Below are 60,948 nucleotides of genomic sequence, written 5' to 3'. Positions count from 1 at the left end.
TTGGCCGTCTCACGTTTCACAACAAAGGAACAAGAGTTTCACAAGCGCCGGCCCTTGTGCTATTAAATAACAAATTCAAGATTGAAGTGCAAGCAACTCAGCAAATTGTTGTGGAGCAACAAAAAACGTCTAGCTTTGTTGTGCTAACGATAACAACATGGTCACACGTGTTAATAATGTAAAGGTATTCAAACTTACTCTTTTTTTTATAGTGTAGCTACGGTTTCTTTCATTGTGACTGAAACCACATACCGCTGGTGTCGGGTGCAACCCTCGTACCTCTAAAATAATCACTTTTAAGGAGACCCCCAAAATGGCATGTTTGTCCAACACATAAACATTGCATCGTCAACACAACAGGTCATTTTCAATTCTTTAAATTGGTCAATAATTTGCAAAAAATAACAACCACTGGTTTGTGAAAAAAATATGGAATTTGCAAAATTGTGACATCAGATTTTGGTCCAAACCAGCAATATGCAGTACATGACAGATTGCTGGATTACTACTTTTGAAAACGACATTTTGGAGCTTCAAATCTGGGCTGCGGCATCCAACCCGACATCTTCAGGTACTCTGTCTTTAATAAAGACTCTTAATTGCCCCCCCCCCCCCCAAAAAAAAACACACACACACACACAATCCCTGATATATTTTGAATTTGAGTGCGAGTGTTTTGTCCTTCTGTATGTGGCCTGCAGTGTAAAAGTTTCCCTTCCTCTTGCCCAAAATCAGATGGGATAGATTTCAGGTGAGCCAGCTCACCTGGCTGGCACCCGAAAGAGGAGTCGTGGTATTAAAACAAAATAATAATAATAATTAAAAAAACAAGGATGAATGCTGTTTTTTTTTTCTTTATTAGCTAAATTGTTTAATTAGAGGAAACAATATTAGAAAGAGCTATCAATATTATTGAAAGTATTGTATTGTAGCTTATATGTGAAGCCATGCAGAGCTCATTATCGATATTGTGTGTGTCTCTGCGCTCCAAATTCCAAATGATGCTTCAAAAAGTTGCACGCGCACCTTTAATGCGCCAGCCAAGTAACAAAACACAAACTTATTGAAACTTACCTCAATGAACAATAGTGATTGGAATTGACCACGTGACCACGTTTCTTATTTCCTTAGGTGCTCTTGGTCCGGGTGGGAAATTCCACTTTGCTTTTAAACGATAGATCATAAGTTGCAATTTTGTAGCAGCAAGATACGAGAATCACATCATCATTAGCCGTGAAAACCACATAGCAGCTTTCCAATAATACGTGTGAGGAGTCACGCACGTGTCGACTGGAGATGTGAAAGATCACTAACTAGCTTCCTGGTTGCCTTGGCAACGGCCAAACCGTGTCGATATCTTTTGTGGGGATCATCAGGCGGTTATTGAACCCCTCGAATTGACTGCAAAGCTGCTTGAAAAAAGCAAACATTTACATAGGAAAGAAATGAAACCAAGATTTTTTTTAATGTATTATTATTTTTTTTTACACAAAAGCTCATCGAAGAGCGTGCAACATATCTTGTAATAAAATACTGGGAGCTGAAAAAAACCCCTCGTCATCTAATGTATTTAAAGTTATACTGTACGTGAATATGCTTTTCAAGTTCAAGAGTCGGTCAAGTGGCCACTGGGCGGCGCTGCAGGGTCAAATATTTCATGTGCTACGGTTTCTTCCTCATTAAATCGTTTTCTGTATGGATTATCTTTATTGACATACAGTATATTAATTGCACTGGTGAATGATATTTATATTATTGTTTTAATTCATTAAATATATGACATATTAAATATTACATTGAGACAAAGCCTAAACTATAAAAAATAAATAGCATCACGCGCCACAACTGCACCAAATAAATTAAATACGATAATTGGAGTTTCACTAAGGGCTCAAATAAATGTCCATTATTTAAAATTTCCATTTAAATCCAATCCTCCAAAAGCATTTGCTGTTCGGTGAATTATTTTACTGCGACAAGTTTTATATTTGCAAAAAAACGGCAGATCAGACTTTTTGTTTCCTTGGTCAATAACATTAAGGCGCATAGTGGAAAGATAGATAGATAGATAGATAGATAGATAGATAGATAGAGAGATAGATAACGATGATATGAATGATGTATTGTAATTAACGCGGTATATTTATTTATTTATTTATTTATTGTATTTAAAAAATAATAATTGCCAGGTAATCAGGTAGGCCAAGCGCGTTTTGCAAAAGGGTCAATGAAAGCGAGGCAAACGAGATGAAGTGTTTGCCTGCGCCTCAGCAGTCACGCTCACTGCCTGCTCGCAATTTATGGAGACGAACCCCCGAGAATCGCGTCGTCATTTCGGCAACATCCTGAAATTCCGCCTGAGAAGATGCTCGTTTGTCCTTCTGTTTGGATGCAGGCCTAAACTTAAATAAGCGCAACGTTCATGCGTCGACAATAATAATTGTTTCGTGTGTTCATTTTTTTTTGTGGCAATTAAGTCTCTGATGTCATTTAACGAAGACCAATATTTTATGGTAAATTAAGTTTTAATCGGTTAACAATTCAAACATCGCAGGCAACATTACCGGCCATTTAAATGAGTCGTTAATGTTGGAATAATGTGAAACAATTTGGCAAGAGGTGAGTGTTTATGCATCTGCGTGCAATGATGCTGATAAATAAACTACAAGGCACAGTCAAATAAATACGAACAGTCTTCATTATTTGTTCCTTTGTTTCAGAAAACTTGGAATACAAAAACTAGCCTATAATCATTCTGCAACGCGTGGATTAAATACAGATGTAAAATGTCCCCAAAAAGAAGCCGAAAAGAAGTGCTGACGTCGCGTTAACTCATTTGAATGCATTTAATAACAGGGCGGCGAAATCAAGCTTATCAGACAGGACCTAATCATTAATTAGCCCCACAAATTCACGTCATGTCGGGTAACATCCTCTTTATTGGATGTGTTTGCTTAAGAGCATAGATAAAATATTAATCGGGGTCATTATTTCCTATGACAAGCGCAGCAGCGGCTTCCTGTCGCAGCCTGATTGAAATGAGCGACAAATTAAGTGTTTCAAAGTTTGCTTTTGTGCGAGAAATCCCGCCAGATCTTGGACCAAGTGCTTTTAGGAGCACAGAGGTGCAATGGACTTGCACGAGCCGCTTCGATTCTTTAGTTTTGGGCTCCCCCACGCACGCACGCACGCACGCACGCACGCAGGGCCTCACGATCGAGCACGCACGGCTGCCAACATATCGGCTTGCTTGAGGAGTCATGAAAAAAAAAAGCCAAAGCTGTTGCAGAATAGGCGGATCAAAACCCATTATGAGATTTGAAGCTTCTTTTGTGCATCGGACCCGCTTGAATCTCTCAGCAGATTGGGCACAAGCAAGGCGTGCTTGTGCGTGGAGGAGAATGATCACGTGTCAGCGAGTTGGCTAACTTTGTTCAAGCAGAGACAAAAAAGCGCCAGCAACAATTATTTGGATTTTCACTTGAAATGAAACAACTCGTTGAAAATAAATGATCACAATGGTTAGTGGTTAGAAGGCGGTTGGTGGAAAATAAAGTTGGGAATGACTTTTCGGCTTGCAGTGCCATCTCCAGTAACGGAGACAAAGAAGTGCTGCTATGTGATCATTGAATTCGGTTGCTAAGCAACTAGTGCGGGAATCCATCCGCGAAATTCAAAACGTACACGTCGCAAGGACACGTCCTGTGAGTTCTGGTGAGTGGCGGGAAAGAAAAGTTGAATAACAAAATAGAATAGCCACCAAGACACATGACTCACGCGCACGAATATGTTTCGCAATCGGAATTTTGCCGACAGCTCTTGAAGTGATCGATGACCACAAATATAAACTGATCACATCTCCACACTAATGCCAGTGAGGCAAAGCAGCCAAAAATAATTACATCAAATAACGAATACGTTTTAAATTTATGAACAACTAAAAATAATAATTACAAATTGAAAACAAAAATACGGCGGTTAAGCAAGTCCAACACGTCCACGCACGTTCTATTATTTCATCCAAGTGAATTCTGCCTGCACTTTCCTCTGCATGATGCACATATCACGTGGAAACACCAAATGGGCCACATGAACAATTAGGTTAGGATGTTCTTGCTGGGGCCTGACAATACACATGTAAACAAACGACTGCTTTCCACGCTGCATAAACGCCGACATTCGTGAAATGGTTCGACTGTTTTTAAATCGACCATTTTAGACTCCAAAATGTTCAACATTGCATTCGACGTGTGTGCATTAAAAAAGACCACCGCCTTAATATAATAATAATAATAATAATAATAATAATAATAATAATAATAATAATAATAATAATAATAATAGCAATAATAATAATAATCATGTAAATTTAACACACAAGATATCTGCTTTTCATTCTAACAAATTTATTGTGTCTCAATCAGCTCATACGAAACCACTACTGAAATTAAATTACAATCAAATGATCACATCAAAATATACCAACAACGGCAGCTTGTGATGATTTGCGCTCCTTCGGAATAAAAAAAAAAAGAAGGAAAAAAGAAGAAGAAATAGAAGGAGAAAATATAACAAGAAAACGTCTCACACAAGTCCATGGGGGGTGGGGGGGGGGGGGGAAATAAATTACCGTTTGGAATAAATCATAGGTATTCCCAATAAAATATTAAAACTAAAATATAAAGTCAATAATTGCGATCAGCATCTGATCTAGTGATCTCTATTGCCGGCTTTACAGAGTTGTTTATTCAAACCTACCAAAGAATACTGCTTAGAAAGGGCAGCATTAATAATAATATGTCCACAGCACCCACTCAGTCACACTTGGCAAAACATTTGGAGATTATTTTCCCCCTTCGACAAATAAGTGCAGCTGAAGTCTTTGTCAAATGTCTCAATTTGTTGAAATATAAACGGGGAGAAGAAGAATCCGCACCACGTCAGCGTCCATTAAATAAGAAAATAAATGCCACGTGAAAGCAAAAATGATCTTTGAGATCTTGGCGGGTTTTGGGGAGCAGTCCACTTCCGGTCTTTTTTTTTTTTTGTCGTGGAAAAAAAATCCCTGATCCCTTCGAATGTGGGTGAGAAATAGAAGAAGAAAGCTTGGTGGATGTCGTTCTACTCGCGGGGACAGGACAGTCCTGCGTCTAAACGTGTACAAAAAGCTTGGCCCTTTGTCTCCATCACACAGGACAGTGGTCGTTGTTTTGGAGGGTGGGCAGGGGGGCACGGCGGGAGGGGGGGGGCATCAAAACAACACTTGGTGATGGAGGGATGAGATGTGGGGTGGGGGGGGGGGGTCTCGGTGTGGTCTCAATGCGCCAAAATTACCTGGTGGAATGAACTTGTGGTTGTCACCCTCTGGTCGCTCGCCTCACTCGCATCTTTTAAGTAATCTACTAAAAAATGCCCCTGAAAGAAACAAGCAGAAGGAACCTTTTAGGTTAAGACATTTCAGGGCCCTGAAGAAGACGCGTTTGTTCCGAAGGGGGTTGGGAGGGAAAGCGGTTCAAGGTTCTCTTTGTTTTGTCTCTCTCTCTCTCTCTCTTTCTCTCTCTCTCTCTCTCGCTCGCTCTCTTTCTGTGTGTGCTAAAAAATAGATTAGACATTTTTTTTGTTTTTTTCTTTTGCAGTCATTCACTTTCCCTGACAATCACAGTATGAAAATGCTGCTATCCTGCGCGGCCATCGTCTGTGCGTGTGCGTTTGCCGTTTAGTCTAACGGAATATGACATATTGCGCTCTATGTTTCACTGAACATTCGCTTGCAGTCCATGGAGGGGGGCGGCGTTTGTGCACTCACATTGCCGACCTGAGAGTACACATCCTCCGGCGTCTGCGCCACTCCCGGCGGCGTCATCCGCTTTTCCTTCTGTCTCCGATTGCAAAACCACACTCGGACCACCTCCTTCTCCAGCTGCAGGTTGTCCGCCAGGCTGCTGATTTCCTGGGCCGAGGGCTTGGGGCACTTGAGGAAGTGGCTCTCCAGGGCCCCCTTGACGCTCACCTCGATGGACGTGCGCTTCTTCCGCTTCCTCCCCTGCGCGGCGATCTTGTCGATGCTGGTGGGGCTGCCGGTGGTCGAGTCGGCCTCCTCCAGCCACTTGTTCAGCAGCGGCTTCAGCTTGCACATGTTCTTGAAGCTGAGCTGCAGAGCCTCGAACCTGCAGATGGTGGTCTGCGAGAAGACGTTGCCGTAGAGCGTGCCCAGCGCCAGGCCCACGTCCGCCTGCGTGAAGCCCAGTTTGATCCTCCGCTGCTTGAACTGCTTGGCGAACTGCTCCAGGTCGTCCGAGGTCGGCGTGTCGTCGTCCGAGTGCGGGTCGTGGCTGTTGACGCCGCCGTGGTGCTGGTGGTGCGGATGATGCTGGTGGTGGTGGTGGTGGTGGCTGCCGTGGTCCAAATCCGGGGTGTCGCCCCTCACCAGGGCCGGGTGCACCAGGCTCTGGCTGCCGGGGCTCAGCATGCCGTTGACGGTGAAGCCCCCCGGCTGCGAGTAGATGAGCGACTGCTGCTGCTGCTGCTGCTGTTGCTGCTGCTGTTGCTGCTGCTGCTGCTGCTGCTGCTGCTGCTGCCCTGCCGAGATGGAGTTGATGTGCGCCGCCGCGCTGCTGCCCCAAGCCCCCGCGTGAGTCTGGTGGGCCGCTAAGTGAGGCGGCACCGGCGGCCGGTGGTGCAGCGCGGTGCCCGTGTGCAGGTCGTCCCTGGCCGAGCTTTTCACATCTTGCTGCTGCGGACTGGCGCTCATGCCGACCGGGCTCGACGACCAGGGCGAGCCGGCTTCGGCCGCGGCCAGCGCGGCGGCCGCTGCGGCGGCGGCGGCGGCGTGCGGCAGCGAGGTCACCCACTGGTGGGCATGGCTCAGCATGTGCCCCCCGTTGCTGGCTGCCATTGCGCCTTGCATAAAGTCACTTTGCACCATCTTAATGGAGGGGTCCCCCCTGTAGCCCCCGGAGCCCGCGGTAACAGCCGCGCTGCCCGGCTGCATGCCGCCGCCTCCAGAGTCCGCGTGCACGATGGAGCCGGACGACAGGATGCTATTGCTGCCCAGATAAGGATTGGAAGCCGCGGTGGCCATTCCGTCAAGCCTTATGAATATGTTTGGTGGATAGCCCCCTCCCTTTTTACAGTCACTTGGTTGGTGTGGGCAAATTAAAGCTCATGAATTATTCAAACTTCAAAAAGTATGGCTTGCCGCGCACCATACGCGCGTGCATGCGTGAAAAAACACAAGAACAAAAACAGAAAAAAAACGCCAAAAAGATGGATCGGAGACTGAATAAAATCCGCATGCATTTACAGCATTCGGGCAGATGGACCGATGCAAACTCCTGCTTGTCAAAAGTCCTTGTGCAGTCCGTAAACAAAGTTTGGCGGCTGGGAATTCGCACATTAAAAATCAATTATGAATGGAAAAAGCGTCGTCCCAAACAAACTTTTGGTGGTCAGGAAAAAGTCAAGAAAAAAGCTTGCACAAATTGTCCACAGAGTCCCAGTTTGTGTTCCCTTTGGATGTGAAAAAAAACATGAGCGCAGTCCTTTTGTAATTCAGTCCGATTTCTCCTTCGCTTTATTCTTCTTTTATAGCAGCGAGGAGTCTTTGTCTTTGTTCCGTTTTGATATATTTAAAGGTGGCAAAGCGCAAACTCCAGTTGAAGTAGAATCCGTCGGAACAGTGGAAGGCGCTGCTCACCACGCAGCCTCCTCTCTCATTCGCTTGTTCTCCCTCTCCTCCTCTCTCTCCCTGACGGGCCGTCAAGTCCCGCCTCCCCCCCCCGCGCCCCCTCCCGAGCCCCCCCTCGAGCACGAGGACTCGCGGATGTTTACCCCGTTCCTCTCCGCCGATTGGCTGCCCGGGGAATGATTGGCAGGCACGAGGAGCTTCGCTGCGGGCGGGCGCGCGCGCGCGCGCACGAAAACTCCTTCCGGCGGTTCCGATTGGCTTATTCTTAATTGCAGCCCAAACAAAACCAGAGTAGTAAATAAAGTGGAAGCTCATCAAGTGTGACCTCTTCTTGTGTTTGTCCAAAAATACCATTTGCGACCAATCTGCTTGGGACCTGTTTGGAAGCATCATCAAAACATTAGTTCGGTCGTGCGGCACCAATGCAAGAACATTCATTTCAAAGACATTTTGCAAAGATAATGCTCAATTTTGAAAACAATCATTTAGCAATATGCTTATACATTTGTGTAAGTGACATTAAGATTTTCGAACTTATGTCATCTGTTGACATATAAAACAAAATGTGCACGTAAAAAAATATGTCATATAACTAACGCCGCCCATGATTGGTCAATGAAACAGATTTTAATCCATCAATGTTTGGAAAAAGGAATCAACATGGGCTTTAATTCTCTAGGCAAGGCATAATCAAGACATTTTTCATGGCTTAATCCAAACAGCAGCTTTTTCATGATTTTGTGGAGAAAACTGTTTAAATGTGCAACAAACGATTACATTTGTTCCTTTTAGCATATATAGAAATAATAATCCAATGGCTTCACTTCGGCGAAACCTTTAACGAGGCTGCAGGGTTAAACAATCATATTTAAAAAACACAAAGCCAAAAGTGGTCTTTAAAGCGGGGGTGTTTGAACGTTTTCTTTCAATGCAGATTCATCGAAGGATGCAAGGGCAGTTTTGATATTCTTATACCTTCAATTTAATAAACATGCACAAAAAACACATTTTTTTTCTCCTTATGTATTTTAAAAACTGCTCAGTCAAAGCTTTCTTCAAGGTGATAAAGCAAATAGTTAAATTCCCTATAGAATAAATCCGCCTCTGCACTGAGCAGATCTCCACTTTCAGGATCAAAGCACCAGCAAATGTGTCCATTTTTTTTTAAAACCGAACCTTGAAACAGAGCACAAATTCAAAGTTGCCATTTTTGCTTGTGAAATGGAATTATGATGACAAAGTTGTTATTATTTTAGTTTTAAACAGCGTTGTTCCCTTTTTCATTTGTGCAAAAGCACGTACACGTTAAATAACCTATTTATTATGGGAAGCCCCCCAATTAATATATATATATATATATATATATATATATATATATATATATATATATATATATATATATATATATATATATATATATATATATATATATATATATATATATATATATATATATATATATATATATATATATATATATGTATAAAGAGAGAGAGAGAGAGATACGGAGGGCCGCTAAAAATGGCCAACGGACCGAAAATGTCCCCCAGGCCTTAGTTTGTGCACCCCTTCTTTAACGGCTCCAATTCAGCCACGCACTCCTCGTCAAGGCAACCGAATGACAGCCCTGATTCGCTCAAATAACACCATCCTCGGGATGGGTGTCTGCATCCCACTGTGCCCATTTTGCCCACCTGCCAGGTGAAAGTCCAGCACCCCGCCCGCCCGGATTTGCGGAACATGTCACGCATTAACCCCGAACATTGTCTCCAAAGCTCCCCGAATCAAAGATGACGCAACGAGGGACGCTGAAGGGATTTACGGGGCAAATGTAAGACTGCAAGGGCCTGTGTACTCCATGCCAGTGACCCCCCCCCCCCCCCCCACTCTCATCCCAGTAGATTTCATTTGGACCGGGCTCAAAAACCAAGGGCGCCTCGTGCATTTGTTTATATTGAATAGGCTGGCTCGGGGGCAGAGCCATGGGGCCCGCGCTAATTATTAATATACAGTGAGGATTTGTGATGTGCAAAATGACTGATGTTTTGTCCACACGGCGCCTTTAAAGTGCGTCGAGGGCAGCCCAGCGTGCACCGGCGGGCCCCCACATGCCCCCACCATGCACTGGCGGGCCCCCACATGCAAAGCACGACTAAAAACACAGCAGTCAGAGGGCCACAGTCTGATGCTATGATGCATGTTTATGTATTTGTTTAGAATAAAAGCCCCCCCCCCCCCCCACACACACACACAAGCTCCCTGCTGGGGGACTCGATTTTATTATGCATAAAAAAAGAAAGGCAGGGGAGTGGGGGGAAAAAAATCATCCCCAAGTATAACAAGAGACGAACAGTTAGTGCTGATTTTCATTTGCATAAATTTTCATATATTTTAGCGAAAATAATAGCGGGAGCAGAGGAGAGCTGCTGCTCAGTTGAGGCAGAGGAAAGAAAATCTTCGGGAGCGACGTGCACTCGCAGGAGGAAGGAGAAAGGAGGAAGGAGGAAGGAGAAAGGAGATAAGCATTTGCACAAGTCCGCAACCTTCCCTGGACACCAGGTAAGCACAGCTCGCTGCATGTGGCTTTTTTTTTTGCGCGCCGGGAACATTGAGAGCTCCTTCTTTCCTCCATTTGCTGCTTGAAAGCAGATTTGAGCCGATTCGGCAACAACCCGAACCCGAAGCACTCGTTTTGCTCGCGTGTTTCCAAAAGAGGAGCTTCTTCCTTCCGAGTGCGTCCCAGTCAATATCAAGCTTTCCTGCTTTTATACAACGAGCAGGCAGATGGATAAGCGGCGCAGTTTTGTGTCGAACCCGGAGCGGAGGAAGGGGGCCATCAATCACATTTTAAGCATGGAGGGGGGAGGGGGGGGCACATCCTCGGACGCGGGAGGAAGCTTCCGCACAGGCAGGCAAGTGCAGCGTTTCTGTTTCACACTCACGGATGAAGTTTTTGTTGACATATTGTCTTCTTTTTTTATGGGATGACTTTTGTTCTTAATGCTGCTCACGCGATGTGCAAAAGGGAGCCAAAGATGTTCGATGCCCGCGTGGACACTTCGAGCCCGATTGCGAGCACAAGTCTTGGCTCTTCTTTCTCACGGGTTAACGAACTCCTCTTCCTCCCGCTCCATTGATGCAGGCGCGCATTTCTGAGCCCCGCGCTCGGTCGTCATGGTGAGCCCAATAAAAAGGGGGAACAGTGGTCGCATTAAGCTGTATGTTTGTGCACTGGAGTCGAGAAGAAAAATGTGTCGGTGTCCTGACGCGTCTTGAACTGGGCAGTGGCGGCGCGTCTCAGAAAGGCGGAGGTGAAGGTTGAGAAGAGGTCAAAAGAAATGCCAAATAAAATGCATTATTATGCCGTTAACCGTTGAAGGACTTTTTTTGAAAATAGGCCGCACAACCTAGAAAACCGTGCTTGCTGTTTGAACTTATTCAGTCAGACGATGAAAAGAATTCTCACTTTAGGACCGCTATTTTGTAATTGTTGAAGGCAAAGTACAGTTTCAAAGTGTCATTATTTACACAGGCAATGTTCCGACAATGAGCTGCACCACGCCGGGGGTCGTTTATTTGCGGATACAAAAAAAATGTAGGCCCCATCGGCTATGGAAAATAGAAAGATTTCAAAAATAAATAATTAATATTTGCCGCCAGGTGTCGCGCTGACTCGTGCTACGTCACCGTGCAAACGCTATCAATGATTTAACATCAGCCTATAGCCTTTCTTGTTGACTTTAACAATTTAGACGGCCAAGGGAATATAGTGACAGCCTCTCTTAGTCATTTGCTTGCGAGTTTTAAACGTATTTGAATAACATTATTTTTGTGACTGAAACATACAAATCGTGACGTTGAATTCTTCTGCTTCACGATTGGTGCTGAATAAAAAAGAAAGAAAGAAAGAAAGAAAAAGGTCGTGCGCTCGAATACATTTTGTAGCGCAAAAAGTTCAGTGAGAGGTGACATGATTTTCTATGTCTGACATCGCCCCACGTGACGCGTGTGCGTGCGCGCGCGCATGTGTACGTTGGCCTGCATAAAGCGAAATGACAGTTGAAATGCAAATGTTCAGCAATGGAGATCCTGGCAGGCCTCTGCAGCCAACAGCTCTTTTGTACAAGCATGTGTAAGCGTTGACTTTGAGAATGAGTGGCAAGCGCGACCCGGGCAGGACTAAATGAATCATCCCGGAAATGAGGGCCTTGCAATTTGCCTGCACGCACCAGCGGCTACTTTGCAGGCTTTTGCAGCACTTCGGCCTTTGCAACCATGCAGCCAAGTCCTCCTGTAAACACTTTATTATTATTATTATTATTTTTATTATTTTTAAATTGATTAACTAGCGCACGAGGTTCCAGCCTGCAGGGAGGAGGACACGCGGAGCGACATTTCAGAGCAATTTCGATTCCACGAATCGTATTGAAATATAAAGCATAGTTGAAGACGTAAAAAAACATCAACGGGCAAAACTCAATTTAGTCACAATATGAAACTGCTCTGCTCGCCTTGCATAAAACGTCTCCTTGTTGTCATTTTTGCCATTCGTGTGCGATAGAGAGATTTATTCCCACCTCAAAAGGTGAGCAAACGCATCCCCTGCACCCAATATTCAGATTGAATGGATGCAATTCCGCTATTTTAATTATGGCCCACTTAAGTTGCCTATGGGCTGCATAATTTATTTTCACCCCCCCCCCCTTCCCCCGGTCTAATGTGGAACGACATACACTGAGTGTGTCTCACGTCAGGCCAAACGTTGATTTAGAGCTGAATTCAACTTGGAGCACTTAAACCATAATATGGCCACTATACCGTTAATTAAATGGCCTAAGCACAAAATCAGAGCAAGCGTTTAACATGTCTTCAGTTTCAGACACCAATTTTGATTTCCCTCCTTCGAGCTCAACCGTTATTGATATTCTATTAATAAACGCAAGGAAAGAGTGCAACGCACGCCTCGCATTCCATCACGGCTGCTGCTTGTTAGTGATAGGCTGACATGTTTATTATGTCAGTTATTTATTTAAAAGATGACGTCAATATCCATGTGATCATTTGGCCCCAACAGTTGCAGCGGCGTCGTTATCATTAGGAATTAAAAATAGCCGATATCATATAAAAATTGTGACCTTTAATTGTGAGGACAGTCAAATTAATTCAAATCGTTTAAGGGGCTTAACTTGAGGCACACACACACGCGCGCGCGCGCACACACGCACACACACAGGAGAGCGATGGGCAATGATAAGAAAAGCTTTCGTGTAAGTTTAGGATGGTAGGTTGGTGTGACTGAGAACTGCCCCCCCCCCCCCCCACACACTCATACGAGACAATTTATAGCTGTGAATGCAAATCAGCGCAAATGGACACAATGTTGATTTTTTTTTTTATTCATTTGACTTGTCTTACACATGCTAATCAAGAATGATATTTGCTTATCAAGCAACATATTTAATAAAGTCACCCCACAGGAAATGCATACTGCTTGTTTGTGTCAATACGCTTGGCGATAGTGGCAGCTTTTTTGTTTTTGTTTGTTAAACAGCGCCTGCAGTCCCCCGAGGATGTCGTCCGACCGTTTGTGGCGCCTCCCCGAGCAGGATTACATTAATCAAAGTATTTATTTCCCTTGGGGAGCCAAGCGTAAATCACTCCAAATCCCAGTAAAATTGGATAACAGAGGAGTTTGCACCCAGGCTCAACCTCTCACACACTTTGTTGTTGTTGGTGTTTTTTTTTGTGCGCGCTCATTTCACCAACTTAATGGATCGAGTTCTATCTAACTTGGTGTAGCTTGTGTGCAAGCAGAAAGGATCCCCGATAGACGTGTTGAGGCCCGAGAGAAGACAAACAACATAATTGGATGGAAGCGGGAGCTCAGATGGAGAAAAAAAACAACAACAGCAACACTAACGCAATAGAAATGAGTGCGGATGTGGAGACGTACGAATAAGTTGTTGTCTGCGACTGCCGGCCTGCCTGGGTCACAAGACCCCCCCCCCCCCCCCCCACAAAACAGCAAAATATACCAAGCGATAAAACCTAGCATAAAACTGCTACAGTACATCTATTGTTTAGTCAGTAATTACTTGCGCCGTTTGGTCAACAACACTAAATACACCTGGAAGCGTTTACAGGCAAGCTTTTACATCTCAGTAAATAATCATAAATTCAATATGCCGCCCATTTCCGTAAAGGAAATGCAAACGTAGCAACATGTCCGTCATTTTTCCTTTTGTGTTGTTGGTATCCGCGATGGGAGCGAATCTGTCTCGTTCAACCCACTTTTAAATATTGCGCCGGCTTGCTAGCTTACTCACTGCTGCTAGCGCTTAGCGATCCCCGCGCGCGCATTTGCGAGCAAGGTGCCGAACCGCGATGCGTTGATGCGTTTTGGGCCGGCCGGAATGTTTGCAAGGCTCGCTCCGATGATCGACGGCACGCGAGCTTGTGTGGTCGCGTTGGCGCTGCCGAGCGGAGCCTTGATTCATGCTAGCATTATGCACGCCGGCCGCTTACGGCGCGTCTCGCACGCCGGGCGCAGTCGGGCCCATTTGCCGGCAAACGGCTTTCCATACATCTTCTGCTCGATGACTGCGAGTGGAACCCGGGGCCGCGTGCCGGTGTTTGCAGCCTGCCTGTTCACGGAGCGCGAGATTGAAAGGAGAGGTGGCGGAAGACGCACGTTTGACTTAAGTTGAATGTACTTGATACTTGTGGGGGGGGAAATGACTTACCTTTTGTTTTCATTCCTAAAAGACGGTGAGGGTTAAAAGAAAAGAAAGAAAAAATAGGACACTGAAATAAGAGCAGACATAATATAGGCTTACCTGTTTTGACAACTTTGCAAAAAAAACCTCTTCTTGTTTCTTCAACTCAAGTGCTCGCTTAATTGTGTCGGCTGCACTTTGATACTATTTTATATTTATAATATTTGTGAATGCCAAAAGCGGATGCTTTTCAGAGACGGGCACAAGAGAGAACGTTTGCTTCTGTTGCTCACTTTCCTGCTGCGCCGATTCTTTCCACCAGGCTGTAGACAACGCCGACGTTTCAGTCAAACAAGATGTCCGCTCTCTATTTACGTGGTTCGCGCTTTGTGTTGTCATCCATGGACGTTGGAAAAAGAGCAAACCAAGGAGTGAAAAGTAAAGAAAAAAGTATAAACGTGTCAGAAAAATATGGACTCAAATAAAGTTCCAAGACAAATGGAACAAAGAAGCACTTGTTGGTTGTGAGGCGCCAACATTGACTTTTTACAAAGCGGCTTTCCTGAGTTTGCTTTCTACGAAGATTGATTTCATGATGATTTCATTTTTGTAAATGATCAAATTGTGCTAAACTCATTTGTGGCGACTTGCAGCGGCACACGGACGAAGCTCAAGATTTGCTGTGTGTCAAGATGAAGGTGCAAATCCAGGATTTGGCGCTTGCTGACTTGGCGACACGTCGGTACGTTTACTTCCGAGCTCCATTGGTTCCATGGCCGGGGCTGGACTGGACATCTGGCGTACAGGGCGGATGCCCAGCGGGCCGGTGTCCTTTGGGGCTGATGTGGTGCTATATGAGTTTTATTTGACTCCATTTGACCCGGAGAGACCGGCCCACAATTTAGAAGGAGCAGCCCATTCAATCCATTTACAATATAGAGATCAAAGTGAACCAATAAACATCCGTGGTCGAGCCGAGTCAAAATGCCAAGGCCGATTATTTGTGCCAGTCCAGTCCTGTCCATGGCCAAGCTTCTAACTTGATATTGTAATGTCGTATATCAAATCAATAACCAGATTGCAATGAATGAACATTCCATTCATCCATAGCAGAAAAGCCAATTTTTTGTTACGTTTAAACAAAACAAAACGTGGTCATAACATATAAAAACACAATAAAGCATAGTAAAAGAGAACGTTATGAAAAGACTGTATATTGTGACAAACAATAACTTTGTGACTAAGCCCAAACCCAAACGATGCCGTCGTAAGATGATTTGGCCACAGAAGGGAAGTGTGCTTTACTGCGTACCATTTCAGGTTGTCGTGAATTTCGAAAACAAAGTTTGCTGAATCAGGAAAGTAAGACTTCCTTTACATTCGACATCACCAGCTGTTCCCCAATCTGCAGCCTTCGCCATCTTCCGCCCAATATGGCCTCCTTATCTTATTTCCATCGTGCCGTTTTTACGTTTCACAACGACAGTACATATCGTCGGTTTCCCAATCATTTCTATAGGGTGGGGAAAATGTGGGACCTTCAGATTTGACGGCCAAATACATCTCATGAATAACTTGTGTAGCCACAAAGTGTCATGACAAAAGGCTAACGTTGGTTATGCAAATGTTCCAGAAAATTCCTGGCAAATTTCCATTGGAAGCCGACGGAAGATGGGGAACTTTGAATGATTTAAACTTTTGGTCGTATTTAAGTTCCTGCTCGAGGCCAATAGCCGATCTTCATTTTTCTACCTTTCAGTTTTATTCCCATATCTTCCAAACAAAACTCCATCGATTCACATGGAAAATGTCCACCTCCCAGAATGTTGCAGATGTTTGTGATGCAAGCAGAACATCTGGATGGTCCCCTTTAAGAGGAGTTCTGAAGGCGTGGGCTCGGTACGCTCTTCAATTGGCCCAAAGCGCCAGCATGGTTGTCCAATTGGGAAATGCAGTTTTGCGCGTTTGGCTCGAGCACACCCGCGACCCTCGCGAGGCGACGCCAGCGACAGCAGAACTTGCTAACTTAAGCTACTTCGGAAAACGACACAAGCTCAACCGGCTCGGCAGCTGACGGCGCAGCTGGCCCGTTTCCCCGTTTCCTCGTCCCCTGCCCTCGCCGTCTTTCAGTCCAAGCCTGTAAGCGTTGCAGCCAGCAGCGGCACAAAAGCGCCTTTGAGGCGGGGGCAGGGGAAGGGGGGGCGGAGGGGGGGTCACACACACGGCCGCAGATCCTCGGGGCAAACACCCGCCGACCGCACATGACTCACCAACGGGCCCGGATAAAGACGGAGTAAGCGGCAGTCAGTGGATGGACAGTTTGGAGAAGCAAGAATTGTGTCAGGGACAATCGAACTTTGTTGTTGGCGCGCGTCGAAGATGTGGAGCGTCACGTCAAAAACCCGTCTGTGTGTTTGTCTTATTTTCTTCATGATGCCAAGGAGCCACGATGACTGTGTGTGAACATGTTGCAAGTGTTTTGGCGCGAGGTGTCTGCAAACCCGGGTCACGTTACATCTGTGCTGACAATTTGGCGCTTTTTTCCATTCTCAGTCTTGATATAAATAGTTTGCACATTTCCAAGCAAACGTGTCACGCCGCCTGAAAGGTGAACGTCGCAGGCGGCCCGGCGGGCGGTGCGTCCGCCATTTTGGGTCAACATTTGTGTTCACGTTCCGGGTGACGTTGCTCCGCAGAACGGCAGCGAAGACGCTTCATCCCGCTGATGCCTTCATTTTTCCTGCTGTTGCTGCGTCAGAATCAAATGTGCCTCTTTTGTGAGAGCGAAATGAAGCCGATTGTCGGCGCTTGTGCTCGGTGACGGGCGCCATTGACGGGCCTGCACGGCGACTGTGTGCCGAGGACCTACTGGATTAAGATGATGCCAATCTTCCCCCCCAAATGCATGAGGCGCGGCGCGGCGCACCTTCCGCCCGCCTTACGTAACGCAGCGCTGTTGTGCGAGTCATCAGCTCATGTTCCAATCTCGTACGCATTTAAGGACGGACGGATGCGTGGGAGAGTGCGGATCCCGCACTTAGTCACGCCGGCGATCATCTGTCGCTCAAACGTGCCTGTTAACGTTTGTATCCAGCTGTTGATTTGTTTGCCAATCACGTTCAAGTTCGCTGCGTCAATATCTGTTCCATTCATAACGCCGCGAGTCAAAGTCACAATCACAATCATCGTCGTTGGCCAAGTATGTCCGAAGGTACGAGGAATTCGTCTCAGGTCGTTTGAGAGAGTTTGGAGTATACAGGTGTTAAAAAAATGGGATTCGGCAAAATATCGCGATATTACAGCGCACAATTCTTGTATGTGTTGCCGAATCAATGTTTAAACATCCACTTTTGATGTTATTAATGGAACATTAAGTCTTAATATTTCATTTCAATTTTGTTCAAACATGAAACCGATTGCAAGCTGTTTGTTAAAAGCAGCGGCTCACTTAGAAGCCTGAAGTTTCAGATAAACAAATACATTTTCATACAAACCTTACAGTGTACAAGTTTACTGATTTGTATTTTATAAATTTGAGTCAATTGGGTTGTTTTTGCAATAATCGACTTATAGATTCGTATCGGGATTAATTGGTATGGAATCGAATTGTGGCCTATGAATCGTGATACGGATCGAATTGCCAGGTCGGCCGACGAGGCAATAAACACCCCGAGGCCGCCAGCAAAAAAAAACAAAAACACGATAACAAAGCAGGCCTCGATACGCCAACGTCGGAAGTCAGGAAGTGTCCGGTCGTCAGTACGAGCCGTCTGATTCATGTGAGCTCGCGAATGAGAGCAGGGGCAACAACCAGAAGTACGGAATGCAGATAAACAGATAAACCGTTCATTTCATGTTGATCCGGTGATGAAAGCCAAACTATGGCAAGACACGGAGACGCAATTGGACGTGTCAGGTCGGATTGACGTTTATATTATTCCGTAAAGAGTCATTGTTTGCGTTTTTATAGTATATCCCGTCCCTGCAAGAGCTTCCCGGTTGCCTTTTTCGAACAATGAGGAATAGTAAGTTGAAGGCGTGGACGGGTGTTACTTGTCACGCATGCACAGAAGCGACTTGATAGCCGGTGTCGGCGCGTCACGGTGTGTTTCCGGCGTGACGCGCCAATGGACCGGACCGGAGCTTTCCATCAAATTTGGCTGACGTCAGATTGGTTTACGGAGGACGTTTTTGGAGGCTTTGGTGTCTGTAACGTATCTTTGCCTTGCAGTTCTGAGCTTGAGTGTTTGAAACTGGATTCGCTTCGGAACGTTCCTTTGCTCATCTGTCCAGACAAGATGACTTGGATGAGCTGGAAGCACTGAAGCTCACCTTCAGCATAAGCACGACTGTCCAACCTTTACGAAAAGATGAAAGTCGTCATCCCTCACGGCAACAATATTCAAATCAACAAGCCACGAACAGTTTAGCGCCGCCACGCAATGACGTTGGACAATGCGGAAGTGGCAAATTGAGAGCAAGCTAACGTTATGTTACAAAACAATAATTCATGACAACACGGCTTACGGCTTAATTTAGGCCATAAAAGGAAAGGAAACTTCACATTTATGCTCAAAAGAAAGTGAAGTCATTCGCTTTTCATCTTCACACAACGTTTTTGAGATTTGACTCGAATGCAAGTTGCAAGTCGTTCGTATTCTGTGCGCTCGCCCAAAGTCAGCTCGGATTGGCTGCAGCTCACATGTGACCTTCGTGCGGATATGTGCTGGACAAGACGGACGGACGGACGGCGGCGTGCTATCAATGACCGAAAGTCCGTTTGGGTTTTGGTGTGCATTGTTCAATAGCACGAAAAATGAAATGCCGCCTGTGGCCGCGTGGACTTCCTGTTGCCATCTGCCCACGTGACTCTAATATGTCTTTGTCTCTTCGTCCTCCAGGAGAGCCGTCCCAGCACCCGCCCTGCTGCGCATAAACACACGCACACGCACGCTCAACTTTGCTCATCCTTCTCCTCGCCAACATTGAGCGACTTCTGGAGGTAAGGGCCTCACCATGCGTGTGCGTGCGTGCGCGTGAGTGCACGCCGTCCCCCCAACCCCGAGTGAAAGCGGACGCGCCGTCTCCCCGGCATCCGCTTCCATCCGCACGCCGACTGCTGGAGTATTCACGCTTCGGGCTGTTTTCTTTGACAGAGAGTATAAAAATATGCAAATGCTATTGTTGGAGCGCAAAGATAGGAGGAGGAAAGGTGGTGGTGGTGGGGGGGGGGGGGGGTTCTCCTTTTACACCCTGTCACCTCCTCCATCCGGAATGGAGTGAGAGAGAGAGAGAGAGAGAGAGAGAGAGAGAGAGAGAGAGAGAGAGAGAGAGAGAGAGAGAGAGAGAGAGAGAGAGAGAGATGAAGTCACACGTACTCTCACAGGCAAAAAAAAGAGTGTTTTTGTTAACCCAATGCACATACACACACTACACACACACACGCACTACACGCACACACACACACACGCACACACGCTGCACGAAACAAAAGGACATTTCTATTCAATTGAAGCCAGACTTGTTCCTCGTCAACTGTACGTCCATTTAAGTGACAATGAATCAACTCAATCATCTTTATATGACAACAGGACGTCGCGATACCGCAGGGGCTTGGTAGGAAAGGTCGCACCCTTGACAAGGATCAACCACCATCTTGTGAAAGCTTCCATTTGAACTCAAAAGTCACAAACACAAACGCTCAATCTTCATAGTTGACACTCACTGTCACTCGGGTCCGAATGATTAACTGACCGTCGTGATGATATGACCTATTTTAAATCGGGAAAAAAATCAAGCTTTTTTTTTTTTTTTTGTGCCCCTTAACACATAGCAACATAAGACAGAGATAATGACATTAACACAGTTTATTTGGGCGATTAATCCGTTATTTAAATTGTATTGTATTTTAAATTGTATATATGACAGCTTAAAAATAAAAATTAAATACAACAAATACTTGATACAAAAAAACAAAACATTTCCCTCATTACTTTTACGTGACAGCTTTAGGAACAGAAATACAAATTTCACTGCCATATTATAAGTTTAATGTTTTCAAATATTTGGTGGACTTTTCTGGAAATGTAAACATTCCAGAAATAAAGGATTGGACGAATCAATATTTTACATTTCAAAAGACATATTTAATAACTTCATGGCATTTTTTTTTCCACCTAATTTTGTTTTGCATCAATTACACTTGGATCAGTAAAAATAAACATTGATGAGTTTGTACCTTGACTGATGAGTTTGGTTCATTCTGTGATTACTCTTGTAACTCAAATCACTCATATCTCAAATCAACCTTCCCCATTAAATGAAGGGAAATGCAAATGCCATTCATCTGTTTGAGCGACTAAGAAACGACACATTTTCAAAGAAAATCCTGCTTTTTCGTATTGTGCAATATAAAAACATACCAGAATTACATAATTAAATAGGATGTAAAGAATTCAACAAAATGTTTTTGCTTTTATTCAACAGACATTAAAACTTGTGGTGTGTGCGCGCCATGGCCGCCGGGAGTCAATATCTTAAGGTATATTTCAATTACCCTCACTTTTGCGCAAAAGGCAACTGCGAATGGAACAAACTCTCAAATATCGCCAAAATGTTTTTACACCCTCACGAGGTGCTTTTTGAGACGCGTCGAAATAGAAGAATTTCGCAAAAGTGTAACGGAAACACTTGTTGAGCATTTCCTGTCGTCACGTGACCCCCGCCCGGTCACAGGAAAGGAAGTAGGAAGTAGGAAGTACGGGGCCGCTCGCTTTGGCGTCGGCGCGGCCTCCAAGTCCTTTTGAAGGACAAAGAGATTTAGCTATCGAGCCCAGGCCGCCGTTCCGTGCACGTTCCGTGCACATTCCGTGCACATTCCGTGCACATTCCGTATCGTTGCATGAGAAACGTCCGTTTTCCCGGTCAACGAGCAAGCGGCGACGTACGGCGCACGTCGTCGCTGAAATCCGTCCAATCCGTCCGCACCATAACGCCAGTTCGAAGCGCGCACGCACACACAACACCGAATGCTCCAACCCGCCCGATGAGGGGCGGGAGATGTTTTTAAAGTCATCTTAACAACCGCGTGCGCCCGTCTTTTCCGTAAACAACATGAGCGCCTCCTACAGAACGGCGAGATCTCGCGAGACGGGACACGACGAGCCAAACGCTCTTCAATGCAAACTCCGGCAAGTCGAAATTGTACTTTAGCCAAATAGTACAGCGTCGCTTTTATTTTGGTGAGAAATTTGTCATGGGAACGCGGCTCGATGTGAAGAAGGCAGTTGCGATATCGCGGCAGTCATACGATGTGTTTTTGGCGGCGCGCAAGGAACGAGCCTGGGAGTTTTTGCGTTCAAGTATCAGTTGTTTAAAGATTTACAATCAATGAGATAATGAACCTTGTTCCGATCTCGTTGCATTATTTGTTAGCATTTAAGCAAGCATACTTTTGTAAGTCACGCGCTTGGGTTCAATTTCAGTTTCGTTGCAAATCGCTTGACGTAAGAACACTTGAGCTCTTTTCTGAAGAACAGTTTGCCAAACTGCACGCAGCTCGCTCAAGGCCAAATCAGACGTCGTGGCGAGAAAAAAAGCGCAAGTCAAACGTTTGCGCCCAACCCCGAACCGCAACAAAAATGGCATCTCGTAATAACTCCAAAAAGCTTGGGTGCTCATAAGTCAAGGTAGCACCGTACAGGTGTGACGGTCTCTCACTGGCAAGTCACCGAATGGGAAGATACAAAAGTGTGCCGACGGAACCGACGGACCGGCGCTGATCCACGCCGTGTGAAAGCGAAGCTCTCAGCACGACTTTTAGAAGCGATTACGGAGATGGTTCAGATCAAAGGATTTGACAAGCGCGCGGCAAATACGAGACGGCTAATCACACTGGAGGCCCTCCGTACAAGATGGCAGCATATGCTGACATGCCGCCGCCCCCTTCTCGCCGCTCCATCCCCACAGCTTCTTTGCAAATGTAATGCGACACTAACGGATAAACAGATTATGAAGAAATGGAATGCTGGCTTCGGCTTCGGGTACCAAAAGTGGATAAAACGCAGGGGAAGAAAAAACCTTGTATTTATATTTGGTTTATTTAATGAAGTGTGGGGGGTGAGCAGCGCGGGAGAAATTAATTACCCGTCTCCAGTGTCGGTCTAAACGATATCATTAGGGAATATTAGCGGCAAGTTTTGCTTTCTCTCTTCCTTCAGCAGACATTACAGATTCCTCCGTAATCCGCACCACCCAAAGACATTCTTGCCAGCAATCCTTGGTTTCGCAATCCAGATCCACTTTGTCCTTTTTTGCCCACTTGTGCTCACGTGTTGTCACAGCGCAAAACTCTCCTCACCTCTTGGCTCTGCAACCAGCACAATAAAAAAATGGACTTGTGAACGGAATCAAAACATCTTTCTGATCTGCCTGTTCTGCATGCCTTGTTTGAACCTTGAATAAAATATGCGAGCCTTCTGAGAATGTACATGAACCCGTTTTCAATAAAGTCAGCACACCAGACGATTGCTTCTGTTTGTTGTATCGTCCAAACTATGAGGCATATTGCTGCCGTCGGGCAGAACCCTCACATCTCCAAAACGGTCACTTTTTCGGGGGAAAAAACCCCACAACATGTTTATTGAGCCATTAATCGTGCATTATCGAAAAGAGCAGGCATCAGTTGATTGTAAAAATAACAGCTCCACATCGGCACTGACCAATAGGATCAATTTGTGAAACAACTTTGGACATGAGAGGATTCTGCCCAAAAAGGGCGAGATGATGTTTTTTTTGTTTACTGTACGTGCCCTGTGATTGGCTAGCAACCCGTCCAGGATATACACAAACCCTGGCTCAATATTAGACAAATGCTTTAGAAAATATATGGATGAGTCCTAATCGGTGTTGCGTTCTTATGCTTGCATCTTATGAGTCAGGAATAAAATGAAAAAAAATGGATGGATGTTTTTGTTCAATTTCCTCAATAGTCAAACTCGAAATCTTGTATTCCAAATGATAATGAACAGTTCTTTAAAAAATACAAATAGCTTGCGAAGAATTCACAAAGGTGCGGTATTTCTTGCATTACCTAAAAATCATTCAAAGACAAAATGTTATCGCCACCATCACAGAGCTTCCATTTTCAGATGCCTCCCAGGTTCTCAATAGAGTTGAGGTCAGGGGATCTCACCTCACGTTTTAATACTCGAGCATCACAGTTGTCGTTCTTTGCAGCATGTGATATCGCGTTCTCGCGCGTTGAGAATGATTTGACTGAAAGGCACGCTTCTTCCTTTCATACCATGGCAGGAAATTATTAGAGAAACTCCTCTTATTTTGCAGAGGCCATTGACTGTACTTCTTTGGAGGTTCCAGCATCAAAAAGTTCTGGAGATTCCAGACACAAGCGCTTTAAAATACTTGCTCATCAGTCACTTTTTAATAACTGCTCTCATAATATAATGCTTGGGAAAATTGGCTTAATACAAATTGTTTGTTAACAGCACGATGATCTCGTTACGTTAACTCCTGCATTTATTTTCACACTTGTCTAGGGGTCATGACCTCTTCAAATCTATACTTCATATGCATACAAATTTGCAACAGTTCATTTTCATTTAGAAAAAAACAACAACTTATTGAGTGGCTCATGAGAGTGCACGTCCTGAACAAGCGCTCGTGTGGAATAAACATTCCTTTGAAGGGGACGCAGATGGAGGGACGGAGCGAGGCGGCGACAGACACCGAAGACTGAGGCTCCAGTGTCGCCGCCGCCGCCGCCGCCGCCGCCGCCGCCGCCGCCGCCGCCATCGTGGGCCTGCACAGCCTTGCATCCGCTTTGATACTTTTCCTGTCCCATCAGAGAACTCGTGATGCAGCAGTAGAAGAATGAGGGGGGGGGGGGGGGGGCGTGGGGGTGGTGCGCCACATGAGGCAGCTGCTGCCCTTGTTTAATCACAAATAACATTTGGTTGGGATGATAGAAACACGCAAAAAGTGACAAGAGTGGAGATGAAGGCAACTGACAAACAGATAAGAGCCCGAGAAACCCCGAGGAGCAGATAAAAATATCTCAAAAGGGCAAACCGAGTTCATTTGCAGGTTACAGGTGACTCCAGCGGCAGAATTCGTTGTAGGAGCAGATCCCCAAAAAAAAGTAGCGAAGCAGCGCAAGCACTTCCAATCTTTCAATCTGTACATTCAAGAAATGTTTAAAAGGTTGACTTCCACTTTAAACCACAACAGTGGCAAAACGATTTCAATGTACATTTTTGAAAAGTGGCAGTTTTTTTGAAAATGCCATTAGCATCCAATTAAATATCTTAAAAACATGCACAATTGCAATTACGTCAGGATTGTTGTTGCATTTGTGCCACTCAAGATAACGACTTTGAAAATCCTTCTCCTTCTACGTGCAGCTACTTTTCACGTGGACTGCGGAGAGTAATAAAGCGCGAGCCGACAGGATGCAAGTCACATTTTCTTGTGAAAACGCATGAAGATGCAAAATGCGGAGCGAAAAGATGTTGAGAAAAAAACATGGCCCGTGTTAATGTGGACATGCTCTTATTGAGTTTGTTGACGTTTGGGATCAACGTGTCACTTTGATTGGTTCGTATCAAGAGCAGTGAGCTATTGATCGGCTGCTCGTTAGGAGAGCGCGCCGATCACTTGGGAGCGCTGACACTGTTAACACGGGTGCGAGTAGGAGCCGCCGTTGACCCGCCGGCCGCCCGCCCTCCCTCTGCGCCAAACCCGAGTGCGACTCAAGGGCTGTGCCGTGTGATGGTATTGATCCATGGGCCCGCTGTGGGGAAGTGCATCACAGACACGTTTACTATCGGACTGTCGGCATTTTACAGCCAAGATAGCAGCAGGCCGTTCGGTCCCTGTATGGCCTCCGTCGGAAAAAGGTGGCGCGCCTTCTCCGGGTCGGGGATGAGATCCTGCCCCAAGTGGAGGAGTTCGAGTATCTTGGGGTCTTGTTGACGAGCGGGGGCACGATGGAGCGGCAGATCGACAGCCAGATCGGTGTCGCGTCCGCAGTGTTGCAGGCTCTGTATCGGTCGACGGAGATGAAGATGGAGCTGCGTCAAAAGGCGAAGCTCTTGATTCGCCGGCCCATCTACGTTGCGACCCTCACCTGCGGTCGCGAGCTGCGGGGTGACCGGAAGAACAAGATCCCGGATGCAAGCGGCCGAAAGGAGTTTCCTCCGCAGGGTGTCCGGCCTCTCTCTTAGAGATGATAGGGTGAGAAGCCGCTACTCCTCCGCGTGGAGAGGAGCCAATTGAGGTGGCTCGGGCATTTGGTTCGGATGCCTCCTGGACGCCTCCCTGGAGAGGCGTTCCGGGCGTGTCCCAGCGGCGGGCGGCCCCGTTGACGACCCAGGTCACGCCGGAGAGACGTCTGTCTCTCGGCTGGCTTGGGAACGCCTTGGGATCCCGTCGGAGGAGCTGGTCGAAGTGGCTGGGAATAGGGAAGTCTGGGCTGCTGCCCTGTGACCCGACCCTGGATAAGCGGTAGTAAATGGATGGATGGATGGCTTTGTCGAATGAAATGTTTTTATTTAAATGCGCTTATGTGATTCTGTTTGATGTTTTTGGCAGTTTGTAATGTTTGTGAACTGACTAACAACAAGCAACAACACAACCGTGACGACTGTGTGCCTTCAAGTAGCGCAATTAGAACTTGAAAATCTCTGGAGTCGGGGCACTCTTAAGTCAAGGTTTGTAGTTATGTGGAATTGGATCACATTCGATTGTGCAAGTGTACCTCATGTTGCGTCGTTCATTCATTTGACCAAAAAGTTTCTAGCATGTGACACCTACAGACATCATCATTGTAATATATTGAAACATATTATTGTCAAGTATTGTGTGTGTGTGCGGTTGTAAAAGTGCTGTTAAAAAAACGTGCTTTTTAAAAAAAAAAGAAGAAATCTGGCTGCTCTGGTAAGTGCCGGTGAACACAATGTGAGCTGTCAGAGCTGAGGAAATATTTCGTGACATCCGAGGAAGGGGGGGGGGGGGGTGAAAACAGCCTGGGATGTGTGTGTGTGTTTGAGTGCGTTGGTGTGTGTGCGCGTGTGCGCGCGGGGCTGTGATCAGAGAGTGAATGAGCCGTTTCACGGGCTGCTCTTCTCCTGGGGGGGAACCTTCGCCACGGAGCTGGAAATGAGCTCGGCTGTGCAGTAAGTGTGGCGACCTCGCCGCTGACCCCATGCTGCTTCGCCGCCCTCGTCACTACGCGCTGCCTACTGTTTCCTGCGCACACCGGGAGGATCGGGGGGGGGCGCTTGATGGCCCCGCTGAGGCCGCCTCCCGTGTTGATGTCACACGGCAGTCTGGAGAAGCAAGGAAGTGCTAATTCTGACCGGGAGCGAATGTTCATTTGTGACAGCGTTGGCAGCGGCAGTGTCAAAGTTGTACTTGTAAACAATGCCATCAAACACGCGCGCACACTCGCACACTTCGCTGTGTGACGATTGCACGCGGAGGTGTAGAAGAAGAAAGTCTGCCCTCCTCCAAAGCTTTGAGGCGGCCCTTCATTTATTGAGGACAGATGCATGATAGGAGGAAACGGAGCGGCGGAGACAGGAAGTGAAGGTGCGGCTAGGGAACGCTTAGAGCTCCGCCCTCCTCGCTGTACACACTGCAGGTTCATACCGCAGCCCCCTCTCCGGTTCTCGCGTTTCTCTGCGGAACGGCACAGGTGCGAACGCTCACTCCAATTGAGCTGAAACTTGAAATCACGCTGCTGTCAAGTCCAATCTGTGCTGTGAGAAGGACGGCTGTCTCCGCTTGCCAGGAAGTGCCGGCAACACGCAAACGTGGACGCCACAGACTCAGCCATTCTCTGCCCGCATTCAAGCCAAGTCCGATCAGTTAATTGCAGCATACTTTGACAAAGGTCAAAAGGGACAAATTGACACGTGCAAAATGACATGGGTTTTAATGCAGACGTTTGCTTGCTCACACTGTTCTGAAAGTTTATCGTAGTTTTTCATTTGTTGTCGTTTTCCTTGAGGTTTTTTTTGTTTTCAAATTCATTTATGATGAGTTTTTAGACCAGCTTTGATCATTTTGCTTCGCGTCAATGGAGTTTTTATGAAATATTTGTTAGCTACCAGATGAAAATAGTTCCCAAAATGTTTTAAATTAAAGGGACACTTGACTCATTAAGTAATTTTCAGCAATAAAAAGTTCATATTTTGTTCAGAATTTGGTTATTTTTCTTGTACAATTAGTACTTTAAAAAGCTATTTTTCCACAGTAGATATCAGTACTTACAGTTTAACAATAAACAACCAAAACACTTGAAGATCGCTCATGGAGTTCCCCAAGGGTCTGTGCTAGGCCCTAAACCGAAGATGACCTCACCTGTGCCGAGGAAGTAGGTAACGACCCATCGTGGCTCCGTTTGCTGACCAAACATAGAAAAGAGGCGAGCGGTGACGGGTCGTTACGTTACCTACTTCATCTTCGGTTTAGGGCCTAGCACAGACCCTTGGGGAACTCCATGAGCGATCTTCAAGTGTTTTGGTTGTTTATTGTTAAACTGTAAGTTCTGATATCTACTGTCCAAATAATTTTCCATCCATTTATATGCCATATCTCTCTAATGTATTCATTAATATAGAACGATCTATGGTGTCAAATCTATAAAATCCCAACAGTATTTTTTTCCTTATCTATGTTAGTAGATATTTCTTCTACGAGATCCACATTGAGGTGGTCCGTTTTTCTCCAAACCTACATTGATTTTCACTTAAAAGCTTTTGTTTTTCAATCAAATTGTCCAGTCTATATGAAAATAATGTTTCTAGCATTTGGGAGAATTGTGGCCTCGACTGTATAATTCGTGAATGTTGTGTTTCTCCACTTTTATGAATAGGAATTGCTTTTGCTATTTTCATTTTTGATGGACATTTACCGACTTTAAAGGACAAATGACATATATATGTGAAAGGTTGCACAACATATTCTATCATACTTTTTTACTAATGTCATATCAATGTTGAAACAGTCAGTGGACTTTTTATTATTATTCTTTTTGAATGTTTTTACACTTCTGTATCATTAACAGCATTAAGCAACATAGTGGATGAATTATTGTCAATGTCTATTTCATGTTTGTTTCTCGGCTCAGGGCTTGGACTTGTTCCGGCACACTTGTGAGGTTCGAGGTCGCCTACTAACCTCAGCTGTGGACTTTCCGTGCTTGCCGTTTTCTGCGGCTTCCTCCCACATTCCAAAAACATTCATCTTCATAACTTAGTTAGATTGTGTCTAATTCGCAATTCAAGTGCAGATTAGTGAGTGTGGGTTTAATTTAGGATGTAACTGACGACGCCGTTTTGGAAGCCAAGGTTGGTTATTGTTTTTTTGCTCTTTGATGTCATATTTGGAAAAAAAAATCTTAACATTTTCATGAAGATCAAACGTGTATTTTGTGTTAAAACAATTTTTTTTCTGTTTTCAAAGAAGCAGCAAAGTATTGATGGCCAGTCAAGGTGTGTTTGTGTGTGTGCACGTGCACGTGCACGTGCACAGCTTTGTAGTTCAAACTGTTCCATTGTGAGGCCCTGTAAATAAACCTGAAACGTTTTAAGACTCAAGACGAGAGCGGCAAAGTCTTACTTCAGCTCTCCAAATGTTGCATTTTTGCGTCTTTGTCGCTATCACACGGAAACACACGCGCACGCACGCTCGTGTGTGTCGTCATTGTCTTAAGTGCACTTGCTCTCTGCAGAGGAGCATTAAGTGCTCCCGCCCGTTCGTGAGGATCCCCGTGCGCCTGATATCCAGCAAGCAGCTCCCTGGCAGCATGGCGACGCTCCGGCAGTGAAGGATTTACACGCACGCACGCACGCGCGCGCGGCAACAAAGACGGGAAGCACAACATTTGAAGGCGCTACGAGCGACTGAAGGCGTTTTCTTCTTTGACGGCGTGCCTTTAAAAGCCGTGTTGTTTTCGCTGGCAGCTCCAGCCGGCTCCAACGATGCCGAGCTCCTCTGGGGCCAAAGCGGGATTCTTTGGCTGCATGCAAACGTGCACGTCAGGAAAAACACCAAAACAAAACATGCAAGCTCGCTTTACCCACCGCTTCGGTTAAATCCGCTAATTTGGGAAACAGCATGCAGGTAACGCAACAAGGAAGGTGAAGTCATTTCATTTTGAGGCATGGCTGTATGCTAAATTGAATGTACTTGGCTTGAAGAAATTGGCTTTTGGTTCTTGATGGCCAGCTCATGTATATTTGCGTTGTACTTTTTATTTTTAACTAAATGTCACCTCGATCCCACTGGGGAACACAATTTTTGTTGAGTTCGGTCTGACAGCTGTTTTTAACCAATTCTTGGCTGCCGAATCCAAAACGAAACTATGCTAGCTTTCTGCGTGCTGCTATTAGTCAGGTTTTCCACGCAATTGAGGCAGCAAAAACGAGAGCAGAAACAGCCAGAAGGGATCGCGCGTGGATCGAGAGCCGTGGAGCGAGGTAGCTAACTCTCATTCGTTGGGCTGCGGAGGCAAGCGGATGAATCGTCCCACAAACGGAATGTGTCTTCCGATGTTCCCTTTAAAGTCTGCTGAATAAATCAGGCAGTTGCAACACATCGATAAAGTCTGAGAGCACAAACGGGACAAAACAAAGGCGTGGACGAGCTTCTCTGCAGCAGGAAGGGAAAGGGAAGAGCGCAGCTTGGAAACCTTACGAAGGTGGAAGAAGGTGACATGCTTGTCAAAGGAGAGGTGGTTTGGAACCAAGAATAAAACAGAGGAGGAAGTAGCATGCTGATTTCCGACACTAATATTGGACTTTGGATGCAGCATCTTGTGTCTTACTTGTGCACGACATTCACTGATGTGTGACGTGTTCATTGCATAGCGAGCCAAGATATCCGATTGGCCCTTCAATGCTCTGAACCAATGGTAGGGCAGCTTTTTCATGTTGCAAAAAACAACAACCCAGGTATCGGTACGATATCAGCCGATACTGCAAAACAGGGTATCAGTTTATCGGGGGTCAAAAAAAGGTTATCGGAACAACACTAGTTTTAATCAGCACAAAAGTGGAACTGGATTTTTTTTTTTATTGTTACATTTCAATTAGTGTGCTAGAATTTATTTATTTATTGACACAAATCTGCCTTGTGGATGTGGTGGAAAAAATGGCAACAAGTTTGACACTTGGAATCGGATGCCAGACAAAAGTCCAGACTGGTATTATTAAAGTGAATCCATATCAATAAGTGGAGATAGCTTGCTTTCATTTTGTATTTAAATGAAATTAAAATATCAGGCCATTATTTTATTTGTGTTCATTAATAAAATTGTTATTACAGATACGCTGTACGTGACTATTCTTGCGCTCCTAAAGTTTTTAGGCGCATCCATTTTTACATGTTTGCTTACCTTACTCGTTCACCGCCATGGAAAAGAAAAAAAGCACTCGGGGCCCGTCCGCATCAATGCAGCAAATTGAAAATATTAATTTCAAGGGACCCTGTCAATTATGGGCCCTTAGAGTCAGGTTCATTTGATTGTTCTTTTCCACTTCTAATAACGATATCACATGAACGTCAGTGTGCTGTTTGCTGATACCGGACGACTGCTTTGTGACTATTCACATCTGAACACTGCGCCCGCTTCACACTGTCACCTCTCACACGAGCCGGTGTTAATTCCTGTTGCTAGGTCAGCGATTTTCTGCTAAGACATAGTTTCAATGACATCACTCCTTCCTCGTCTTGTCTTGCCTTCATGTGACACCAATGTTCATCTTCACGTGTCCAGATCTCCATTAGGTTAATAGTCTTTCAACTGGGGGTGGGGTGGAGTGGGGTGGGGGCGGCGTTGGGACAGAAGTGGCCGGCCACTAAATTGTGGAGAGAGCGAGCGAACGTGAAAGACTTTAATCCCCAGTCTTCAAACGTTCTGGTGAAAACGGCGTTTTCGGTGTACGGCCCTGCGCGTGACGGCCGGCACCCCACAGTGTCAGCCGGCACCCCACAGTGTCAGCGGGGCGCCTGCTCAAAGGCAGCGCATGCACTCAAAAATGAAACAACAATGAAATGGAACTTCATAAAGTGTATTGAAGCACACACATAAGCAGCACTGAAAGAAATCACTCGTTGGAATAACTTAAATGACTTAAATTTGTTATAAATGTATCAGTTGGTCTCTGATTATATTTATGATTTAGTTCAGGGCTCAAATTTGGATTTGGTCTCAACGACATGTAAGTAAGTCAAGTATTACCTTCACTTAGTCATATATTTACATGTAAACAAAGTAAAACAACAATTTATTTTAGCAATAATACACTGTTTTGACCATTGTTTCATGTTTCATTATTTCATGATACAGCACCCGCATATTCACTTTTTTTTTATTAAGTAAAAAATATATTAAACATTTTTTATTTTTATTTTACATTGCTTGCTCTTTAAAGTGACAGTGTGTAAAAGTTCACCACTTGATGTCGCTATATCATAGAATGCAGCACACTCGCAAGCCTACCACCAATTCTTATTTATTTTAACTGCGGAAGGTAAGCGGCGGTCAACCCAGTGCGACTCGCACCACCAGGACAAAATTGTCATTCCGGTATCCATAGCAGGAAAAGGGCAGGGCCTCCTGTATGGACCGACGCCACCTATGTAATATAATGACTGATTACTAGAACTATACGATTAAATAAAAAATATACGTTGATGTGATGGAACATATTGTTTTTGCATACTGAAATCAAGTTTTTTTTTTTAAAGAGTGAATTATTAGTTCACTACTAGATGGCGCTAAGTATTACACAATGTCCCTCATATATATATATATATATATATATATATATATATATATATATATATATATATATATATATATATATATTGTAACGAATATTGCCCGTCACCCTCAATTTTTTCCATTTTTATGTGCCTTTTTAAACATTTCCCCCTGGGGAATGTGTGTATGTGTCTTAACTCTGTGTTTTCAGTTCAAAAGGACTCTTTGAGTTTCCCTCCAGCAAGGACTGGACTTCGTTTTATAACCCCCAGGAAACGCATATCACAGCTCCGACAGACCTGAAATCCTGTCTGATAAGCAGTCCCCAGACCATCTTTTATGGTCTGGCCTATCCACAGGAATTAACCATGTGTATTTTTGGGGGGGAAACAATGCCCCTGGGAAGTCGTATGGTACAACATTGCCCTCCAGCGGTCACTATTGGTATTATTCTCAAGAATCCTGCCGCTCCTAATTAATCTGAAGTCTACGTAATTCGGGACATACACGGACTCTATGTACTTGACTGATATCAAGTAACTCCTGTTGTTTATCTTTGTACACAACCTGTCTGTCTATCTCAAATAAATGATGTGTGTAATTTCTGTAGCCACCTAAGTTTAGCTAATTAGTAAGCTTCGCGGAGTCAATAACTTTATGATCGCGGTAATGTTTAAAATGTGTTCAGAATGATAAATGAAGCATCTGGCTTGTCATTTCTGATCAAAAATGATCAAATACTATCCCAAAAGCTTGGTCTCAGTCTACCAACTCTGCTTCATGCGCACGGAAGGGGCGGAGCTACGGCCCGGTTTCCCTGCTGACACGGTTTTAAAAACCAGCACGCGAAGGAACCTCTCTCTCTTTTCCTGGAACTCTCTTCCCCTCTCCTTCGCCCTATGAACTGCTCAAGGACTCTCTCGTTCCTGCAACTCCTCCACCCTCTCTCCACCTCACGTCTGGCCCCATGAACTTTTCCTGATCATCACAAGAAACGTGGTCGCTGAGGGTGACCACACGACTTCTTCTTTTGAGCCACAACGCGCGTCCCAAAGCGCGCATCAAGCAAGGACTGCAAACATCCCGCGAATCCCCAAGGCGTGCGTGTCTGTTCCAGCCTCAGCGCTCACACAAGGACCTGCCGAGACTCCCGGGCAGCATTCCAGCTGGACGTGCGCCAGCCAAGGACCGGCACCTCGCCACTAACCGGAGACCTGGTGCAGCATTCAACCGAGGATCGACGCTCGAGTCGCTCTCTCTCTCCTGTGCGACTGAACCAGTCCGTAAGTTGCGCCTGCATTGCAATCTGACCATATACTACTGGTGCAACGCTTTTATTCAAAGAATAAAATAATTGACAGGTCAAACGCTTCCATCTTTATCCCCATCTAAATTTTCATCTACCTTCTTTTATCTTAGTTAGTTAGGTTGCAAGTTTTCTTTTTATCTTTGATTCACATTTTTATTCCGTTTCATTCATAGGTTAGGCTGTGACTGATATATGTGTGTTTACTAAATAAATTTGTTGTCTAGAAATTCCATTTCTGCCGAATCATTTGTGTTTACTGAGTGGATTAGTAATTCTCTTATGAAAGCAAATAACTCCATGATTAACTAAAGCAGCAACTTCAGATTATGAATACTTGATAATAGGATTTTTATCGTTTATTTTGCTCCTACAAACAAGCAAAGTCACGTGGTGCCTCAGAGGTTGCTGAGGAAATTACAAGTCCCCTCAGTACCGTCTAAATTTCTCACAAGCCATTATGGCAACCCACCGCATTTTCCCGTTTTTCATAGAGAATGCAAATTGAATGTAATTCTCGAGCAGGGATTCAAACCGGGAACATGGAACTGTTAGGCATACGTGCCAACCAATCAATCAAGTAAACAAAACGTATTTGAAGTGGAAACCACAACCTTATGTAAAAATGCACGGTAAATGAATGGCACAGTTGTTTCCCTTTTTTTCCAGTGAAGGGAGAGCGAAGCCGCCGGTCGGGAAGCTGCACGAGTGTAATTACTGCTTGTGAGTGAGCAGAACATCTCTTTCCTGGAACAGAGCCACGGGACGCGAGCGGTCGGGATGCAGATAACTTTGGAGAGCTCCGACTCATCTTTGACGATGTCGGTAACTGCCTCCCACAAAGACGACATGAGACTGTGTGCAGCGGCGTCTACTTAGAAACAGATATCCCACCAACAAACTCTTATCTGTGCTTAGTTGACAAATGAGAACGTGGCAGCGGCAGAGAGTTGAGAATAAATGGCCCAAAAATGCTTTCATACTCACTGTAGGAGCAGAATTTGTGTTTCACGGTGGATCGAGTGTCAATTGACGGTCAAATCTGTTAAAGTAAGAACCTTCCTTTGCCACGTCAGGCCTTCCAACATGAAGGATAAAGCAGTTTGACGCTGCTGCGTGGAGATCTGATGAGAGTTATTGGCGTTATCATCAAACGTGATGAGCAACAAACAACACGTCAATGAACAAACTCCCATGCAGCATATTGTGGCTTAAAGTGCTTGTTTAGCCTCGACATACCGTGTGTCTAAATGAAACCTTCACCTTCACCCCACGTACCCCGCCTGCCTGCTCTGCTCTCCAGGGGTCCCCTCTTTCCTTTATTTTCCCAAATGCAAATGCGCTTTTTCTTCATAACTGCACAAAGACTTCTGCATCTTACTTGGAAAAGGGCACATTTGGAAGCTATCGATTGGGAGGGAGTCATCACCGGGGTTAAGCGGCGCCATCGGTCGTTCACGTACATTGCTCGCCTCCCCTTCCTCCGTGTACGAGCGGCGTGAGGAGTGTTAACGCTGCCCCGCGACATCAATCACGCGCCAGGAGACGGGACGGCAGCCCGAGACCAAACGCAGCAGAAAGAGGAAGACAGAGACAAGCGCACGTCGAATGACATGAATAGTCGGGCATCACTGCGATGAGATGCAAACCATATGCTTGACACATTTATTAGACAATCATCCAATATGGCTTATTTCTAGATTAGCAACATCGGTAATTATTGTATGGTTCGTGTCAGGTTAGAAGGAGACAAAGAGGCAGGACTGGAGTTAATGGCAAATCAATTGTATTTATTTACAAACAGGGCAAAAAAGGGGAAAATGTAAGAAAAAAGTCAAGGAACGAGACTCAACACGACACGAAACATGACATGACTCAGGAAACCTCATTTATGACAACAGGTTACATTTATCTCATTTCGGAAAAGTTAGATACGCTAAGCAGTGCACCCAAAATATTGAGTTTAGGTTTAGTTATCAAAATAATGATAACAATCAAGAACAAAACTGATAATAAAAAGATATTACTTGCATGCATAAGGTTTTATTTTATTATACTATTTTATTGTATGTATTTAGGGTCACCTTGTCATAAAATGAACTGATTGATGGGATTGGCAATTAAGAGGGTTTGAAAAGAAATCCATCAACAATTGGACTCTGTAGGCTGATATGATTTTCACAGGACAGCAGCGACACATTTCTCACTGCAAAAACAAGTGGACTGTATCAAATTACCTGTGCTTTTATCTCCCAAGGGGATTCATGTCCACATATAGTCACGATCAACAACACTCACCATTCGCAACATTATGCATATCGAATGACATCCAAGTTTGTTCTCGTGGTTGTAGTTTGCCATAAGAATGAAAATGTACCGTATTGAGAGGAGTTTTCTATTATTTTTGGCTTCCTCCTCATATGAGCCTTTACATTGTTACATCGATCAGCACAATGTCAACGAGAAGTTTCACAGGCGGCTCTTCTTAGACACGATAAAATGACAGCAGAATACATAATAAAGAAACTGATGTTATTATTTTGAAAAGAAAAACAACATTCAGCAGGTGCTCTTAATGCTAGAACCATCGAGGATTATGTTGGGGCTAAACTTTGAGGCTCATTTAGAAATGACAAAACGTCAACACGAGCTTGTTCATTACCAACAATCTAATTAAGAGCAAGAAAATGAAAAATATTTCAAAGAGGAACTGAGATAACATTTTTGTCAGGGAGAGGTTTGAGGGCAGGTGTTGAGGATGACGAGTCAGATGCAGCTGAGATTTATGTTATCCCACAACAGCAGATCAACACCGAGATTTTGAAAAAGATATGGGGGGGTAGAGGACAGGGGGGCGGGGAGGGGGGGGGGTCCAGGAGGGAGAGTAAAGCGAGTTGGCAGTGTGCTCAAAGACAAGAGAACAAACCCCTCAAAGTCATGCGGCTAATCCATCCCGACAACACCGAAGCCTCATCATATCGACGCCTCCCTCAGCTGTACACACAAACACACTTTTCACTCCTTGCCTGACAGGACGCCGCCAGACCCCCCCACCCCCACCCCTACCCCCACCCCCCCATCCTCATCCCTCCATCTCGCCCAACTGTTACCAGCTCCACTCTGACGGACAGATGAAACAAACAGGAAGGCAGAAGGTCAGGAGGAAAGATGGAAGAACATCTGAGGTTCAGACATGCATGGCAGAGACTTGCGGCGTGTGAAGACCACGCCCCTTTTGCACCTGCCCACCCTGCCGGCTGTCTGACCACAGTTGACACAATATTGAAGGGCTTCTTCCCCCAATGGTTCAGTTATTTTTATGTAATTCTACAAAATGCATTTGTCCAATCATTTATGGTTTCATTATGTCAAAATAACTGATGCAAAAGTGGTCATTAAAATAACTACACAACAAAATTGCCAGTGTTAGATTAACACTGAGAGTGTTAAATCTAACACGAGATACGTGTTTATATGTGTCCACACCAATGAGTGTAAATCTGACACTTTTTAAAGTGTTACTTTTTCCACACTTAACCAGTGTTACTCCAACACTGTATAGTGTTAAAAATCGACACTGGTAAACACTGGGCAGTGTTGAACTCTACACTGGTGTCAGTGTTAAACATTTAATTCTGCCAAACTACACTTAATTCTGGCATTTAAGCACTTCTGAGTGCATTGCGCTGGTGTCAGTGTTAAAAATGAAAAAACTTCACATCACTCTGCTAAACGCGACTTCCTTTATTTTTTATAACACTTTCCTTCCTTACAAGGTTCTCAAAGCGCTTTATATTTTGACTACTGATGACACAGCATCAGGAGCAACTGGGGGTTCAGTATCTTGCACACCGGCCTGGGCTCGAACCCATACTCCCAGGGTAGCGAGACGACCACTCGACCACTGGTCCACGCCGCCCCAACAACAACAACAACAACAACAACAACAACAACAACAACAACAACAACAACAACAACAACAACAACAACAACAACAACAACAACAACAACGACAACAACAACAACAACAACGACAACGAGATGTATCGTATTGAAATGTCAGAATTGGGAACATTTCTCCTTCACCTGAAATGAGGGTGTGGTCAATTTCAGGGTACACCCAACATCCACCCCAACACTCAAGAAGGAAATTGTAACTTTTTATCCTGACAGTGTTTAAATAACATACAACTTATTGTATATTTGATCAAACAGTGTACATTTAACACCGACTCGAGTAGCTCAAAACTTCTGCATCGCACTGGCAGTGAAAGCTCCGCCCATTGTTGATCAAAATCACCATGGCAACCAGGAAGTAGCGGGCCATTATTCAGCCTGTCCCCGATTGTCCCATCACTCCAAAGGACTCAAATGGTGAAACGGCGGCCAACGCCACTCCATGTTTACTGCGCGCTGCCCATGGAAAGCGGGATTATAGGAAGTCCCTGATCTTGAGCTGAAGATGACCCGTGACATTACTACACACGTTCACATCATAAGATCGGTCGCTAGCACAAGTGCTAGCACTCGCTGTCGAGTTTGTTTCAATGCTTTGAAAGAGGAGTGAGCGACGCCATCTACAGCGAGGTGGAAGACCGCCTCGAACCTGAAGAGGCGGTTCACGACACCACCCGTTCCCCACAAACTGGCACAATTCTGTCCTTCCAAACATTCCTAAGAAAGTCAACGATTTCAACAAAAACACAATCCCGTGACTGCAGAGGAAGCTCGTCACATGAAAGATGACGCCTTCGCGGACACGAGGAGAAACGTATCAGAAGACCAACGAAGCAGTCCAGTTGCGATTCAATGTCCTGGGAAATAAATGACCACGATGAATAACTACAAGCAATTAAAACCTATGGGACAATTTAGAGTTTGGTCCATCGGTGACGATGCCATCAACCTTTCACTTATGTGCTAATGTTAGCGGTTGCCAGGAAAGGGATGGCGGCGTACGCGGCAGACGTATCATGGCCGTCACCGTGGGACTATTGCTGTCGTTGATACGGCTGTCGTTGTGCCCATTTGCTCTCTCGTCCCGCCACTGTTTCATCTTGAATTGAGCAAAGGATGGACAAGGTTTTGCGACAAACTGGAGCATACCACCAGAAGGAAGTAAAGTTGCGCAATGAGCGAAACCCACGGGCGGGGAGGGGGGAGAAGGCGGATGTGGCGAAACCAGGGTCGGGGACGCTTGCCTTGCCGCCAAGTCCAGGAGCTCCACAGCAGTACATTTCTTTCCATTTCAAGGCCGTCAAATGCTGCAGCTTGTCGGACCCCGAGGTGAGCCTTCAGGACGAGCTGTCCCTCGCACACTTGCTCTTTTTCCTGGACGACGCGCGCGCTCTTCCCTTCTGCTCTCTCACGCGCCGCCAATTTTTGCTCTTTTGCCATTGCACGCGCAGCCGCGCTCATGCGCCATCCTTCTGCAATAGGCTCGAACCCTGTTGTTCCCACATCCAATGGTGTGGAGATATCGCAGGGAACCCTGCTGTGGGACCACATGGGCCGCGGCCTCAATGTGTCCCTGCCTTCGTTGTGCTCTCATTCCAGAAAGGACGTCGTCAATTCACTTGGAGAGAAAGCGGAAAATCAAAATAAAAAAAAAACATGAGATGACCTGACTTCATCCAGCATATGAAAAAAGGGGTTTTTAGAAAGACGACTGTACGACCCATTAAGTGGACCGTTCCTTCAAAGAGACAGCCATGGTTCTGAAAGTGGCAGGACTGCACACTTGCACTGGCTGTCGCAATCCGCCATGTTCCTCGGCCATCCGTCAGTTTGCACACACGTGCTGTTAAAACACCAGAGTGGGCCAGCGACAAGTCGGTACACTCCAAGGGAGATCTTCTGTCACATCCACATTCGTACACAACAAAATCCTGTCGAGCAAATTTGAGTGGGACCAAATAGACTCGGTTTTAGAGTAATATTTGCACTTGGGAGAGAGTAAAATTGAAAAAGAATTGAAATAAACAAAAGTCACACCCGATGGTTGAGGAATGAATTGACGACCTTCATCTTAGGAGATCCCTGAGCCATGCAGCTCCTGCTGTGTGTTAGTACATTGCTCATATCAGCGAGAATCTTCCAAATTCCAAGACGGAAAATGATGTTTTTGCTCCTCTCTTGGAGATGAGCAAATAGTAGGAGGGGCATAGCTCAGGTGGTAGTGTGGCAGTTTTCCAAGCTGAAGGTGGTGAGTTCATTCCCCAACCCTTGAGTGACTTTTATTTTTCCAATTCTTTATTTTACTCTCTTCCAAGTGTAAATATTAGCCGACTCTAAAACGGAGTATTTGGTCCCACTCTAGAGTCGATCTACTCGACAGAACTTATTGTGTACTTAAATGCTGACAACACAGCGCATTTTCTTGTCAGGCAGTTGGCTTTCCGCACCTGAGCTCGAAGATGCTAACAGATTGACAGCAAAACATTTGACTGCGCGAGTTGTGTGCTATAAAAAACAAATCTGGTCCAGATGCTTTGCAGATGGCGAAGATTAGAAAGCTCAACACAACAAAACATATCGGCCGCAATGTTGCCTTCTGCATGTTTACTTATTACGGATTATCCTCAAATTCAGAAGTGGGCAAACTCAATCCTCGAGGGCGAGGCAAGGCAAAAGGTGCGATGTGGGAAAAAGGTCGCGGTAGGAAACGGCGACGACAAAACAGGCCTAAATGCCACTTCAACAGCCGGAATCATCCGGCAGCCGCTCGCAGATCGGCAGAGGTCTTCTAGCCAGCCGTTGATTGCTGATCAGCTGCAGGTGCTCTCACCCTGCCCAACCTGAAAAGGTAACGCCTCCCACAAACAAGGCCACAGGAAATGAGGTCACAAAAATAAAAGCAGAGGTGAAGTCAAATCACACAAAATATAGAATTGCTGGCTTCCCTCAAACAATCACAACCATTTACAGTATTTATTCCTGTAATTCAGTCATGTTTAGTTTCACTAACACCTCCAATTCCATCACTTCACACCAAATGTTGTGCTTGCAGTGCGCTCTCAAATTCGGTGACAACCAATCAGAGCCACCTGAAGCGCAAAACCTGCTCTTTAATACGCCGATGTCCGCCACTTGCACATTTTGCCTAACTTTGCTCTGCAAGACGAATTCTGGCGGTATTTGGGAGTTCACAAACTCCCGAGAATACATCTTGTACCGAGAACCTTGATTTCTAGCGAGTTGTTGGGGCCAATCACAGAGCGACATTGTGTTTGGGGCGGGATATACAGCTGTGACCGAACCAGGAAGCCCCGACGTCGGGGGGGGGGGGGGGGGGGGGGGAACAAACAAACCTAACATGGACAAATAAATAAATACACACACGACGAGAACCAACACGACATTCGCATCCGTGGCCGCCATTGGTCAAAACAAACATGCCGAGGACGCAGCATCGTCCAATCGGCTGCAGGTATTGTACAGAATGTCCCGCCTTTCCCGAGCGAATCAGCGTGGAGCAGTCCCAGTTTGATATTGTGGAGAAGTCCCGTGAGTGGATCACGATATCAATCTGGCTTTTGCCAACAACAGCGCTTCAAAAAAAGTCAACACACAATTTAGCATCTGATATTTGGCATATTAGTAAACCATATATTAGAAATGCTCCAGCGATCGTCGCCCCCCTGACGCAATGTGCGGTGGAAATAACAGCCAGGTCAAAATCTTACAAAAATCATACTGCGATGCTTTTTGGAAATGCGCCTAAATACGTCTGTCGTGAACTTTCTATCCGTTTTGTTGCTCCTGTTGGAGCACTTTTAAAAACAGATAGAGGGTGACCAATTGTCCTGCAGGGGGTCGAGGGCCAATAGCAGACTGTGTGTGCGTGCAAGATAAGGCAGAGGTCCAGATGGTCGGGGGGGGGGGGGGGGGTGAGTGACAAGTGGCTGTCAAGGGGATTCAGACAGCATGGCCCTCTGCTGCTTCGCTGGCTCGCGCCGGCGCACGCACGCACGCACGCACGCCGACGCACGCACACACACCACAGTGAACGCACCAAAAGGGAACGCTGGCTGTGGTGATGGGTTGGGACGGCAACAGATGCCCGCTTCTTCATCAGCGCTCCTCATCATCCCATTGTTACTTCCTGCTGGCAGCGACTGCTTTCCAAGTTGAAACTCACCATCAGAAGGATGTGCGTAAGAATCTCGCTTCTGTAATGCTACGCATCTGCATGAACTTGTTTGAGGTATAAAGGCTTAATTTGCATAGAACAGTCATTCTGTCACATGAGGTGCAGAATTCAGACCGGAAATTTATAGTAGTGCTGTCAAAAGTTAAAGCGTTAACTGATTAATTAATCACCAAAAAATAGCACATTCATCAGAAATTAATCGCACTATTAATTGTGACCATCGATGATCCTTTAGCGTGACAGCGGATGTCTACGTTGAAGGTAGCGCAGGTTGTGTTTGAGCAAGAAACATAATGACATGCATTCAAGTCAAGCATTTAATAAATGTTTGCGTATCACATTTAGAATATTTGTTCATGTCAAAATATTAGGCTCATGTTTTTTTTCCATTTTAAACTATGCCAGTAACTCACTGATTAGAAAAAGAGGAGGATGAGCGTGTGCAGTGAATCCAAAAATGTTAAAGGCGTCCACATAACATTAAATGTCAAAATAATCGGTGCTCTTCAAATTTGGCGGGGAAAAAATGTTGATGAAAAAGCCTTTTTTTGTTAAGCGATTCATCAAAATTCTAAGATGTGATTAATCTGATAAAAACATTGAATTCTTTGACAGCTCTACTTCATAGACAAAAACACAAAACAGAGAGCAGGGCAGGATGCAGATGGCCTCGAAGAAAACTTTTTTGACCGAGAAACATTGACTAATAAATCTTGAGCTGGCTGGATGCAAAAAACAAAGAAACGCTGAATGACGTACTGACAAAAGTGTCATTCGGTAACTTCTGCGAGGTGCAATGCACAATTCTATATTTCAGAATCAAAGCTTATATGACAAACTAAGAGTCACGTATACAGAAGCTAAATATCGGCAAGCATGACAAGGAACGCAGCAACTGTCGTACCTCTATGACCCGCTGACCTAATCACACAATTGTAACACCTTTGACCCAAAGAAAATCTTCAAAGTAAAAGAGGTCAGATCATTACTGCTGGACTATCAGAATCCGAGTTGCTCCCAGAACATATGCAGTGCGTACAATTGAAAATCAAAACAATCGGCTTGCGGCAGCCACAACGTCATCGAGTATTGACGCGATAGCTGAAAAGTAGCAGCACACCTGAGTTGCATGGCGCTCTGCTTAAGTCCGCTCGCACATTCCAGACACATCAGCAGTCCCATCCACGGGTGACAGCCTCAAACACACGCGCACACGCACACACACACGCATTACTCCGGATCCATCACATTTACATTTCAAACCGCCTGCGCTCTCTCCAACGCATCCATTATTTAGCAGCCTCTGGCCAAAGAGCGGAGCGCCGCTCGCGCGCTTGCCAGGTAGCGCGCGCACTCACTCAGCAAACTGCAGCTGCATTTACTAAAGTTCATTGAAATGCTGCCTTTTTCCCCAAGCGTTGACGCGGACACCTTCCAAACAAAGAGTGACTCGCTCAAGCCCTCACTTCACACCGAATCTTAATTATTAACCGGGAGTTCAGCCTCCGGTCCAACATCGGTGACCTGTGACTTTACAATTGTTCTTCCGGATGAACAGACACAAATTCCCATCGACACCCTCGGAAAGTTGTGCAAAGAGTTTCTAACTAGTACGTTTTAATTACCATCTTCTTTATGATGATAATGTGAAAATGTAGTCAGTTGCTGTGCAGCCGCTTCGTGCCCGTCTTAGTTTGTCCAGACATTCTTATTTGAAGGCCTTTATTATGTCATATAGCAAAAGTGACAGTACGTGGAGGGTTTTTTTTCTGCATCCAACCAGCTCATGATTTAATAGTCAAGGTTTGCCCTCCCACCTGTTATTTTGTATATTTTGCCTCTAAAGTGACAGCCCCCCCCCCCCCCCCAATCTACCGTAGCAATACGGGAATTGTCTTCGCAATTGCACTATTTTTGGAGTGAAGTGTAAATCTCTCATCATGCTTGACCACATTCCCAAATGGGCAACAAATGAACTACCTCTTTCTATACTAGCATAAATTAGACCTGCGGGGGCCGCAGTGACTTACGGAAGTGCACGCGGATCGCAATTTAATAAGCAATTACCTTGTTATGCTGCTGGAAAATATGTGGCCTTATGGACAACGTTAAATCAACAATTTGGAATCAGACCAGATTTTTTTTTTCTAGAAAATAAAAATACGTTAAAACCTCTCCCATTAATGATGTCAAGTGTGAGAAGGAGGATGAGCCATATGGAAATAAGCCTTCCAATGCGAGATGGTGGAACACGCTGCCCTGAATTGGGTCCAAACACGGCGCCGTGATGGCTTCTCTCGCCTAATCAGTAACACTTAGCGACTGATTGTGGGATGGCTGGCCAAACGTTTTGGCACGGCCCACTGTGATTGGCTGCTACTGCAGCGCAGTTCAGTGTGATGTTAAGTCCGACACAGGCACAATTTATACACTGGAAGACCAAAGCACCTTGGCTACCTTTGCCGTTTGCTTTTCCTCTACCTTCCTTCCTTCCTGGTGGCGAGTAGCATATTCTTACAAAACATCACAAGTGGCAGTCAACGTGCTGCACATTGGCCATAATCGATCCCTCCGTCTGTTCATTCACACCGCCGCAGGTGTGATTGTGTTTCCGTGTCTGGTCCTCGTTGCCTTTCCAGCTCACTGCTCACGCACACACACGCTCGCACACAAATCGGAATAAAACAAATGTTGATGTCAGCCATCTCCAATCTCAAACATCTGGCTGCTTTCAAGCAGCAAGGTACTTTGGCCTCACCCACGACCATTGAAGACAAATGATCACCAAGAAAAAAAGTTTCCACTTTCCAGGAAATACGCACGCAGAGTCAATTCGGACCCACTTAGATTGTATGCAAGCAACACGTGCGGGCCATACGCCCGTTTGGGATGTCGTTCTGGCACAGCTACAGTCAGCCAGCGGTTTGCTCAACACCTGCGCGCTCGAACGTGAGCGTCCAAATTAGAAAGCCGCGGGCACCTGCTCATGTTGAAATGAGCACAGCTGGGGTGTGAAAACGCAAAGGAACAGCGTGCGCGCCGACGCTCGGGTCGTTGCCGGGCTCGTGCGTGATGACGTAATCAGCAATACTCCCCAGAGCAGCGTTTCCCAACTTTGGTGAGACAAAATACATTTTTAAGATTAGACGAATCTCACAGCGACCACCAAATGAAGAGCATTTCAGGGTTCTGCCTCTCACTACATAAAGCTGACAGACAAATGACCAAAGATACATTATTTGTAGTACCGGATTTTTTGCGACGGTACAAGTCCTGAATTTTCTGGCAAAAAATTGAGGGTGCGCCTAATAGTGAGGTGCGCCTTTTGCGTGCACCAAGTTCCAAAATCTGTCAATGTTGTTGTGTAAGTGCTCCGCTTGACTGTCTGTGTGGGAGCATTCCTGCCGACATATTGCTTATATTGTTAAAGTAGACAATATTTGTATTCTACTCTTTGCGTGTTCAATTAACTGAATGGTGAGATTCTGGTGAAGAAGTCCCTTTGCAAAGGTATTATAATTATCAGAAGCTTCTGATCACACAAAATGAAGACACCCAAGCCGTGTTCTGTTCAGATTGTGTGTCCCTCCTTCTCCTGCACATCATTATTTATTGAAAAGTGGGTGAATACGAAAAGTCTCCTCTCCCCTCCCATTCACAAAAAGGCAGAAGTTCCCAGGAATACAAATCAGATTAGACCTAAACAATAATAAATCAGCCTGTCCTTGGACTCGACCGACTGAGACTGGTACAAACTCTACTCCCTCTTTCCCAGGCAAGAGAGACAGATAAGAATACAATAGACAATACTATTCATTGAGCTACACAGCTATAACTAAATGACTCCAAAAACGGCTAAAATATAAATTGAAACTGAAAAACAATGTTAATAATTCAACAATATACAGGAAATCCGGCCCTGGTGGAGGACTGGCAGGCATGAGAACCTGAAAGACTCAACTGAAAGATGACGTGAGTCTTTCGGTTTCTCATGCCTGCCAGTCTTCAACAAGGGATGGTTTCCTGTAAATGAGATACAGTTGGACGGACGTCTTGGTGCGTTCGCTTTATGGAACTGCTAGAGCGAGTTACGCCACAATTGGTGAATGGATTGTCACGCTTGGGCTAAACGCGTCTGCTTGCACTAATGTTGGAGCTTTCGCAAAAGCCGGCATTATTTCTGAGGAGGCGCATGCCAACGAGACTGACTCTGACAATACGACAATGACGAGAGGGAACCTGGCGTGTTTGACGGAGAACATGCCCAGTTGTTTGTTTAAGATAGAGAAAATGAGGACTTTGAGGGATTTGTGGATGAGGTCTGATCAAAAATACTTCAAGTACAACCAAACTCACTGTTTTCATTGTTAAATACTTCGATAAAGTACAACCAAACTCGGTTTTGCTCTGCTGACTCCTCAAAAACATACGCTAGCATTTTTAGCATGAAAGCGTGCTAGCGTATGTTTTGAGCTATGGTATGTTTAACCGTGCCTGCGCCTTACGTGTATGTTGAATACAGAGATAGCACCCGTAACTGAGACTGCGCCCTTTAATAAGTTGCGCTTTATGGTCGCGAAAACACGGTAAATAAATCATTTCTGGACCAACGAAATGAAATGGCATCCTTTCCCTGATGCGCAGCGGCACAGCGTTTGGCAATGGCTGCCCTCGTGCCATACAACTGGTTCGCATGTTCCCTTTGGATGCTCGGGACGCACGTTACATCTTTGTTTACCAGAATCTCTGACCCGACACCAGTTCTTTGTCAGACGCTTTGAGTTCCACACTCTTTTTGAGATGTGTGAACTCGAACGGGTCGTAAACTTTCCCTGTGAAATTCACTCCAAAGTCTGCAGGTGTGCTGGCGCCTCCTTTCAAACGTAATCCCATTTGCTGGAATCTGCATTTCGTGATGAAAATCCACTTCATGTCCTCAACTCACAGAGCTTTTATCATTTTAGTCAACAAGGCCGCACGCGCGACTGAAGGCTGTTTACCGAGCGCCGCCGCCCTCCTTTCTGTCACGATGTGCCACGACTGGAGGGTAGCACGCAATCAAAGCTCGCCGAACGCGCGTCATCCTTTGAGGGTGTCTTTGAAATCCACCCCTCATCCGCGCACGGAAGCGCATTACGCCGCATTAGACAGTTTGCAGAAGAAATATTTGCCGGACGGCAATATCACAAGACGCAGAGAAACCTCCGAGCAAGCAGCTGTTCAAGAAGCCACCCCCAACAACCCCCCACCCCCTTTTACCCCGGCGTCCCCCTCACCCCTCCTCGCCGCCCTCCACCACCCGCTCCAGCCGCTTGGTTCCTGCAGACAGAGGGCTGGTTTAAAGCTCAATTGTGCATTTTGCAGATAAAGTAGCAAAACTACTAGAGGCGGTGTTGTGAGTTGTTGCCAGGGCAACGCTGTTACAGAGTCCTGCTCTTCCAATACTACTTAATTTAGTCTCTCTAATTGCATTTTTCACAATATGTAGCCACAATCTTATGCAAACGAGAGAAAACATTTGTGGGGGCCAGTTTTGGGGGCAGATGGGGCTCGGTCCTTGGTAAATCCTTTGGCTTGGAGGGAAAAATAAAATGTTTCACAAAGCAAATGGTGGCAAACTGCTTTGAAATTGTTGCGACAAAATGGTTTGCTTCAAGAACAACCAAAACCTAACATTTTGTAGGTCTCTTCAGAGTGTGCAAAGGAATGAAGGATACATTCACAACTGATGCATATCGTGCTTGAGTTGAAGCAATGGCGAGTCTTTGTATGGAGACACACACAAGCGCACACTCAACTGTCCTTTTGAAGTCCCACAGGCTGTGACGGAGCTTGCCTCACGAGATGGCGTTTGAAACGATTGAAGTGGTAAGTACTCTTAACCTTGCCGGCAAGCTGAATTCTCGCGGTATTTGTTCACAAACACTACGAGAATCCATCTCGTACTGCTCCCGCGGATCCGTTTCGCAGCCGACCTTTTTTTAGGTCGGACCAATCAGGCGTTGTTTAGGGCGGCACATGCAGCTGCACGAAATCAGGAACGAAACAAACGAACCTAACATGGACGAATGGACGCCGCAATTAAATCTGTTCTTGCAGAATTACTCACCATTTCCTTGTTGAAAACAGCAAGAGGCGCTTTATGCATTTTTATCTGGTCTAAGACCAGACCAAAGACGGCGTTTTCATCCCTTGCCGTGATTGGTCAAAACAAACGAGCACAAGATGCCGCATCGTCCAATCAGCTGGAAGTATTGTACAGAATGTCCCGCCTTACCCGAGCAAATCTCCGTAGAGCAGTCCCAGACTGATATTGATATTGAACTCCCATGTGAATCACAATGATCCATTTGGCTATAGGCACGGGCAACGACATACTGCGTTTTCGGCCACCATCCAGGTCCACTTCACCGACCCAGCAGACACAAGGGATGACAATTTAAAATTACACGCCAGTCTTTGAGATCACCATTGATGTCAATGAAGGAAGATCTTGACTTCACAAAGAAAAAAGTTAGATTCTGCCCTTTTCTGTTCTTTTCTAATCAACGGTAGGAAAAAAAGGTACAAATGAACAAAATGCAGCCGTTTCTTTGGACTCACAAACGGTGCTGATCGATCTCACATCGAAGGTGGGGAATTGATGCCATCTACTGGTGGCTGTGCATAAGTGCAGTTGTTTCCAAGTTTGACATTTACAGTGGAGTAGCATCAGACGCTCCCCCACCCAACCCCGTTGAAAAACTTTATTATCTTTTAGTTAGGCCTGACAACCGTTTTATTTTTATTTTGGGTGCAGAATCCAAAATTAATCTCAAGTTTTTAAGTAATTGGATCCCCGTTTTCTTAAAAATATGAAACAATTATGAATGTATATAAATCAAACACTAAATTGGAATAGTTACCAGCTTTGAAGAAAAAAACTGCATAAAACGAAAAATAATTGACACCGGTATGCGCATCTTTACAAGGTTCAGAGAAAAGCCAACAATAATCGTCTTAATTGCAACGATGCTCGTTTTGCAGATTGCTGCACATCCACATCTCAATTGTGACATCGCTGCAGATGAGTTCAATCGGAATCAGCTCTTCTTACTACCTTCTTACTACAGCCTAGCAGTGACATTGTGCTTATCTGGTGGGTAAGCAACAGAGAAAAAACGTGTCATGCCAGAAAAAAATGACAGAAATTTTGGAAACAGCACATTTGAGTTTGAATCAGTGTCAAAATCTAACGGATTTGTTCCTGACAAGTTATCAATGGCAGTTTGGATCAGCACCAAACGACTCTTGCATGAGCATGAAGTAAAAATCACCGATAAACGAAATTCTTCACATCTTTACAAAGTTGTGCTGAAATTTGCCCAATTTTCCAAGTTGTAAGAGTGTGTGTGCGCGTGTGCGCGTGTGCACGAGCGAGTGTGCGCGCACCCTCGTTTGATCGCGATGATGTGGGGTGGATGTTTGGAGGGGGAGGCCGGCGGTTTGACCCCTGTCACTTTCTCCGACCCGCCCTTTGTGGTTTCTCACCCTGGACCGCCCCCAACCCTACCAACCCTGTCCCTTCTAACCTAGCAACAAAAGAAGCTTTTGGGTAAGGGAGGGGCACTGGTGAGGTGGCGTGGGGGGCACCTCTTTTATGACTTGTATGCCATACCCCCCTGCTACTGGGTTTTCAGGCTCATTGGTTCCTAGCCCGTCTTGGAGAGTCGCGGCGGCCATTTATATCGTTGCCTGGGAATGAAGGCGTCGTGGCCCCTTTTGTTGTGAGATGGGCTCGGGCAGCGGCGGCTGGGGTAGGGGGCTCGGTTTGTAGGGGAGGGCTGTCTTTTGTCCCAGCCAGAGGAGTGGGCTTCAGTTCCCACAGAATGGGGGTGAGCGGGGCCTGCAACCATTTGGCTTGTGTTTACACAGATCAGGACCTTTAGAAAAACGCACACAGGTGACGAAAGGCTGATTTCCTTTGACAATTTCCACCAAGGTGGTGAATTGTGTATGAGAACATTTTCACAATGGCTCCATATTCCTCGGAGGATGCGCCCCAATGAAAAATGCTCGACGTTGCATTTTGATCAGATGGTACGCCTCCCACGTTGCATCCAATCAGATTTCTGACCGAACCGGGTTTTAAGTCGGCCTTTTGCCCACAGTCTCCCCAGCTCCTCGTTACCCTGAACAGGACGCAGCAGTCCACAAAATGGAGGGATGGATCTTAAAGTTCAGTATTTCGCATTCAGAAAGGAGCAACATCTGTTTGCTGGTGGTCGGGATTCATATTGATTTGAAACCAAACTTTTGGTTTGGTTTTCCTGACGTCCTTATCTGACCGTCTTGCCTTTTGAATGCACAATGAGGCGCAAGGATTGAGCAATGAAGAGGTTCCGTGGACTCGCTAAAAATGAGGAACCACTGATCACAAAGTCTGTCGGAACCTCGACAAATGCAAGTCTTACTTTGCCAAAACATTTGTCTCTTCTGCGATTCTCCTTTTCTCCTCAATGGCGTCTCCGATCATATAAACTGAAGATTGAGGGCTCGGGAAGTTGCAGAAAAACAAACGAGAGACTTGGCCGTTGTCCGCACCAGCTCTCGGCAGCCTCACTCTCCTTGTATCAGCCAATCAGCTTTCTCCAGCCGCTCGCGTCTTGCCACTTTGTGTCGCTCGTAGTTTGGTCAATCTGTTTGTATGTCGTTAACAATTTCTGTCTCTCAGTATTTGTTTTTTGCGCACGTTGACTGTTTTATGCTTATTTGTATTCTGCTTTTCATGAACTCTATTTGTCTTTTTGAAATAATAACAATAGATACTTTTTTTTTTTTAGATTAGCCCCGCCTGCTTCCCTGTGATTCCACCTGCCTTTGGCGTGCGCGCCACCAAAATGACACCCCCCACACGCGACACAAAGCTTTCTACAAGTTCTCCTCGCGTGTGCGTGTGTGTGTGTGTGTGATCCGGCTGCCGTTGCTTTGTGTTAGAGGGGGGTCAGGGGTGGGCTATTAATTTTCCAAAGGGGCCATGTGAGAAACTGGAACGGTTGTTGAGGGCAACAGCATGCTAAGCTCAATTGTCTTCAATATGAATTTAATGTCTTTTGATAAAGCGAATTGTGCTATTTGAATGCTAGCGGTGCAAAGAAGTGATACCTTGGTTTACGACTACCTTAATGTTTCCAGGATTTTTTGTTTTGTGTTGGGAGTCAAAATGTGAGTTATCAGGGAGCTTCATATATTTGACAGCTTGAGGGAAGCCAAGGAACCCTAACCCGCTAATATCATGCTAACCAAGTAGCATGCATGCAATTGTAAGGATGAAGATGACTAGCGCTTCGCTTTCAAGTCTACTTTGGACACTCGGCCAATCAAACTTACTTGGTGCAAATGAAAATTAGGCATGGCAGCAAATTGGTTGGTGTTATAAAGATCTGACACAAGAAGTCATACCCTGTTCTCCAGCAACTCCACTGGTTGCCGGTTCAATTCCGCATTCGATTGAAGCTGCTTCTCATGACCTTCAAAGCACACAACCTCGCTCCTCCATACCCGTCTGACCTGCTCCACGTGACCACTCCAGTTGGTACCCTCAGATGGGACTGCCTGTCCGCCTCAGTACTGTGGGGGTGCAGGGCCTTTGGAAATCTCTGCTTCCTGATCTCCGCAATGCACCCCCCTCTTCAAGATTGCCTTTAAATCACCGCTTCTTTATTTTTTAGCTTTTTTTACTATTCTATCTAATCTGTAGAATTTTTGTTTTCAATTGAGTTTTTAACTGTTGTACGGCATCCTTGAGGGTCTTGAAAGGCGCTTTTAAGTGAAATGCATTATTATTATTATTATTACCCCCTCACAAAACAAAACAAATTCATTCTGAGCCCGCAAGTTCTAACAAATAACATTTGGACCCCTTTTCCATACGAATGAAAACACAGAATCCTTGCGCGACTCGGCGTTCCTAATGAGGCAATTGTGAGCGGAGCACAATTGCAGCCATTTGCACGTTCCCGTATTAATCACCTCCTTTTCATGATAAGCGTGTAACTGACTGCAGAGGTGACGTTACATTGTAATGAAGTCATCTGGCTAATAATGTAATCTTAAATTCCGGCATAATTACCGCCTCTTAGCCACTGAGGGACGTTCACTAATTCAATCACTGGCCCCTGCGATACTGTACAACAAAAAAGGCACATTATCTTGGCTACTTTAGCACGCAAACCAATCGCTTGACACACTCCGCTTGCGCTCGGGGTCATCTGACAGGAGAGACGAAGACGGTCTTATCTAGCGCAGCTTTACAACATCTCCAGAAGCGTGTCTGTTTCTTTTTCATAATAGGGTGCCTGGTGCCAGCATGTGGTGCCACCCTTCAGGTCAGAAGTGGTACAGAAGTTCATGTTAAGACATTATGTCCACATTCAGGGCACTTTTCCTTCTTTTTGCCGACAAGCTATTTGGGGAAAATTGGACGCATTTGTCAACAATAGTCAGACCAAAAATGTCCTTTTTTCAGTTCCAGAAATTGTGTTTGAAATCAATACAAAACTACAGAACTGTCTGTGTTTCCAACACATTTTCACGGATTCCAGCAAAAGTTGGCCCAAGAATGCTCATACGGTAGATATGAAACATTAGGCACAGAAGTCGTTCAGAGGTCAGAGGTTGCCTCGACAGTGCAGAAAAAAAGAATACAATTTCCCTTTTCTTGTAAACAACATTTAATGATTAATCACCTATTTAGGTCAGACAGGCTATTAATAGCCTGCATTTTTGCAATCATGTGTAGGATAAAGGCAATTATTATGAGAATATTTTTGCTGTGTGTCAAAATGAACCAGGAAAATATTATTTGTGCTTGGAAAACAAACCGTATGGAAGGTTTGGGAGGACGAACGCGTTTGCCGCTGTTTCATCTACAGATGTTTGAATTGAATGAAATGTTCTCCGTCGATGCGAGAATTCTACTGTCAAGCATTTGTTGGATCAGCACCACATAATCGCACACACGCACAGTAAACCCAATTTGACATTTATTTTCTAGAGAGTGATTTCTTTAGAGACACGCTTGCTGCATATGATGTGGCAGGAAAAAGAAGAAATTCAATTAGACAAGTGGGAACTTCATTTTGCAGGTGTGCCCGGGCCAGGGAGGAACCCGTGTGGAAATCCAGACCGGCGTGCTGAATCAGCAGCCGATTCCGTCACCGTCGTTGAGAAGAGGCCATAATTGTCACCTGGGGAAGATAGCCCCGCCCCCCTCCCCAGCTGACGTAAACAAAGTTGCACAAGTAACAGCAGTGGGCGCAAATGGGCTGCTGTCCAAGGTGGAGGCAAACGACAAGGTACGGCCACACACTCGGCAACCTTTGACCCCACCCATACTGCCCGCCCCACACACGCACAGACTAAGACCTTTAAAGACGACTGCAGAGTCGGCAGTGGGCTGAGGTGCAAGGTCACGTTATGGAGAGGGGGAGGACGCGGTGGGGTGCGCTTTCCAATTTGTTGGGGGTTCGAGTGGCTGGAGATGCGCTTCGGGTGGAGTTGAGGGGTTTCAGGGGTCGCCTCCGCCCACTTCACCCCCAACAGCCTCTTCGCACCACATACAAATAAATAGATTTTCATGTCCTGCTGTCAGCCTGTTGACAAGAACATCCCTTTTGCCCTAACTAACGGTGCGCCGCGCAAGGCGTGCGGGTCGCCATGGCAGCGAGCGACGGGCCTGATCAATTGCGCTCCCATTTTCTAGCGTGACAGCCAACCATCGGCCGCGTGTCAGATGGATGGAGCGGCACGCCGGGTGGGTGCGTGCGGGTGTCATCACACGGGAGCACCCGCATGCCGAACCGTCAACCTGATGGTGCGGCAGCATCGCAGATCGTGGGCGTATGCTAATTGCATAGCACACTCAGCGATGATAGAAGTATAGCGCATATCACGACACATTGTTTCATAAATACATCTTGTATGGTGTCAGGCAATGCAATTTTAATCGTAATTAATCGCATGAGGTCGATAGCCAACTCACGATTAATCATACATTTGATATACGTATGTTCTAAATGTTAAACTAATAGAAATATGGTTACATCGTTTACTCATTTCATAAGTTAAAAAAAATGAGTTAAAATGAAAAAGATCTACTGTACTGTAAAAAAACGAGTGTGATATTGATTTGTGTTGGTCATTTTTATACCACTAGATGGCATAACTGCATAAGTGCTTTTTTCTTTTCATATACAGAGCGATGTCATCTTTAAGATGAAGTCACTTGTGAAATTCTGCACATTTTTCAAATTGTAAAATACAACTTGACGTCAATCCCCACAAATATGCGCATCGACATGAAATGTATTACTGCTAAATGTTGCTGCGTTGTGACTGCAATTCTCCGGTACAGGCTTTCCCAGTAAGGGGCGGTCATTCAAATAATTACGTGCGTTAAAGGAACGCACTCAAAATGAACGCGCACATTTTGACACCCCTAATATTTATATTTCAATAAGAAAACTATGAGAGCGCAGACTTTTGCTGGGCTTGAGATTTGCAGCCAACGTATGCTTATTGTACTTCATGTTATTGTTTTACTTTAGCACATTGTGGAACAAAGGGAATATCTTTCAATTATCACTTTCGATTGTGTCATCAATGTAAGAAATTTGTATTTATTTCGTATCCAACTTTTTGATTTCTAAATTTCTTAGCATATTCATATGCAAGCAGACTTTCAGCAATATTTCTCCATTCAAACTGAAGCTGCGTAAAGTTGATCGCAATAACTTGTATAATAAAAAAGTGTGTGTGGGCTGACAAGTCAAGAGTTTTATTCCAAAACCTTCCACATCAATGCAGTATTCCTTCACAGCAGCAGCGGCGGCGGCCACAGTGGGGTACAAAACTCCCGCGTCGCGTACTTCTGCTGTTTTCGTTGCACGCTCAACTGAACAGAACATTTTGACCCGCTCGCCCTGGCACCATTTTGAACCTTTTCCACGCTCCCCATGTCAAGTTACACCGTGAAAACGTCTTGCTCTGTGTTTGCTCGGTCGGCAGCAGGAGGTCCACGGTCCTGCCTGTTTGGATTGGAGGTTACAACTGGGCCCGGGCTTTCAGAATCCCACCGCAGCTTCGTCGTGGGCCAAGACTCACATTTTGCTTCGCTCCTCTCAAAACAGCCGCAACGCAGATGATATGCCGTAGAATAAAGCTGCATTTTTCTTCTCATACGGCTTCAGACGTAACGACTTCTGGCCAGGTCAACGTTTCAGTAGCTTTGAAATAGAAAGCACAAACTCAACAACGCGATCACGCACTTTACGGCCAGCGCTCAACTTTCATGCCACAAACGCGTCGTAAAGCTTCCAAATCAATTTGCTTGAAAAATATGGTTCTTGCTGCCATCTTGGGCGGCTTTAGAGATGTATAACGAAGCTTAAACAGCAATAGAGGGGAACAAAATGGCTGGTGCCGGCGAACCGATTTGTCCGGCTTGAAGATGTCCTCGATTCTGTCACCGCAATCAGAAAAAATAGCCGAGTCGGTTAGAGGAGGGGGAGGTTACCTTTACATTTCAACAGCCCAACAGTCGGCTGGCCACCTGCCACAGCGCACGCGGCGTCCTGCTCCGAGGGCATAAATCAAGATAATTCTCTGCAAGCCTTGAACTCTAACCCCGCTACAATTCATAGCAACATGTAGAAGGCTAGTGGAGGAAGAGGCGTGTGTGATGTGAAAATCAAGCAGTTGGGGGTTTGGCGAGCCCAGATGGAAAAGAGTCAAGTCAAGTCGTCATTATTTATATAGCGCTTTCGAACAGCCTTTGCCGTCGCATTGCGCTTTACGGAAACACAACACAAAACAAACAGAACATACGAACGACAAACCGACATCATTTCAGGAAACGTGTGAGGGAACAGAAGCGCCGCGTTCCGATGTTTGCACTTGAGCGCGGCGATGAGTCACCGGCGTCCAGATGAAGGCAGTCGTCCCATCGAAACGCTGGAGACGTTAATCGTCCATTTTCATTCACGTCAAACGTTGCTCGGGAGCAACCGTCCGCACCGTACTGCATTGCAAAAAGGAATAACCGGCCGATTTCTGCCTCACGTGACCTCTGACACGCAAGCCCCTTTTTATCTCCTGTTCGCCATGCGATGCTCCTCCTCCACTTCCTACAACTTGTTTCGGTGCATGTTTGCCTTGAAAGGTTCTTGTTGGTCTCGCGGTCTTGGTGAATTTACAACGCATGACAGCCATACGATCCTAAAAAAATAAAAACATAAGATAACCCCCCAAAATGTTGATTCTGACGGGGTTAAAATTCTGCTTACGAACTGCGTGATTGCACGTGTCGATCGAAGTGATGGAAAATCGTGCCCACTCATTTTTGGGTTGCTCGTCCCTGACTTAGTGGGTCTTCGAGGACCACCAACAAAGACAGCTTAGTCGTAATTGAGAATTGTATCTTTTGCTTTTAGTGACGCGATGGCAACATTGAAAAGATATGGAGGAGTGTGGCGCTCTCATTTCCGGTGGCACATTTGTTTTGTGACGGCCGCCGGTCATCCGTCACCAAATGCAGACAAAGACACTTTTTGCCAACTAAGTTTGGATGCGCCGCATATTTTTCCAATCTCTCGGCTCGCATGCCATTATTGTGCATGTTAAATTAGCATATGCGGTCAAGTGTGCGTTCCTCTCAGGAAGGAGCATTTCTCTTGTCAGAAATAAACAATGTCAAGTTGTCAAGGGCGCCACGAGCGAGCCGCGTTCCTTAGCTGAACCTTCAACTCCATATCACGCAGGAACGCTGCATCCACGAGCTCCTGCAGCCACACTGAAGAATGACTGAAATGCTGTAAAACACACACCGGTTGGACTGGCCTCCCATTTGGACCAGCTGGCCCCAGCGGACACAGTGAGCGATTGAATTGGACGGCGGGACGGAAGAGGGCAGATCCGTCCTCCTCATCCAAAACGGCATCCAAGCTGAATCAGGTCGCTTGTGACTGAAAACGACATGTCGGACTTTCACCGTCAGTGCTTAAGAGTCACGATGCGCTCATTCTTGCGCCGACTTACTACGACTGCTGCTTAGATGAGTTCCAATGAACACTCAGTGACACACACACAAAAGTGGCAGCACCCCCTCATGCCGATACAGGAACTCGACTGAATTTATCGTTGGTTTTAACAGTCTGATTTTTTTTGCTTCATCAATTTGATCTGATGGGAATCTTTGTTTATTTCGCCCACTCAACACCCTCTCTTTGCATTTAAGTACATGAGCCTTCATGCATCCTTATATGGGCAACGGGAGGGCGTTGACCTATGCTAATTAGCAACTGTTGGCAGTATAAGAGCAAATGGAATGGAAATACAGGTGAAAGAACTTTTCATGCATCCAATGTAGAATTTTCAACGTATCGCTGAATAAGGTCCAATGTCAGTAAAAAAACAACACAAAAAACGAAGAGCAATGAGTCATTTATGCAAAGAACGCCTTTGTGCGGTGTTTTGGCTCCCGCTTCTCTCGACACGAGTAATTATGCTGTTCATGTCTCCACATGAACTCCCCCAGACGGCGGTCTCATAAAGCAGGCAGGCAGGCAGCCGTCTCCCACTGATGATGTCATCCACCTCGACCACGTTGACCTTGAACGCACCCGCTGCAATTACATCACGCACGCACGCACGCACGCACGCACGCACGCACGCACGCACGCACGCACGCCCTTGCCAATCTCTCCTCGGTGCTCATGAATCAGGAGAGGCAGACAAATGTCATCGCTGCACCAAATTCGCAGATCCGGGTTAAGTTCACACGCTGAAGAAGTACATGACTGGACACCTTCGGACGAGTGGTGGGCGGATCGATCCCAACACGGATATTATCCATACCAAGTCGGTATCGATATCGAATCGATACTGGCGCTATAATATCGGTCTAATAGTTTTGTTTCTTTGGCTCTTGTATGCACTTTTGCGGTCTGGTAAAAACTGATAACATTCCACATCTGTCTGTCAGAGCAAACGCAGGCTGACTTGCTCCCGCACTCGCCCCTCCCCTCCTGTGTTTCCATCGTGTGCTGTCACGTCACGGAGCATCTCATCTTATTGTACGTGGAAAATAATTTGTTTTGCATGTTGTTTTATATTTAATGTTGCATGGTAATCTTTAACATTTTGTTAATATCGATTGAAAAAAATCCACAAAAGAAATGCAATGAAGGCATAATTTTTTTAATATTTTTTTTGTATTTGTAGTTTCTGAACAGTATATGATAAAGAATTTGTTTTCCTATGATCATTTTGTGCACCTTGTTTAAGAAAGTAAAAACAATATTTTGTTATTGTTGTAATGTTTCTAGGGGAAAAAAAACATTGATAAAGTATTTTCTATTTATCAATAAACGTTCTCCTAATTTTGTCTTTTGTTTACAAAGGAAGCAACACAAAAAAACTTCAAGGTTGAAAATGGATTGTTTGCAGTATCGCACTTCGGGTGAACCGCTGACCTTTAGGCTATGGCCATTCGAAGCCAAACGGTACCGTTACAAATGTGGTTGAAAGTTTTTAGTTGAGTTTTTTAATGTTGCATTTGACCAAATAAAATGCGATGCTTTCATGTCCATGCTGGTGTTTTTCCTCTTTTGTGATTTTGGAAAAGTCCCACAATCCTCCCCGATGTGACAATAAGATGCTATTCCTGTTCAGACTCTTTGCTTGGTTTCCTGTGGCATGCCGCCATTTTCAAGACCGTTACTGTTCCTGTGCGACATGTTCACGGCCTCGCAGGTGCATGCGAGCGAGCGTGAGGTAGAAAGAAGCAAGGAAAGAGAGAACAAAATGGCAAAAAATGGCTTTAATGGATTTATGCAAATGAAGGCAGTGGCGTAATCCTCAGGCTAAGTATTCCACCAGAGATGTGAACCTCGCAGCTGCGTTCAACAGCCATCCAAAGCACTATTCCTTCGTCTCTGCCTGCACGCACAAAGCTCTGAAAGCCATACATTCCAATCCACGTAGTGTGACTTAAGTTCATCCGCCGCACCGCTCAGCGCTGATTTTGTGCTATTTCCAAATGACTGACTGACACAAGGAAGCACTTCACCAACCCGCGATCCCCCCTCGGGTTTCTCACGTTCTGGGCGGGCTTGCTACCCACAACCCCCTGCTGCTTGTTTACTGCAACAACAGAGGGCGAATAGTGGGGTGGCTGGCAGCGTGGCTGGGCAACCGCGTGAAACAGTGGGAGAGAGAAAAGAAGATGGGCCACGCGCGTTTGATTCCCATGATTTCAAATTCAATCAAAGAAAATACACAAATGAATCTTGACACGATATGATCTTCAGTCCAATCTAGAAGCACATTGTCACGACCACTGCTTGACCCGCTCACCTGGCTGGCAACCTCGAGGAACGAGCGCAATTAGGAAAGAACAAGCAAAACAGAAAGCAAGAAAAGACTCAAAGCCGTGATCCATCCAAGCGAGCGTTCCAACGAGGTGTCGAAAAGCACGTTCGGCGTCCGCTCAAACAAACTGCATGCGCACGAGAACTAGAACGCCAACACAAATCCCTCACATTTGCACAAACCACACTCCTACCAATTCAATTAAAACGTGCTTTAGGCCGCCTAATGGAAATTGATCAGTCATTTAGATCATCTCACTTGAATCCAATTAATCAATGCCTGCTGATTAGGATGGCGGCAGATGGAAGAAAAAACATCAAGAAATCGCAGCAATTTCGCAGCATGGATCGAACCGACGCGAGGCCACCGGAGAAGGAATTCTAAACAGCGGAGTCACCTTCAGGTGCGCACGCTCTCAAACGAGGGCCAATGAGGTGCGGAGATACATGTGAAGATCAATTAGATGGATCGAACGTTATTGGCCGCTTCCTCATAAAGCCCGATGACAGCGAGTGGACCGACGCAAAGTGGAGAACTCGAGGTGTGAAGAATTTACAGAGCAATCGATGCGATGCGTTTAGCGCGGCTTCACGTCATAACTCTTTCGCATCCGGAACAAAAATGCATTCAGTCTCGCTCGAGTGGAGGAAGTTGGCCTTGTGCTGCCTCACATGATCTGCCACCAAGCATCCATACGGGAGTTTTTAATAATGCAATATAATGTGGTATAGATTCAAATCTCCTCAATCGATTTGATTTCGATTCACAAGAGTTCAGTTCAGTACGATATTAATTAATAACGGAACATCAATTCTTAAATGTCAAGGACATGATAAAAAACAGCAACAACTCAATTCCAAATGTAATTTTGCAGTAACTGGTTGAATGATTTATTTATTCATGAAAATAACACACGTTATAATCACTTAAGTGTTACACAAACATTGAAATCGGCACGGATGAGATGAAAATGTTTTCATCATTCTAATTTAAAAATTGTATATATCAATTAAAACGATTCTGAATTGTCATAAAGTGCAATAAGTCAGATCTTTCATTAATGTAAGGAGATACTTTCAAATTCATGTGAACAGTAAATTTCAAGAAAACAGTAGGATACAAAAACATTTATTTTCTTGTTAATTTATGGGGGGAAAAAGTTATATTAAAATAATCAATCGATATCGTGCTCAAAAGGATGATTCGATTTTGTTTTAAAAGCCAGCCCTGTAATAATGTCAATGTAAGTGCAGTTGGGATGAAAATCAGCACCTTCAAATGCGAGACTCTGGTCCTCAGTCGGGAAGGGTGGTGGAGATCCTGCCCCGAGTGGAGGAGTTCAAGTATCTTGGGTCTTGTTCACCAGTGAGGGTAGGACGGAGCGGGAGATCGACAGGCGGATCGCTGCAGCGTCTGCAGTGATGCGGACGCTGTATCGGTCCGTTGTGGTGAAGGAGGAGCTGATCCGAAAGGCAAAGCATCTCGATTTACCGCTCCATCTACGTTCCTGCCCTCATCTTTTGGTCACGAGCTGTGGGTCGTGACCAAAAGAATTAGACCTCGGAACCAAATGAGTTTCCTCCGCAGGGTGTCCGGGCTCTTCCTTAGAGATTGGGTGAGAAGCTCGGTCATGCGGGACGGACTCAGTGTCGAGCCGCTACTCCTCCGCGTTGAGAGGAACCAATTGAGGTGGCTCAGGCATCTGGTGATCCCGTTGGAGGAGCAGGTTGAAGTGGCTGGGGAGAGGGAAGTCTGGGCTTCCCTGCTAAAGCTGCTGCCCCCGTGACCCGACCCCGCCGGCTAAGCGGTAGATGATGGATGGAAGTGCCAGTATTACTTCTATTACTTATGACAATTTTGTTCTGGTTCTGAAAGGTGCACCAGAGG

General features: G+C 45.5%; 1 protein-coding gene and 1 long non-coding RNA gene across 4 annotated transcripts; one reads left to right on the top strand and one right to left on the bottom strand.

The window, feature by feature from the left end:
* Positions 1 to 4,386: 4,386 nt before the first annotated feature.
* pou3f3b (POU class 3 homeobox 3b) lies at positions 4,387 to 7,716 on the bottom strand. The gene is made up of 2 exons (XM_086070045.1): positions 5,807 to 7,716; positions 4,387 to 5,415 (listed from the first exon to the last, which is right to left on the bottom strand). The coding sequence occupies exons 1-2, from the start codon at positions 7,079 to 7,081 to the stop codon at positions 5,317 to 5,319; spliced, it is 1,374 nt and encodes a 457-aa protein (XP_085926171.1). The 5' UTR covers positions 7,082 to 7,716; the 3' UTR covers positions 4,387 to 5,316.
* Positions 7,717 to 10,045: 2,329 nt separating this feature from the next.
* LOC147180091 (uncharacterized) lies at positions 10,046 to 29,292 on the top strand. Of its 3 annotated transcripts, none has more exons than XR_015094257.1 (4): positions 10,046 to 10,246; positions 15,057 to 15,145; positions 19,305 to 19,405; positions 28,556 to 29,292. It is a non-coding gene; the product is annotated as an uncharacterized LOC147180091 (long non-coding RNA). The 3 variants fall into 3 exon arrangements; XR_015094256.1 differs by lacking the exon at positions 28,556 to 29,292 and adding an exon at positions 22,623 to 22,891 and having other exon boundaries at positions 10,047 to 10,246; XR_015094255.1 differs by lacking the exon at positions 28,556 to 29,292 and having other exon boundaries at positions 10,062 to 10,246; positions 19,305 to 19,605.
* The last annotated feature ends 31,656 nt before the right edge of the window (positions 29,293 to 60,948 follow it).

Source organism: Leptonotus elevatus, chromosome 2, assembly GCF_054856555.1.
Source record: "Leptonotus elevatus isolate MCC_2025b chromosome 2, RoL_Lele_1.0, whole genome shotgun sequence".
NCBI classification, from domain to species: domain Eukaryota; kingdom Metazoa; phylum Chordata; class Actinopteri; order Syngnathiformes; family Syngnathidae; genus Leptonotus; species Leptonotus elevatus.
This window is presented reverse-complemented; position numbering and strand designations above follow the sequence as displayed.

Bases quoted from the DNA above. Each gene is read 5' to 3' on its own strand.
- pou3f3b (XM_086070045.1), bottom strand. From the start codon at position 7,081: ATGGCCACCGCGGCTTCCAATCCTTATCTGGGCAGCAATAGCATCCTG. The intron at 5,416-5,806 runs GTGAGTGCACAA...TGTTTCTTTCAG, and splicing joins TGTACTCTCAGGTCGGCAAT to GGGCATTTTTTAGTAGATTA.